Source organism: Dipodomys merriami, unplaced genomic scaffold, assembly GCF_024711535.1.
Source record: "Dipodomys merriami isolate MVZ:Mamm:240054 unplaced genomic scaffold, mDipMer1.0.p SCAF_2, whole genome shotgun sequence".
NCBI lineage: Eukaryota > Metazoa > Chordata > Mammalia > Rodentia > Heteromyidae > Dipodomys > Dipodomys merriami.
The window spans coordinates 111273747-111345835 of NW_027203381.1; the positions used below are offsets into that span (position 1 = coordinate 111273747).

The 72089-nt window shown below is 40.2% G+C and overlaps 1 protein-coding gene across 1 annotated transcript; it reads left to right on the plus strand.

Annotated features, from left to right (window-relative positions):
* The first annotated feature begins 8763 nt into the window (after positions 1–8763).
* On the plus strand, positions 8764–49927 carry Map3k7cl (MAP3K7 C-terminal like). Its single transcript, XM_070028779.1, has 5 exons — positions 8764–8976; positions 10901–11009; positions 25408–25469; positions 38608–38723; positions 49008–49927. Exons 2-5 carry the CDS (start codon positions 10940–10942, stop codon positions 49186–49188), a joined length of 429 nt encoding a protein of 142 aa, XP_069884880.1. The 5' UTR covers positions 8764–8976; positions 10901–10939; the 3' UTR covers positions 49189–49927.
* The last annotated feature ends 22162 nt before the right edge of the window (positions 49928–72089 follow it).

Sequence of the window (72089 nt, forward strand, 5' to 3'; positions counted from 1 at the left end):
TGTGTTGGATTTTCCTCCACTATTAATTAGTTTTAGAATTCATATAAATGAAATGATATGGAATACACTTTCTTGTGAAGTTTCACAAAAGATTCATCCATCTTTTGTTTTGTTTGTTCCTTCTTATTAAATATATATATATATGTATATTGCAATTTTCTTACTGAGATATTTTCATTTTGGAACTACTACAAATAAACCTACAACAAATGTTTTGAGCATCCCTCTTTCTCTCCTTGTCTTTTTAGCAATATGCTTTGTATCCTTGGTTAAAAACCTAAGAGTAGAATTGCTAGGTTACGATATTAGATGATTATATATTTAGCTTCATAAGAATTTGTCAAGGTATTTTTCCAACGTAGTTGTAGCTGTCACCCACTCTCCTCAGTAATGTGTGAGAGTTCCAGGTGTTCAACATTGGTGACACAGTACTGAGGAAGGCCAGTCTTTTTGTTGTTTATATTCTAGTGTATGTGAGCTAGTATCCTATGTGGTCTTCATTTGCATTTGATTGCTTTTTGAACAAAATTTCAATTTTACTTCCTTTACATTGACTTTTAGAGTCATTTGAAGCTGTCAATTCCTGAACTTTAGAGAGTAATCTATTTTGTAGTGTAATCTATTTTGATTGATTCCCATCTTTAACCTGCTTTGTATTTGATTCATCTATCTCTGGTCTACTAAATCATATCCTACTACTCTTCACTTAATTTTCTGCTAGCAAAATTTTGTTCATATTGTCTCTTTTCCCATTCTCTTTATCTTTGTGGAAAAAGCAAGTTAAAAAACACCAATTAAGACTACATAAATAAAACAAAACAATAAAATTGTTATTACTTTATTATAGAAAAGGTTTAAGTTTCTACTTTTACTTGAAAATTATTTTAGGGATAGGAGTATGGATCTTGGTTTGTAAAGCCTGAAACTCAGAAAATACTGTAAGAGATAAAAGCTACAATATTATGAATACCCTCTAGGACATGTTAATTTCACAAGATGATTAATGGTCCTGAATCTTTATACTGGTGAATTGGGTCAATGGGCAATGAGGGATAATCCTGAAAACTGTTTCTACAGAAAGAGCCAGCAACAACATACTCTGTATTCTGTAGAGACAGAGAGTTACATCAATATGTGGATAATAAAGGTATCTAAACTCAACTTCCCTGTGGTCAAATTGTAGAAATTCCCTTAGATATTCCATCTACCAACACAAAAGGGAAGCAAATGATGAAACATGTCACTACAGGGGTATACTGAAGGCGTTTGGAGGAACTATTAATGGGATTTGACTGGCAATTCTACATTGAAGTAAGGAGAACAAGTTCTATGTGAAAATGATCAATAAGAAACTCAGCTTCTTGAGATTTAAATGCCACAATACTTACCTGCTCAGAACCATTCTGCTTTTAAAAAGTAGTGTTTGACCACCTATAATACATTCTACTAAGGAGGCTGAGATCTGAGGATCACAGTTTGAAGCTAACCCAGGCAGAAAAGTGCCTGTGAGTCTTATCTCCTATATACTACTAAAAAAAAAAAAAAAAAGCCAGAAGTGGTGCTGTGGCTCAAGTGGTAGAGCTCTAGATTTGAGCACAAAGAGGCTCATGGATAACACCCAGAGTTCAAGCCCCAGGACCAGCAAAAAAAAAAAAAAAAATAAATAAATAAAAATAAATAAATAAAAAATAGCAAATAAAATAAAGAAAAAAAGTACAGTTTGGTGATATATTTGTACATCTAAGCACATTAAAGTTAGTGAGGGAGGTGACATTGCTGAAAGTTAGTTTCAAAATGTAGATATTTAGTGCTCATTCTATTCCTGTTTGTTTCCTAGGGTGTAACTTTTCCTGGACGGTTTCTTCAAGAAGTTAGATTAAAATTCAATTTTATTGCAAAAGTCCATATTTTTCTAACTGATATTTTAATGTACTCAATAGTAGGTCCTTGCGTGAAGAATAGCTTGTGATTTTACTCACTGAATGAAGCAGTCAAATTTGTGTCTATTGTCATTAGGCTGTTGAAATTTTGCATTTTTCCCCCTTTATAAAGAAATATCTTCGTGAGACTCTCCCCTGATGGTAGGACAGGGCAATTCCTTCAAAGGCATTTTTTTAGCCTTGAGCACAATTTCGGTGTGTTGTTGAAGAGATTTAACTTTGGCAACACGTTGAATCTAATTTATGAGCTTTGGGAATTTGGGCAAGCCATTGAAAGTTTCTCATGCTCTCTTCCTCAATTAAACAGGAATGAAAGTAGCTATATTAAAAGGGGAGATGGTTTGCATTAAGTATCATGCTCATTACTAGAGCTTAGCCAAGGAGCTAGGACATAATATTTGCATCATACAGGTTATTTCTCACTCTCCTTCAAACCAGAATTTTCACAAGACTCTGACATATTCTGTTCATGAAGATATACGCCTAAGTTTTAAGGCTCTCTTTTTTTCCCTTTCCCCTTCTCTTGCTTTACCTTTCCTTCCTTCTTCTCTTCCTCTCCTCTCCTCTCCTCTCCTCTCCTCTCCTCTCCTCTCCTCTCCTCTCCTCTCCTTCCTTCCTTCTTTCCTTCCTTCCTTCCTTCCTTCCTTCCTTCCTTCCTTCCTTCCTTCCTTCCTTCCTTCCTTCCTTCCTTTCTTTCCTCCCTTCCTCCCTTCCTTTCTCTCCTCCCTCCTTTCCATCCTCTTTCCTATCTTTTTCCTTCTCTTTTTCTTTTTCTTTGCTTCCCCCCCACCACACAATTAACTTGGCAGTTGAAGGAGTAATTATTTTCCTATCAGACTTAATGGGTGGTCCCATGGCATAAGCCTCATGTGATCAAATGCTCCACACATTATCCATAGTAAGGAAAATGGTCCTTGATCTTGACTATTGATTACCCAGAAATAGTGAAGAAAAAGTCTTCCCTTTCCATTGATTTAAAAAGCTTTGACCATGATCATCTTATCTCTGCCTCCTGAGTAATTGTGATTACAGAAGAAGGAGGAGGAGGAGGAGGAAGAGAAGGAGGAGTGGATGGAAGAGGAGGATGGAGGAGGAGGAGGATGGAAGAAGAGGAAGAAAAGAAGCAGTTTGGGGTGAGTACAGATATTTAAAAAGGTGAAAAGCACATGAACCTACTATATATTTGGACTTTAAGAATAAAAGATGAACTGAGAAAATAATTTGAAGTGTGAGAAAATTCATATTTCCTTTAAGAAAAGGAAGTAAATCTATCTGAATTAAATATGTGTGTGTGTGTGTGTGTGTGTGTGTGTGTGTGTGTGTGTGTGTGTGTGCCAATCCTGGGGCTTGCACTCAGGGCCTGGGCTCTGTCCCTGAGCTTTTGTGCTCCAGGATAGCAGCTTCCAGCTTTTTGGTAGTTAACTGGAGAGAGAATCTCACAGATTTTCCTGCCTTGGCTGGCTTCAAATGATGACCCTTGGATCTGAGCCTCCTGAGTCTATAGATAGGACTACAGGTGTGAGCCACTGGTGTCTGGAAATGTAATAACTTTAAAAAAAACTTGGTTTTATTGGTTTTTCTAAGTTATTATCTTGAGAAACATGTAAGTGCTCAAGTATTAGATAAATATGATTTTCTTATATAGTCATGAATGTTAACATTTTTATAAGAATCAGCTATATGGCTCCAATTTGATGGGATTTGAACTCTGGGCTTGGGTGCTGTCCCTGAATGTCTTTTGCTCAAGGCTAGCACTGTATCCCTTGAGCCACAGCTCTACCTCTATCTTTTTAAAAATAGTTTATTGGAGATAAGATTCTCATAGACTTTCTGGCCTCGGCTGGCTTTAAACTGTGATCCTCATCTCTCAGCCTCTTGAGTAGCTAGGATTACAGGGGGTGAGCCACCTGGCTAAGTTTTTTGTAATTTTAAATAGTTGAAAAAATATCAAAAGGAAAACAAATATTTAGTGACCTTTGGAAATTATGTGGACTCTTAGTTGGAATTCCATAAATACAGTTTTACTAGAATATCGCTGTATACTTCAATTAGTTTTTGAAAATAAAAATTTTACCGGAGTTCATTCATCAATTTTATATGTCGTCTATGACTGCTTTCAACCTAGAACAGGAGATGGTAGTTAATTACTCCTGAGATTGTGTAGCTTGCAAATTCTAATTTCTTTATCCTGTAATACTTTCCACAAAAAGTCTGATTTACTTACATGAACAAAGTAAAGCCTGGAGGTATGAAGGGTCTGGTTAACACTTGCACAGGTCTTAAGGATAGAATTATAAATCAAGGCCATTGATGGATGCCTGGCATGGAAATATATTTTTTTCTTTTGTTTTTTGTTTTCTTTTTAAGACATGAACCTAGCAATCAGGAAAATTCTGGAATACTAACCTGAAAAATACCCCATCTTAACATAATGTTTGTTGAATTGGACTGAGGAATTTCCACCTCAGAATTGTCACAGTCGTTTATTATTGTAAATCAGGAGTATTTCATATAATAAGTGAATACTCATTTTGTGAAAAGTTCTTACTATAATACTAAAATTAATTTTCCATGTAACAGTGATCTGGAATGTTCCCTCAAAGGACTATAGGTTTGAAGGCTTGATCTTAAACTTGTGGCCCTCTTGTGTGGTGAGGGAGCCTTTATTAGGTAGGGCCTACTGGACAGAAGTCAAGGCATTGTGACTATACCCTTGAAGATGTTCGGACCCTACTCCCTTCTTCTTTCTATCTTTGCTCCTACTTTGCAGCCTCCTACTGGATTGCATTATGCTACCACAAGCCAAAAGCAACAGGGCCAAGTTACCAAGGACTGAAATCTCTGAACCCTTCCTCCTTTAAACTGATTTATGTCAAGTATATTGTTGTACATATGAAAACTAACATGATCAGTAGAAATACTTATTGCTGGAAAGAATAAAATAAAAATTAAACATATGGGTACCACCCAGAAACATACTACAAATCTGTCGATGTTTTGATGCACACACTTGTCTTTTGCACACTTGGAATGAATTAGTCTAATTCTATTGAATTCTTAAAATACTAGGTAGCTATTTGGGGTTTTGGTTGTGGGAAGAGATTTCACTTGGGTATTGTTATTGTCTTAAAAGTATTTGGAGAAGAGTCAAGGAGTGTACCATTGCTCTTAAGGGAACAGAAGAGTTGGTTGTGACACTTTCAATTTATATTTTCAGGTTCAGACACTCGACCAATTCTTTTTTTTCCCCTTTTGTGCCAGTCCTACGGCTTGCACTAAGAGCCCAGGTGCTGTCCCTGAGTGTTTGCATTCCAGGCTAGTGTTCTGCCACTTAAGCCATAGCTCTTTGCTGGTTTATTAGAGATAAGAGTCTCACAAACTTTCCTGCCCTGGCTGGCACTGAACCTCAATCCTCAGATTTCAGCCTCCTGAGTTGCTAGGATTACAAGTGTGAGCCACTAGTACCAGGTGACATCATCAATTCTATAGGTCTTTTCTGTTCCTTTCTCATCAAATGATCTCTTTTAAAATCTTTTCCTTTGTTGTACCCTTCAAACCTCTCTTGATATCATGGAGATTCATCCAACAATAATATCGCCCTCCTCAGTAGGAGTTCCTAGGATCACTTTGAGGATTCTGGTCATTTCTTTGGGATAAAACTATTGTAGGAGATCTTTCCATTATGTTTAATGTGCAACCGTCTTTGTCTCTAGATGTTCATTCATGATCCAAATGGCCCCTGCAAGCTCTGATAAACAATCTTAGAAGAGGAACTTGCTAGCTTATTCTGGGTCTTTTCATTCTGAACCGTCAATTTCACTGGAATCCAGCTGTTTCTGTATACTGATTGCCTTGATAACATCAATGTCACCAGCAGATTTTCTTTTTCTTTTTCTTTTTGGTCGGTAATGGGGCTTGAACTCTGGGTCTGGGTGTTGTTCCTGAGCTCTTCAGCTCAAGGCAAGAGCTCTACCACCTGAGCCACAGCACCACTTTTCTGATGGTTTATTGGAGATAAGAGTCTCATGGACTTTCCTGCCTGGGCTGGCTTTGAACTGTGATCCTCAGATCTCAGCCTCCTGCGTAGCTAGGATTACAGGCGTGAGCCACTGGCACCCTGCACCATCAGATTTTTATGAAGGTAGCCCCAGGTGGTTTATGTGGAAGTGTGTGAAGACGTGGTATTGTGCTAGTTTTCCATCACTGTGAGAAAGTACTTAAGGAAGTCAATGAGGCAGAAAGTTTTATCTTGGCTTATGCTTTCAGAGGTCTCAGTTCAAGGTCAATTGGCCCTATTGTCTTTGGGGCTATTGTGAGGCGGGGCTTCATGAGGAAGTATGTGAACAGGGAATTGCTCCCCTCCAGTTGTTGAGGAAGCAAAGACAGAGAAGAGGAGGAACCAAGGTCCCACTATCTCCTTCAAGGATGTGATCCCAGTCTTCTAACTTCCTCCTGTTAACCCCCTTCTACTAAAGGTTCTCCCACCTCATGTCAGTGCCAGGGTTGGGACTGAGCCTTCTACACAAGGACCTTTGAGAAAAATTTCAAGTCCAAAGCATAGCAGTTAGCCACTTCCTTATCCTGTTCATATACACAACTTTGGCACCCGTGGAATTAACTTAGGTGTCATGATATAGATGGCTGATCACAGATGATCCTGGATGCTGGGTTACTGAACAAAGTTATATCCTTGGTTATATCCAGGTACCTGCTGAGACTCAGACCTACTCTTAGTTTAAAAATTCAGTTGATCTTTAATATAGATTGTACCCTGACATAGTACCCTGAAATAGCCTGAGGTAAAAGTTAAAGAAACTGAATTCTATCTAAATCCTTTATTCAATAATGACCATTTCCTTTGAGCATATTACTTAAATTTTCTCAATACATCTGTCAGAGATGACTTCTACAGATTCTCTGGAAGATGGAAATGATATCATAGACAAGAAATGCATGTGATAAATTACAGTGCATTATGTAAGGTCATGTTAATCACAAAGTAACATTAAAATAGTTACAGATATTCTCACAAGGATTACCTTTTGATATGAATATTGTAATTAAATCTTTATAACTTTCTTGCTGTGTATCTCATAATGAATTAGATTTCCATTCATTTGATCAGGAAATTGTTATATTACTTATTTAATGTTTTTGAGTATTAGTTGTACAGAGAAAAAGGAATGAAAAATTTGGGGTCCTCATGTATTTCCTCATTCTTTTCACTCCTCTTTTATTCTATTAACATTTTGCACTAGATGGACAAGTGTTGATGCATTATTATTAACTAAATGCCATAGTTTGTTAAGATTCACTCTGTGTTGTACATTCTGTGTTTTGACAAGTGGGAGATGCTATGTAGCCACAATGTCAGTATCTTCCCTTACAGATTAGCTCTGTCACTTAGTAATATGTACTGTGATTTTTCCATGTCTTGTAGTTTGATAGTTCTTTCTTTTTAAAATCCCCAAGTAAAAGTTATCTGTGGTACAAGACAGTATGTTGAAAATGAACTTTACAACTTGGGAGGGGGGGAGGAAGAAGTTGGGGAGGGAAGGAGGAAAGGGATGGCAGGGGTAAAACAAAGTAGGAGGTAACAATGCTCGATAGGAAATTACTCATTACCTTACTCATGTAACTGTAGCCCCTCTGTACAGTATTCTTACAGTTATATATATATATACATATATATATATATATATGAGTTATCTAAATGCACTATAGTTTGTGTATTCATTCAGCAATCGAAGGATGTATTGATCACTTCCAAGTTTGAGCAATTATGAATACAGTTGCTATTAACATTGTTAGATTTTTATTGGACCTAAATTTTCATTTTATTTGGGTAAATACTTAGAAGGGTAATTGCTAGATCAAATGGTATGCAGTCAGTTTTTTAAAAAATAAATCAAATTGTATTCTAGAGTAGTTGCACTATTTTTGCGTTCCTACTAGTAATAATTAAGAACTCTGTTTTCTATATACTTTCCAATTACAATTTGACATTGTACTTTGGATGTTGGTCACTTTAATATATAATTTGCTATTGTTTTAATGTGCAATTCCTTAATGCACGAGAAACTGATCATCATTTTCATAGGCTTGTATTTCTCTAATCTTTTGCCTATTTTTTATGTCGTTTTCCTATTGTTGAGTTTTAGCTTTTTTTTGTATATTTTAGATGCCAGTCCTTTATCTGATTTGTGCTTTGTAATGATTTTCTTCTAGGCTTATCTTTACATTCTGTTACTATTGTTTGTTTTTCATTATTTAACCTTAACATCATGCTCTGGCTATTTTTAAATACTCATGACATCCAAGTTTACAGTTGTTAAAGGGGATGAAAAATCCTAACAGTTCATTCCTATTTACCCTTTGACTCTTTTTGAGGTTGTCTGTATTTGTAGAAGGGATCAAACCCAACAAAGGCTCAACCTCAAACCTTTCCTTCTTAACTGGGATCATCACTGCTATCATCCGAGAGTCGGTTTGTGGCCAGTCCAAGCTGGCTGGGTCTGTCTGAGCTGATCGGAGTGGCCGACATTTTTGCTGACTAGAGTCATGCTATCTTTGCCAGTTTGCTGGAATAGACACAGACACGGATTGGATCACGCTGAAGACATTCCTGTCTTGTGAAGCAAGTCTGTTTGTATTTTAAGTTTGCCAGGACTAATGAATTAAAACATTTGGACTCTCCATAACTTGCTGTTTATCAATGCCCCTGACAGGAGGAGGGTTTTCTTTTGCTCTTGCTTTTTCTAGAAACATGACAACATCCTGGCTGTTGGAGAGGCAAGGAAAGGAGAGAGAGGGTTGTGGAGGGAAGCGGAACTCAGGTCCCGCGGGACGCGGGGGTCTGGGGACAGAGCAGGTAGCAGTGTGCAGCTGACAGCTGTCGCTGCCCCTCAGTGTCAGGAGCTGCTATGCAGCAGGTGCAGCCTGGTGTCTCACTGAGTCTTTACCCCACAAAGGCAACAACTAGCCAAGGCAGTGGCTGGCCCTGGATTACACAAGTGCAGACACTCAACTAAGTGAGGTAAGGCAGCAGGTGTGAAAACGCTCGCAGCTCCTGCAACTTAACCAAAGCTCTGTTACAGCCTCCAGCCAGGCGAGACAAGGAATCAGTGGCCCGTTTCCCGAGGCGGTCTGATGAAAAGGCAAGTTGTTTCAGGGGATCCTGTGGTCGATGCTGTGTAGAACACAAAATCGACCCGACCTCAACACCATCCTTTCTGAGGCAGACGGATGCTCTCAGTGGTGCCCAGAAGAGGGGTGGCAATTTGCTGTTAGTCCTCAGTTCTATCTCCAGTGGCTGGAAACTGGAGATACGGAGGAGGCACATTTCTACCTCTTGCGTTTTCTTTCTTGGTGCAGAGATGTGCTGGGAGATTTCACCAAAGACAAGGGAACTTCTCATGGGTAGATGTTGTGGTAAGATTGATTGTGGAGTGTATGATGCCAGAATTTTGGGGATTTTGCCTTTTTGTTCTGTTAATTTTGAGACCATTTACTCCTCCAGGAACAAGTGTCTAACAAAATTCTCAATTCCAAGCAGAAGAAACACACTGAAGTATGTCAGAGTTAGCTAAAAACCAGTCCTGTGCTAAGTATTTGCAAGTTTATGAAGTTCTTTTTCTTAAATGTTTCAGGTTACCATTTCTTTGTAATTTAGGAGTACTGGACATGGGAGAGTGCTTACTTAATACTTCCTTACTATCTGTAGTGTTAAATGAATCCTAACTGGATTGTAAATAGTTGCTGGATTTTTTTTTCTTTAGGTTGCATTAAGTGTTTAATATGAATGCATTTTCCTTTTACATACAGAGTAAGATGATTCTAAATGTATGGCTATCTAAATACACATGTATGTATGTATATATGCATTGAATTTGGCTGTATAAATAAAGATAAAATCAAAATTCAGTGTCCTACATGCTATTTATAGAGCCAGAAAAGCCATGGGAAAGAGTCAGAAACCTTGCTATGAGAAAATATCCTGCTACAGCCATCCACAGAATCTTGCTAAGGATGGCTAAAGAGATTATATTTTGCCATTTTTAGAGAAATTTTTCTTAAAATATCACTCTGGTTTTTTGGTCTGCTGTCTACATGAGACAGCATGTAGATGGTTTAGGGGAAGTAGGACCAAAAATAGAAAAGTTAAATATATGTATGAAATAACAAAAATATCATATGATATTATCTACTCCTAGTCCCAATGGATAACAAGTTATCAAATATGTTGATTAAAGTGTGTTAGGGCTAAATCCTCTCATGACACAGAAATATTCATGTATGTTCCCCTTTCCATCTGATATGTAAGATGTTTTCCCATTCATTCCAAGTTTATTAATTAAATGGTAATTTAATATATGGAGTGAAACACCCAAAGGTTGTTTTCAGTTTTGGCTTTTGCTTGCATCATATGCTAATTAGAGATGAAACTTTAGGCTAGAAATCTTTCATAGATTTATAAGTAATCTGGTTTTTGAAAGTGTACAATATTTATAATAAAACTGTTATTTTTACATGGTTTTGATATTCTTTTAAATTAATTCCATTATACTTATTCTTTACCACTTCTGATTCAAAACTCCAAATTTAATTTAGGATTTTGAGTATGAAAAAGTATCTTATCAGAAACCACTTGATAACCTATTAAGACTATCTTTTATTTTCCCCCCAATTAAAAATAAAACACTATGTGACCTTGAAAGTCACGATTAAATTGGTATGAGGAGACATTATATCAGAGATATAGGTAGATACTTGTCATATTTCATCCATTCTAGATGTCCATTGCTAAAGTATTTTTTATAATCCAGAGAGAAAATGGGCAGGTGGATAGTCTTGTAGGGGAAAGGAGATTGCTAACTTTCCCTTTTAATTTCTAAGAGTGCCGGAGTATTTGGAGTCACTATATTAGGTTAAGTGACAAGGCCTTTGTCTTCTCCTTGTAGCTGGAAGACCCAGGAGAAGACCGGGCCTCAGGTGCCCACATGATTAGCACAGCCAGGGTACCTGCAGATAAGCCAGTCCGCATCGCCTTCAGCCTCAATGACTCCTCAGGTATGGTCTGATGGGGGATTGGGCCAGCTCCTTCCTGCTCTCCTTCACTGTCTTCTCTAATTTCGTCAAGTTTTAAAGTTGGATGGACCTGGTGGTCAAGTGTATGGTATTTCATTACGTGTTGTTAGATTGTGGCTTCCAGAAATGCCTCTGGCAATGCCTTCCTCCACCTTCATTTGGTTTTTAGCCTACTTCATTTTCTTTTCTCTGTTTAGCTTCCTTTTAGGATAAGATTCATAGAGCTATAGCAATTTCTAAGGATAGCAGAGTGTGTCATTGTTAAAATGACATGAGGAAATGTTTATGACGAGCTGGCAGATGGTTAGGTGATATAAAAATATCACTGTCTCACTTCCAGCCACATTTGTTAAAGCCTCAGTTCTTGATGCTGGCTTCTCACCGGAAACAGACTTCAGCCAGAGTGATGAATGGGGCAGGTGAGGCGGGGCCTCTGAAAATAGTAAGATCTGAGGTGAGGCTGCCATACTTAGAGCCCTTGGTCATGGCTCCCCTCAATGACCTCTTAACACACATATTGGATTGCACCACCTTTGAACAAGGGACCTCATGTGGTGGGAGGTCACACTGGCTGGGAAAGGAAGCCCTGGCTCTCTTCCATGGGCCATTGCTTAGTTTAATGTCATCTGTTAAAATCACATGCTCAAACACTACTATTTAACCCCAGGTCTTTTCTTTGTCTAGTTCCATCTCCTCACTCTCTCTTTTCCCTCTCTCCACCTACAATGTCCACAGAGGAGTAATGCTTTAAAAATTAATCATTAAGCTGGGCATCTGTGGCTCATGCCTGTAGTTCTAGCTACTCAGGAGGCTGAACTCTGAGGGTGGCATTTGAAATCAGCCTGAGCAAGAAAGGCTGTGAGGCTCTTCTCTCCTACCAAAAAGCCACTGGTGGCTTGCACTTGTAATGCTAGCTACTCAGGAGGCTGAGAGCGGTAACTCAAGTTGTAGAGTGCTAGCAGTGAGCAGAAAAGCTCAGGGTGAGTTCCCAGACCCTGAGTTCAAGGCGGGAACCAGCACACACACACACACACACACACACACACACACACACACACACACGCACACACGCACACGCACACGCACACATACACACAGTTTTGCTTTAAAAGAGACAGGATCTTTTTTTCTTTTTTAAATAATCATGTGAATTGAAAAGCTGGGCTCTGTGAATTCTCATGTGGGACAGCCAATGGAAGCTTGGAGTTTATGTGAGGTAGTCAGTGACATACCTACCCTGGGCTTTCCTGGACCATGGAGAGTATATTCTAGAGTAGAAAGAGGTGAACTCTTAACTCCTTATGATCTATTTTTCCAAAAATATGATTTTTAATTTTTGTTTCAGTCCTGAGGCTTGCACTCAGGGCACTGTCCCTGAGCTTTTTTCCCCTCACAATTAGTACTCTACAACTTGAGTCACAGCTCTTATTCTCCTGAGTAACTAGCATTTCAAGTCTATTTGGTACAAAGGTGGATTTTATAGTATAAATAATTATTTAGGTATTATGTATGTAGTATCTATCTATGATCTATTTTTGATGAACTTTATGATTTATTTTTCCAGCTCTCTTGGAGCTGCAAAAATCCTCCTAATAGGCAAATTAATTCATCCCCAACATAGAAATGACAGATACCATTATTTCCACTCATATTTTGCATTAGTAATTCACCTATATTACTTCTGATTATTGAAACAACCATGCATTGAGAACCCCCTATTTATAAAAAGAAAGACTGAAGCTGAGAGAATATAGTGTTAGGAAGTAGTGGAAATTTGTTCAAAACTCCAGTCCTGGGAAATCCACACTCTCTCAGATACTCCAAAGGAGTTTTAAATGCCTTTTGTAAATCTAAGAATTCAAGGAATAGTCAGTAAACAAGTGGCAAGCTCTCAAGTCACATGTAAACCCAGGAATAAAGTGTAGACTTTCCTTTCCCCTCAAATGATCAGAACAAGTTCTGTTATGAACTTATGAATAAAAAGTCAGTACATAAAGCAATACTATGACATAATTTTGGACCAGATAAATAACTTAATTATTATACCAGAAAAGAGCTATAGAGACATGAGTCTTGATGTTGGGGCTTCATGAATAAACACTTTCTTAAAATATAAGTTTTGAACTTTCTTGGTTCCTGAGTTTAAAACTTTTGTATGTCTTATCAGTGAATTTGGACTTATTTGCTCCAATCTTTCCCTCTTTTCTTTCAAATGCCTTAAGAATGCTTACCTTTTTCCTGAATGCTTACTTTTGAAATTCATCTTTCTTAATAGATACCTTCAAAAAGAGAATAAGTCTTATGAAGCCATATGCACATTAAAAAAATCTATCAACACTAATATTTTAATGTTGTGATCAATGTGTCTCCAGTTTTCTAGAACTGACCCTTACCTAGAGAATCTAAAGCAGAAGCTAGATTTCTGTTCTCAACCTTGCTTGGTTAAAATAACCACAGAGAACACCCATCGAGAACATGTGTTCCAAGGTTTCATTCTTTATGTCTGGTTTGGAAAGTGTGTTTATGATATCAGAAATGCAATGTTTCAAGAGCTAGTTAGGGCCTCTGATTCTGAACATTATTGTTCATGTGACATTTCTACTTCACAAAAAGATGCTTTGCAGATCTTTGGGGACACTCCCTTTGAATTCTTGAATAAGGAGCATGTGGAATATCACACAGAGAAACATTTGCCATCCCACAAGCCATGCATGCCTTTTGAATTCCAGTGCATGTGGCCTGCAGGTCACATATTCAGGGGAAAAATAAAGCAAAACATCCTAGACATCCATAGAAAATGGCAAAACTAAGATGGGCTTTTGGGAAGTAATTCCATGCTGTTGGGTTTACTGTTGATAAATATATATATAGTCCAAGAGACAAGAAGACATCTCTGCTTGCGAATATTGACACACATTTATTTTGTGGGGTTTGAACTCAGGGCCTGGGCACTGTCCCTGAGCTTTTTTTTTTCTTCAAGGCTAACACAGGCATGAACATCCAATGACCGACTTTACATTTTTTTTATTGTTATTATAAAGGTAATGTACAAAGGGGTTGCAGTTACGTTGACTTACGTAAGTCAGGTAAAATTACTCCTTTCCTGGCTCTCTCCCAGTTGGCATATTTATTTCTTAGGAGCATAATAGAGTACATATTTTCTCCAGCAATTTTAGGACTATTTTGGCGGGGGCGGGGGGGCGGATATATAGTCTGGAAATAATTTAAGATACAGGGCTTTAGAGTCACAGAAACATGGTTTTTATACTCATCTCCATTATTAGGTATGATCATGAACAAGTTATTTAACCTTATTGGAAATCAGTTCATTAAAAGATGTGTATAATATTGGTTCACATAGTTCTTTATAAGAATGAAATGCCACCTTAAAGGGGAAATATTTAACAAAGTGCTTTGGTACAAACCGAGCATTCGGCTTTTCCTTGTAATGATAACTGATTATGGAGCATTAAGGTAAATGTAAGCAGCTGAGCAGTTGTGTGCTCCACCTACATTTCATACTTCTACATGGTACAAAGGTGGATTTTATAGTTTAACTAGTTATTTAGGTGTTAGGTATGCAGTTATTAGACTTTGAGTGTCTTGCTCCATTCTTTTTTGTTTGGTTGGTTTTTGTCAGTGGTGGGGCTTGAACTCAAGGCCTGGGCTCTCTCCCTTTGCTTTTTTTGCTCAAGATTAGAGCTCTACTACTTTCAACCACAATACCACTTCCAATTTTCCGGTGGCTAATTGGAGATAAGAGTTTCATGAACTTTCCTCTCTGGGAAGGCTTTCAGCCATGATCCTTAGATCTCAGCCTCCCGAGTAGCTAGGATTACACGAGTGAGCCACAGCACCCAGCTTCATTATTATTATTTAGTTCCTATGTTTCCATCACTTTCTCAAAGGCAATGGATGTGTAAAAGAAGCTCCCTCCCACAAGCTTTACAAGAGATTTGGCTTCAAGTCTAAAATCTGTGTCACCCAGAGGAGAAATTGGCAACAGCTTCTTGGAAGAGATAATAATCAAATGGGTTTAAATGTAATTAGTTATAGAAAGGTGTTATTTTGGAGTACTAGTTACACAAGAAAGAAACTACATACCTTTTCATTATTTTCTTTCTGTTCTCTCCAAACAGAACACATGAATAAAACCGGTCTAAGAAAGAGTATGGTGTAGTCACACAACACCATAGTCATTGGAGCACAAGGCTGAACTGCTATAATAATATCATGCCTTGAGCCAGGCATTGCTCTGGCACTTTGTGTAGAATGCCTGTTTTGATAGCAGCAGATCAGTCTTACTGATCTTAAAAATCAACCAAAAGAATCTACACTTGATCAGAAGAAGCAGAGTTTCAAAAATCCTTAAGTGAGGGTCTTCTTAAGTAGACCAGACTGGCCCCAACCTTTCCATTCTCCTACATTAGCCTCCTGAGTGCTGGGATTATGGGTATATGCCACTGTACTTGGTGGCAAAGACTTTTTATAATGCCACAGAAACAAAGTGATGAAGGGCCTAGATTGGAGAATGGAATGAGCCAGACATTATCATGCCTGTAATCCTAGCACTCAGAAAGTAGAAGTTAGAGCAGAATCTATTTCACCCAAAGAGTAGAATGATTGAATACAGATACGGGTAATGATACCTGTATTCACCATCCTCTAGCCTCCATTTTTTGAGTGCTGGAACTATATATAGGGATACGCTACCTACCGTACCTAACTTCCAGAATACAATTTGAAAGGAATGTGGAAAGAAATAGTTTGGCCTTGCTCAATAATGTGTTAGTCATTGTGCACTGAAAAAGGAAGAGCTCCAAGACTTCAAATAAACTAAGGATTCCATTGTACTCAAATAAAAGAAGCAAGATTTGGAGAAAATATGTATAATTACTTAAGATATAAACTTGTTTCCTATCTAATCACAAGAAGCTTTATATACGTTGTGTATTTAGCTACTTGTATTGCTCACAGACAGCTATGGTTGAGTTCAACATAATCAGTATTACTTCCAGACTTGGTCCTTCTTTGGGTTAGCTTCCCAATAACAAATACACGGAACACAAATATGCATTCTACCCTTTGAGTTATTTGGGAATCACTGGCCCTTCTTTTCTAGTGAACATTAAGATTTCATTACTCTTTTGTTTTTATACTGCTCCAGGGGGCTTGAACTCAGGGCCTGGGCACTGTCCCTGAGCCTCTTTGTGCTCAAGGCTAGCGCTCTACCACTTGAATCACAGCACCACTTCCAGTTTTTTCTGAGTGATTTATTGTAGATAAGTCTCTCACGTATTTCCTGCCTGAGCTGGCTTTGAACTGCAATCCTCAAATCTCAGCCTCCTGAGTAGCTAGGATTACAGGCATGAGCCACTGGGACCTGGCAAGATTTCACTATTAATTACTTGAATTAAAAAAAATCCCCAGCTAAGCTAAAATTCAGCATTCTCATGTAAATTTAGATTTCAGTCCTCCCTCCCTCCCTCCCTCTTCCTTCCTTCCTTCCTTCCTTCCTTCCTTCCTTCCTTCCTTCCTTCCTTCCTTCCTTCCTTCCTTCCTTCCCTTCCTCCTTTTCTCCCTCTCCCCCTTCCCTTTCCTTTTCCCATCCCTTCTTTGGCTTTTTCCTTTCTTCCAAACTTTCCCTTTTAATTTAGAGTCAAGTGTCAGCCTAGGCTGTTAGCTTTTAACATTTTATTGTTAAAAAAATGTTTCAGCTATTAGAAACTAATCATATGATATTTAGTTTTAAAAAAGCCAGGAACTATTCCATTGGTTTCTCTTTTATTTGCTCTGCAATTAATATGGTGTTTTGTGTGATAGTGAAAATTCTGTGAAATATTTGAAATAGCCACCCTTGAATCGCATTTAACAAGCTGAGTTTGATCTGCATGTCTTTGTGTTCACATATAAAACTGGCTCTTAACAAAACTGATACAGTGAAATATCTCTTGTCATTCTCCCCTTCCTTCAACTTTCCTACTTTCGGTAATATCAGTCAACCTTTCTCCTCTGAAATCTCCAGATTCCTATTATTTGGAAAGTCTGGAAAACCTCATCCACACCTGAACTATACATGAACATTGATGTTTACCTTTTTAATCTGTTTAGTTTGCTATGTTGGTTGCTTAAATATTTGATGTACTCATTCAATAGAAAGTCAAAAGATAAAGTTCGCAGCTGAATCTTGAGTATTGTACAGGTGAGTACTTTTATCGCTTCCTCAATTTAATACCTACAACAACTCCACAGGAAGACGGTATCACGTCCATTTTTATAAATAGGGAAATGTTGGCTAAGTGAGATTAAGTAACCTTCCTCATATCCAGCAGTAATAAATAGTAGGAGAATTTTAAAGCCAGGTCCAGAGCTGTTTTACTTCATTACTCACTTAGACAGAGGGCCCTTGTAATAGGAGAAAAGCATGAATGTTCCTGACAACAAATAGCTTTCCAGTGTTCATGGGAGATGATGAAAGGTTGCTTCTGGTATGCTGCTGGAGGAAAGAAGGAAAGGGAGAGGGGAAAATGTATTTGGTGGCTGACTAGGCAATACACGCACAATCATCACTAGGTTTCTGAGGAACTTGATCTCAGATACAAAAATCTCCAAATTTTCTAGCCTTTTATATACAATAAGCTATATACAGCTGTCTTACATTTTAAATTATCTCTGGTAGCTTATAATGACTAATACAATGTTAACGCATTGCAAATATTACCATACTGTATTTTTAAGGGATGAAAGAAAAATAGCCCCTACATGTTCAGTACAGACGTAACTTTTTCTTTGATATATGTTAAATCAGTGATTGGTTGAATTGATGTGGAACCTATGAAAATGGAGGGTTAACTGTTTGCTTGAAGCAGATGTTTTAGAGGATCCTATCTGTTAATAAGCCAAGTAAGTAAAAAATATTCTGACCATAAGATAAACAGGTATGATTCACAAAATGCTACCCACAGAAGTAATGAATACATGAGTGCTTCTGAGAGATATAAAAAAAAAAAATCTCCCCTTAAACCAAATTGTCTCTCTTTGTAGAAAAACATTAATCAGTGTATTAATATATGGTATTGTTTGCTTGGTAATTTTAGGCCCTGCTTAAGGCTACCTAATATTTAGTCAATTACAAAGAATTAATAGTCTGTTAAGCATCATCACGAATCCCTGTCATCATCTCTGTCTGTATTCATGTCCGTACCACCCTTGTACCTTCACTTTAAGGTTGTGGCTCTGAAAAATCCAGTGCATTGTTATATGAATCCACATCTTTAATTTTTAATGACAGGAAGCAAAGTTTTAAAAAGTTTTTAATGTGACTCAAAACTATGTGATATTCTAATAAGAATGCAAATATCTGGAAATATGTTTTTAAAAAGTTTTTTTTAATGTATTAAAAATTTGTGTCGGCAGCTATCACTGTATATCTAAAAATAAAAAATGAATCTCATGTAGCTCTAAAATGAAACTACACATATACTTTTTATGTTAAGTTTAAGTTGTTTACGTTATATTTGTTTAAGTTCCAAAAAATACTATTTCAGAAAATGCCTTGACGAGGATATAAAGGAAAAAAATTCAAATTTAAATGAAGAAAGTAAAACCATAACACCGAAGTTATGACTGTAGAAAGGATATATATATATGTATATATATACATATATATATATGTATATGTATATATATACATATATATATGTATATATATATATACATATATATATCCACCTTTGGCTGGGTTTATAGCAAATGGAAAATAAACTCATTCATATTAAACATTTATTATTGTCACTGGTTATGACCTAAGTACCAGGTTTCAGGCTCAGCAATTGGCATATGTATGCCTTTATCAATAGTAAATTTCTGAGGCAAATTAAACTCTGCCCATTTTGCAGGGGATAAAATTGAGTCTCAGAGAAATTACTGTGGTGGTTCACATTCATCAATTTTTTTAAAACAGTCAAATTAAAATTCACCCACAGGTCTGTCCTCCTGGGCATTGATTCTGTTGGGTGTATCTTAAGCGATTAGGAGCTGTCTTAGGAAAATGATTCCCAAGAAAGATTTTATAGGAGCTTTACCACTGAAATCACTGGCCAAACTTCCTTGCCTCTAGAGTCAGTTTGTCCTCTGCAGCCTGCTGGACAGTGTCTGGCATAGCAGCACCCAGAGGACGCATACTGTGGCAAGAGCTGCTGCATACATTCTGGAGCATGGCAAAAGATGAACATGCAGAGAGTTCCTTAGTCAACCATTAAGACGATTCAAGACATATGGAAGACATTAGCGCAAGCTTGGGGCTCAGCTGGGCAGGGGACTGTACAACGGTGCAGGTCACACGTGCACGCAGCCAGCTCTGACTAGACGAGGTAGAGGTATGTTCAGAGGGTCCAGGCCAGGATTGTAACTTATTTCCTGGCTGGGTGGGAATTGGCTTGGGAAGTCTGAGTGTGACTTCTCCTTCTCCCGGGGTCTGTTCCTCTGTGAGAAGAACTAAACCTATTCTAAGCAAGAATTTCCCAATGATGGTGAGCGTAATGGGAAGGGGAGATACCTTCCTAGTCCCATCAAGATAATGTTTAGTGGTTCTCAAGTGCTGGTCTGTAGACTAGCTTTGATAAAGTTTTCACTTTTCTTATATAAAAAGAAAAAAATAAGAGCCAGATGCTAATAGCTCATCCGGTGATTCTGGGTATTCAGGAGACTGAGATCTGAGGATCTTGGTTCAAACCCAGAGACTCTTATCAATGATTAGCCGGCAAAACAAAACAAACAAACAAAAAACCAGAAGCAAGAGCATTAGGTTCTGAGTTTATGCCTCAGTACCAGCACACAAAAAAAGAAAGGAGAAGAAGGAGGAGGAGGAGGAGGAGGAGGTGGAGGAACAGGAGGAAGAGGAGGAGGAGCAAGAGGAGGAGGAGGAAGAATGAAAGAAAATAAAGGTAGTACAATAAAGTTGTTTAGGGATGTGTTTGCTTTAGTCTATAAAGATAAATTTATCTAACGTAATAGACTTCCCTTTTTTCAAGATGGAGTTTCTGTATGTAGACTAGGCGGGCCTCATACTCATACTGTTATAGCCCAGATTGGACTCAAACTCTCAATTTTCCCATTTCAGCCTCCTTACCACTGGGATTACAAGTATGCTCTACCATACCTAGCCAGTGCTCCTTTATTCTAAATTTCATATGATTTTGGTGTGAAAATGGCCTCTCTGTTATAAAGAGAAATGTTTCTGAATCACCTTCACAAGCTAAATTAAAAAGTTGGCTACGCTAAGGCGTAGTTCCCAAATATTTTAGGAAAACTTGAGTAGGTTTAAAACATACATGTGGAGAGCCCAAGGACCAAAAGGTAAAGAAGGTCAGAGTGGTATGATGGAGGGGGTCCCAGGAGCGGTCAGACACTTCAGTTTCACATGACACTCTTGAAGTGTTGGGGGCTCCTTTTCTTGGGGCCTTGTTCTTCGAGGGAACTCAATGTCCACTCAGCTCCTTGTATCTTCAGCTACTAATAATTTTAAGTTTTCTAATAACTGAGATCGCAAACCTCATTGAGAGAGGCTTTTGGTTACAGACCAATGTGTCACATTTGTCTACTTCGTGGAAAACCAGAGAAGACAGTTTAAGGGAATCTGAAAACAGAATAGTCACAAAAGCAACTCAACAGCTGCTCAGTAGATGCTGAGATGAGCCCATGAGAGAATGTACTATGGTATGTCATAATGGTTGGGATACCAACAAGAGAGTTCTATCTTAAGGACCATTGGCTTACTCGCATTGTGTTTGCCAAACAGGCAGTGAACATCTGCTTACTCCAAATAAAATTCCTCTTTAACATTTCCTTTATATTTTATCCCTTGAGAAATTCCTTTGGGTTATATCTTGTTTGGCCCATTAATTCCATAGTGCCAGTTTGGAAGGGAGGAGGCCTTACAAATTAATGCCTTAATACATTCTATTGTGATAAAATGGTTTTCCAACTTAGCATACAACCCTGAGTCCCTCTTTCTTTTTTTTTTTTAAATAAGTTTTTTATTGTGAAAATACTGTATAGAAGGGTTACAATACATGAGCAAGGTAATGAGTACATTTCTTATCAAGCATTGTTGCCTCCTCCTTTGTTTTCCCCTACCATCCCTTCCCTCCAATCTCCACAACTACACTCCCTCCAACCACCACCCCCTCCCCACCTAAATTGTAAAGTTCGTTTTTCGACATAGTGTCTCATTTTTGCAATGGGTCAAACTGTATCCCTATTTAAACAATATTTTCCCTTTCCCTCCCCAAATTATACCAACATCAAATACAGTGAAAACAGGGGTTATACCCTAGGGAAGGGACATACAAAGCATCAAAAGAAAAATCACATGATACCTTATAAATACGTTAGAAACAATAGCAAGAAAGAAAAAACCACTTGTGTCCCTATCTTGGGGTTCATTTGGCTTAACATCAATCTTATCTCTGAGTCCCTCTTTTGCATATGATAAACATTCAAAAGTATGTAGTGGGAGCTGGGTAGTCATGCCTATAATCCTAGCTAATTTGGAGGCCAAAAGATCTGAGAATTGTACTGTAGTTCAAAGCCAGTTTAGGCTGGAAGTCTGTGAGATTCTTATCTCCAACTAATGAACAAAAAGCCAGAAGTGGAGCTGTGGCTCAACTGGCCACGGTGCTAGCCTTCAGTGCAAAGTCTAAGAGACAGCGCCTAAGCCCAAATTCAAACCCCAGTACCAGTACACATACATACAATAGTATGTGGTCAGTAAATTTTGCTAAAAATGTACTTGCACTGGGATCTCTCTCTCTCTCTCTTTCTCCCTCCCCCCCCTCCAAGATAAGAAAGGTAAATATGCCCAGGGGCTTTTGATAAAGGTATTAGGTACTAGGTTTTGTCTTCTTTATGTTTCTGCAATTGTCAAAACAAACCAAACTACTCTCAGAGACTCTACTCTAGGATCATCATCAAAATATTTTACAATTTGGCCAAATGTTGTTAGAGCAGCTGTGCTACTAGTCTGCCTGAATCATTTTCTTTCTTTCCTTGTAGCCCAATCCTGTGATTCATCATTCTGCTTTTAGAATATTTGCCTATTTTTAACACCAGTCAAAGAAGGCAGTACTATTTAAAAGCAAACACCCCACACGTCAGTGTGGGGCAGATTTGTGAGCAGCTTTGCAAGCCTTGAAATTTCTGGCAGGCAGGTCTGCCAGCTAAACCAGATGGCAGGCAGCAAGCAGGGAGTTGCAGGGCTGGCTCTCAGACTCAGTCTCCTTACATCTGCCTTTGGTTTTCTTGTTTTCATGACCATTTCCTGTTTTGGTTAATCCAATTTAATCCATTCTTTAACAGTCTTGCTTTCATTTTGCTTGTCTAGAAAAGATTCATTATGTGCTTATTTTTATGTCAATCAATTCAACTTTCATTTCAACTCTTACATTCAACTGTTATTTCTGATAGTCCAATGTAGTTAAGCCTTCATTTATCTGTAAAAGTATCATTATGATCCCATATATATATATATATATATATATATATATATAGAGAGAGAGAGAGAGAGAGAGAGAGAGAGACAGACAGACAGACAGATAGATAGATAGATAGATAGATAGATAGATAGATAGATAGATAGATAGATAGATGCATATATATCTATGCATGGTATATCTATCAACATTGTAACTATAAGTAATGATGGAGATTTCTATGCTGAACCCATTAATTCTGGGACATACTAGGGATTTGCTATTTACATTACTATAGGAAAGTCAATGGGCAAACAACATTATAGAGGATCTGGTGGATTAAGTGTCAGGAAGCAATGAGCTCCATTTCTGAGTATCTTGTTGAATTCTAGAACACCCTGTCTGTGAGGCATTTTACGGAAGTGGTTTGGCCTTCCAACAAGTGCTTACTCGTCTATGATTACTAGGGTTGGGATGCCAAACTATAATATGTTCCTCTTTACCTGTGCCAAATTCCTTTGGCCTTGGCCCGAAGAGCCTAAAATAATCATGGTGTCTAGGTTTTTGAAATTGTACTGAAGTAAACTAAATGCACCCGTTTTACAAAGTACAGTAATAAATCTTAACAATGAAGGCATACTGTGTAATGGGCCTGGTACTGACAGTGGATATTTCTGTCTTTTGTTCAGTTCTTTGCAAGTGATGGAGTGGTTTTGAAAAGTCACAGTCATTAGCTACATTTCTTTCTCTTTGCTTCTGAGTAAGAAAAGAGCATTCAAAGAACCTGAAATGAACCTTCTGTGAAGTTCAGTTAAGCAATGTCAGCAAGCCCATGGGTATCCATTGAGAAGCACAGGTGCAGGTCCAGAATGGATTCAGCTTTGTGACCTATTGCCGTTATTTTAAGTCACTTTTAGATGAGAGTATTATTATATGTGCTGGACTAAAATATACCAAATGCTATTAACTGACAATCCCCTTGAGGTGTTTGGCAGAGGTTAATACCATCCTTGTGTTGTTAAATCTCTCTGGTGATTATCTTCAAAGAGATATAATTCCTTAGAAGACCAGAATGCTTTGGGTACCACGTTTTATTTTGAACTGTGCTGTCAGTGAGATAGGAGCAAATACAGTTGGCCCTCCATATTTGTGAGTTCTGCATCTTCAGATTCAACCATATGAAAGACATTTTTAAAAACACAACTGTGTCTGTATTGAACTTGAGCAGGTTTTCTTTTCATTTTCCTCCTAAACTATACAGTACAACAGCTTACATCAGCAATTTCATTAGGTAGGTGTTGGAAGTAACCTAGAGGTGATTTCAAGTCATATGGGGGGGGGGGAGGGGCGGCTGCGATTACGTTAAATGCAAATACTTCATTTTACATAAGGAACTGAGTATCCTCAGATTTTAGTGGAGGAGTCCTAGAACCAAGCCTCCTTGGATGGGAAAAATGACTGTACTTGTTTCTTCACTGTGTACAGCCTGAATCATTTCCTGTAGTTAAAAAAGAACATCAGTCCATTTTATCAGTAAATTTAATTATGTTCATGATACTATAAAAGCAATGACCTTTCCTTGCTTTATTACAATTTAAAGTGGCTTTTTTTTTTTTTTGGACAGTCCTGGGGCTTGAACTCAGGGCCTGGGTGCTGTCCCTGAGCTTCTCTGTGCTCAAGACTAGCACTCTACCACTTGAGCCACAGCGCCACTTCTGGCTTTTTCTGTATATGTGGTACTGAGGAATCGAACTCAGGGCTTCATGCATGCAAGGCAAACACTCTACCACTGAGCCACCTTCCCAGCCCCTAAATGGCTTTTGTTTTTAAATTATTCTCGGAGTATGGGTTATGTTGTATTCTTATAGTCACGTATTGGGGTAGGAATTGGAAATGAATAGGCAAAGGTCCCTCAGAGCCAGTTATCCTGGAGAGACAGAGGTTCTGCCCATCAACGGGCTGCTCTTTGGCTTCAGGGCCGAGTGAACAATCTATACGTCAACAAACTATACTGAAGAGAGCTGGAGGTGGCTTGGATATTTCAAGCCAATTTTTTGTCAAGTTTCCTCAGATGCTACTGAGAATGCATTGTGTTTGTGTGTGTATGTGGCGCGCGTCCTCACGTGTGTGCATATGTGTGCATTGGTGCTCTACCACTTGAGTAGGCCTCTGTTTCCAAGGATGTATCTTTTGATTGAGAGAGAGTTAAGTACCTGTTGAGAACCACACTTGGATCTGTGGACAGGATTGCCACAGCTGTTGGTGTTCAGGGTCTCCTTCAACAGAGACATGGGTTCTGTCGCAGGTTGGAACTGCTGCCTAGCACCCCAGGAAGAAATACCCTGTTTGAGTTGTTGCCTGCTACCCAGTGGAACCCAGAATGAGTTCCTGGTCTATTGCCTGTTATTGGTTTGTTGTGGTAAGAGCAGACAGCAAGAGCATTAACGCTTCAGCACTTGCAGGCATTCGGAGCGGAATGCTTTTTTCCACTAGTGTGTTCTTCTGCTCCATTGAACTTGTTCTGGCTACCTTACTAACACCTTGTTTAAGCATTATACTGTGTGTCATAATTTTTGGTTTTGGCCAATGTGAGAATATTAAGTAGCTTTTAATTGGAGATTTAGTAGACTGGACATGTGAAGATTCCAGTATACATAAACATAAAATATACATATAAATTTTGCCCTAAGTTTGGTCAGGCTATGTAACCCACATCTTTGTGTCTATAGAAAATAAATGAAATTGTCTTCTACATTCTGTCTTTCCCCAAATGAAGTAATGAAAATGACTTCAGCACCAGATACTGATCGCTTAACCACGTCGGTACAAACCTGGTCCCTGCAAAGAGGCTCTTATAAGACAAAAACAAACAAACAAAAAAGCCAACTTTCATTATGTTCTTGTTTTAGATGATCCACCTCCTGAAGACTCCATTCCTTTGGTCTTTCCAGAATTAGACCAGCAGCTGCAGGTAAGGAGGTCGTGAAAGGTTGATTTCCTCCGTATTATCTCAGAGAGTTGCCAAAGAGGGGAGACTGAGCTGGATGCCGAGTGGGGTACATTGTGTACTTCTAGAACTTCAGAGTCAGGCTGAAGTCCTCATGGGTTCTTCTGGTTATCTGGCTGTGTCGCCAGGACTTCCAAACCTTATAGTGTAACACAGCTGCTATTTTTTGTTTTTCCCCATTTCTCTTATTGTCTTGTGAGCATTGCTGTTGCATAGGTTCCTTTGTCCTTTGTCTCATCATTTTGTTGTTCCCCTTCCCTTCCCTAGTTCAGATAAACGTATACATAATGTCCAGGGTACAAAATTGAATATAGTGACAACAGGGAATAAACCATAGGGGGAAAAATACAAAAGAAAAAAATCATGTAGTACATTGAGAACGACAACAACAAGAAAAACATCTTGTGTCCATGTCTTGGAGCTCATTTCACTCAGCCTCATCTTATATGGTCATATGTACATAGCTATTGAGCTATTCTGCTCATCTGCTAAGATTATCCTAGATGCATACCAGATATTTCAAATAAGGGAAGCCATGGGACCTATGTTCTTTGGGTCTGGCTTACTTCACTTAATATCATTTTTTCCAAGTCCTTGAAACTCTAGCGCTCCTTGGCAAAGGCTGGAATTTTCTTAATAAAGACCCAGAAACACAACAAATTAAAGAAAGGTTGGACAAATGGGATTGCATGAAACTGCAGAGCTTCTGCATGGCAAAGGATGTAGCTAGCAAGATCAGTAGAAAGCCCACGGATTGGGAGATCTTCACTAGCCATACAACAGACAAGGCTTTCATATTTAAAATATACTTAGAACTCAAAAAATTAAATCTCCCCAACAGCTCCTCTTTTTAAGGAGTTCTAGAGTCTGGGAAAAGGACTGTTCCCTGTTCTTGGCTGTGGCTGCCTCCAAGCCTTTTGGAACTTTGGCTTTGATTGGGTTAATGATTTAACGATAAATTCCACAGAGAGAATTTCTTGTGTTTTTTTCCCCAAGACTTGGGAATCATCCTCTGATCTCCACTGCCTGTCTGCCTCTTGTCATCTAACAGATTTTAATTACAGATAATTATTGTGCATTAAATGGTTGGGTTGACCTGTGAGAAAAATAGCTGTATACATAGTTCTAGATGATCTAGCAATGATAGCTCAGTTGAACACACCAATTATTGTTACTTTTTCAGAAAATGGCTAATTTTTGCCATTTTAATTTGCTGTAGGGGACATATGGTGATTCTAGGCAAAGAAAATGATTCTGCCTAAAGTACCCAGAGACTGATCTTGGGTCAGTCATTTACTTGAGTTCTTTATTTTTTTTTTCTTCTTCTTTTTTTGTCTGAGACTGGACTTGAACTTGGTACCTGATCCTTTTGCTCATTGGCTGATGCTCTCCCAACTGAGCTATTCCTCACTTGAGTTATTCACATAACTTTAGAGTCCAGTTTGACAAGTTTCTTAGTGATCTTGAGTCCTTTACTCATTTATTTTGCTTGATCACCACAACGTTCTCTCCAAATGCTGATTTTGAAGCCTTTAGGAGAGGTGAGCAATCTCTTTATCCAAAATAACCAAAACCCTTTACCAAAAATAACCCTTATCCTAAATGTGTAGATCTCAAGATGTTTTTGGATTTGGACTATTTGCATATACATAATGAGATGGCTCAGGGATGAGACCTCTTTCTAAACATAAACTATGTTTCATCTAGTTTTAAGCACACAGCCTGAAGGTTAAATTTTTTTATTGCACCTGTGTTTTGACTGGGACCCATCCTAGTGTTTTGTGGAAAAAATCTTTCAGTACTCAAAAAGTTTTGGATTTGGGGGGCATTTTGGAATTTGCCTGTTCAGGTTAGGGCTGTTCTCACTGTATCCTATACCTAGTAGCCCTTTCTGGTTTTGAGTACGCTCCTTTCTGGTTGCTTTTGCTCTTAGTGCTAGATCCTCTGGGTTAAAAGTCTAGAAGCAATCCTAGCTACCCAGAAGGTAGCGATCTGGATGATCAAAGTGTGATGCTAGACCAGAAAAAAAAGTTAATGTGACCCCCATCTCAACAAAACAAGTCAAGTGTGGTACTCCCAGTTACAGGGGACGCTTAGGTAGGAGTATCAAGGTTAAAGGGCAGCCCTCGGCAAATGTGCAAGACTCTATCTGAAAAATAACCAAAGCAAAGAAGGACTTAGGGCATGGTTCAAGTGATAGGGTGCCTGCCTAGGAAGCATGAGTCTGAGTTCAAAGCCCAGTGCTGCCAGTGAAATGAAATGAAATAACCTGGTAGCAATAAGGAGAAGTTGGAAGAGCTGGTGCTCCATTGCTGGAGTGACCCTTTAAAACCAACCCAGAGCAACCCAAGTGTGACCTGGACTCTTGGTAGCGCTCTCATTTCGGGGCAGTTGTGAGCTTTTCCAACAGGAAACTAACTCAATAGAGCACTCTTAGTTGTGTAGGTATTACGGAAGGTGCACCAAAGGTGGGAGGGTTATGTGATTACCATTCAGCTGTCAAAAGACAGCTTTGTCATCCCCGACAATTTCCTCTCCAGCAGTCAGTCACTGTATTTCCCTCTTCCCATATTCTCTAGGTAGAGTCTTCCACCCATCTCTCTTGATTCCTGATATCTGAACAGATTCCCTTTCCTTCCTGAAAAGGCCACCTCTCTTTCTGCCTCCTCTTTTGATATACTCACTGTTTGCCATATTCCTTGCTTTGGCTCTGTCCTTACAGCTGGGTGGGGGGAGGGGAGGAGACGGTGTGGATGCAGGGAGTTGTCATATTATCATGTCCTGTTGCTGATGTGACTGGGATATAAAATAATAACTAGCCACGTGCTGGTGTCTCACACCTGTAATCCTAGCTACTCAGGAGGCTGAGATCTGAGGATTGTGGTTCAAAGACAGCCCGGGCAGGAAAGTATGTGAGACTCTTATCTCCAATAAATGACTTAGAAAAAGCTGCTGGTGCTGTTGCTCAAACTGGTAGAATGCTAGCCTTGAGCAAAAGAAGCTCAGGGACAGCACCCAGGCCTTGAGTTTAAGCCCCAGGACCAGCACACACACACACACACACACACACACACACACACACACACACACACACACACACACACACACACACACACACACACACACACACACACACACACACACACACACACACACACACACACACACACACACACACACACAAAAACCTACGATAACTATTTCCCCTCCTGTAACCATTTTCCTCTTTTTTGTGTTGTTACCCCTCATAGTCAGGTGAAAACAAGGAGTGAACATGTTTGAAAACAAAACAGAAAATATATGCTGGTTCTTGTTCCCCCATCAAATTATGAATAATACATTTTACTCTTTCTTTTGTATTGGAAAAACCCCACTTTTAAAATTAGGAGCTTTACTGGTCTTCCCAGGCCTGTGGACCATTCTGCACAAAATTCATAGGACCCCTGACAGTTACTTAGATGATTTTTCTGTGAAAACATCACTAGATCCATTTAAATTTTATAGCTTTAATTCTACTTGACATGTATTAGGAATTAGATCTATTTAATTATTTTACTCCAGTGAGACCAGTTCATCTTCTTTAATCTTTAATGAGGTAGGCATTTGAAAGAGTAGTTTCTGGCTCAAGGGTTTTGATGTTTCCCTCTTCAAATATATTACTTTGCCTCTTTCCAACATGGAGAATGTTATCAGAATTGCATTTAAACATGTTTTAAAAAGTGCTTGTTTATTGTATGAAGAGGATGATTGAGTTTGCTATGAACATTTATTGCTGAGTGCTACCCCTGTTCGTAGTTGATGCCTGTAAGCTTTAGTGTAACCCAGGGTATGAAGGATTGATGAAGGACAGTAAGGATCAAGAAGGGAGAACAGCATCTAAAAGCATATCCTTGTCTCCATGCTTAGCACAGAATAGTTTTTTTTTTTAATAAAACAATTCTACAACAGTAAGTCTGTCTCAAAAGCAAAGAAAATGCTTTATGTGAACCATCCATTTACAGAATGCACCTTCCTAATAGGCAGATTCAGGGCCTTTGTTGCACATATTGGTTCTTAGAAGTTTTTAACCAACTATCTCAATCTCAATCCACTACGGGAGAATAACTCGTCTACAAAGCAAAGAAGAGTCTGTGCCTGTCACTATTTGAGGAGGACTGGTTGTTTCTTTTTTTGGGGGGGGTCTGGTTGTGGGGCCTGAACTCTGGGCCTGTGTGCTGTCCCTCAGCTCTTCAGCTCAAGGCTAGCACTCTACCACTTGAGCCACAGCGCCACTTCCGGCTTTTTTTCTGCTTATGTGGTATTGAGGAATCAAACCCATGGCATCAGGCATGCAAGGCAAGCGCTCTACCACTGAGCCACCTTCCCAGCCCACTGGTTGTTTCTTGATTACCTCTATTGGAGCTATAAAAACTGGCTTAGGGAAAAAAACCAGTACCAGGTGGTTATTGTCAGTCTTTGCAAAACTTCAGACTCTACCAAGGCTTACAGAGTACCTCTTAGTATAGAATACCTCTTAGGCATGAGATGTTTTTCTATATATAATCTTATTTGTTCTTTACAACAGCGATATGTTAACTATTAGATCTCTACTTTCCAAATGAGAAACTTGAAGTCAAAGTTTAATCTCCATGAATTTTCTTTCTTCCTATAGTTTCCTTAACTCTTTTTGTAGAATATATGAGCTATCTAAATTCCTTCAATAAGTAGTGTTTTTTTTTTGTTTCTCATGCGCAAATGTTCAAAACCACCTTGCAAAACTTGTTCAGACTTTCTGATCCTAGTTGCACATTCTTTGGTAATTTATAAAGTGAAGGTATAAAATATCTATTTGGTGGATACTCTATCACCACTTTGACCCCCAAGATTTTTCAGTTGCTTTGCCAAGAATGTGAACATGTTGGAGCATGTAATTTGTGGTGCTTCTATTTTAACAGAAGCCAGAAAAAGCCTTGGTCAAGAATAGCAGTGACAAACATTACTCTTGATGTCTCTATCAGTGCAAAATGTTTGGTGAGAGACCTCAGGGTAATGTAGGTGTTACAGTAACCATCTCTTACCAGGTTCAGAAGTGGGCTTTCACTCTGATCAAGGGCAGGTGGAAGATAGATTCTACTCTGCACAGGTTCCTTTTGTGGGACTAGGTTTCTAAATTCACCATGTCCATCAGGGACAGTATTTGGGTAAAACTTGTTTAGAAGATATGAGAAGAGAGGAGACCCACTGCAAGGGTGAATAAAAATCCATTAACTTTTCTTCAAATCTCAGTTTCCTGCTGTTTGCAATGACTGTCCTTTCTCTTTCTCTGTTCTGAAGGAGGGTGGAGTTTTTTCATATTTCCAGGATTTGGGTCAAAACTAGGACCGGCTTACAGATTCACTGTATTGCTATAATTTGTCAACTGTGGTTTGGCCTATTTATGACTTGAAGTGATGCTATAATATATTCTTCATTGTTTTGAAATGAGAAGCATGGTTTTAAAATTAGGCAGAGGACATGATAATAAGTAAGTTGTGAGTTAAACTTGAAAACTGATACAGTTCAGAGACCAGATGATAAGTGACTCATGATAAACCTCCTCACAGGAATCCTAGTTCTGGAGAATGGGCACTGGCACAGACTGGTCTGGGTGTAGATCTTAGTTCTACAGTAGTTTTGTAAATTGGGGCATGTTGTTTGTTCTCTTTAATCTTTACTTTTCTCAATTACAGAGTAGAAGTAACAATATCTGTCTTGCATTGTGAGATTAAATGAGAAGGTCAGGCATAAAATTACTTTTATAAATAATTTGTTCATGTAAATTTCACAATAATCATTCATGTAAATTTCCTTCCTTCGTGAAATTATTCATTGAATGAAATATTTAAGATCCAATCATTTTTATGTGTGACATGAAGTAAAAGAAGAATTTTTGAGTTTTGAGTTAGGGATACTGAGCTTCCGATGCCCTATTCTTTTCATCAGGCCAAGGTATTTGGACACCAGCTTGATTTTTTTTTTAAACTAAATTGAGCAATAGCTCTAAACCCTCTTAAAGTCCTTCCATCTGGTCAGAGATGACAGTGGCAGGTGTCTCTGTGGTACACACTGAACTTGCCTTTTCTCAGACAGACTGATAAGTCCAGAAACTGATGTCACCTCCATGAATAAACAATTTCAGAACTTCACTTAAATATCTGGTTATCCAAACAGCCTCTCCAGAAACTTCTCTTGGGACTGGCATCAACCCATCACTTGATATCTGGGAAATCAAATGGTAGAAGAGGAAGAAACCCCAGCATTCCATGGTTTTGCTGCAATAGTTTTTAACGCCTATTTAGAACCATGACTAGAAAAGGCTCATGGGTGGGACTGGAAAGGGTTGGCATTTTCCCTCTCATGCACATGCTGAAATGTATGTTACATTTGTCACTATTCCTGTGACTGCTCAGAAAACATATATAGCTACCTTGGAGCTTTGAAATGGTACCTTTAATTTTTTTTTTTCGAGAACTCAAGTCAGGGGTCATTAGGGCATACATTGTTGTAAAAGTGTGAGACTTTTTTTGAGTTATCTTTTAAGTTGCTTACATCAACAGAAAAGACGTAAATCTGTCTCACTTCAAGGTAATCCAATGTGTAAGTTATGCAATGTAAGTAACAGTAAATACAAGTACTACAGTGTAGACACTCTACAAATTAGTTCCTAAAATACTTAAAATTCTAAGATCGTCAGGTTTTTATTGATAAGAAGTAGCCTGGACTATGGTATTTTTTTTCTAAGTGTTAAGAGACATATGTTTGTTAATTTTGAGAGGCCTTAAAATGGAACATCACTCCCCTTCTCCCCGGCCCAACAGATCACCCTGAGAATCAAGGAATAAATACCCAGTCTGCTCAGCCACTGTAGAATGTGCAGCTTCCTAAATATATCATCTGTGTGGGAAGCTGGGAGAGGAAAATTAAATTCTTACTTTTTTTTTTTTTTTTTTAAAGTGGATCAGGCCAGGAGTGTTTGGAAGGAGCCAAGTAGAAAACGGAAATGCTTAAGCCGGCTTTGCCCCGTGCTGGGAGCTGGTTGGCAGCTTCCCTTCCCACCCGGGCCCTTTCTTCAGCCCCAGAGTCCACAGTGAACCGGTGGTGGCTCAGCTGTGTGGCATGGCTCAGGCTGCATTCTTGGAAGACGACCCTGCGGTTTCTCTCTTACTTCATCCTAGTTAAATCTGCCCTCGTGGTTTGGGCTGGATACCAGAGATAGTGGCAGCTCGCTGGCACTGCCCTGTAATTTAAAGCCTTTGGAGCTCCATCCTCAGGCAGCCATGGGAAGAAGCTGGGGTGGAGGAAACGAGGTGAAGGGAGAAATGACTCCCCTCCAACCTCCCACCCCCAAAGCTCTGACCCTCATCATCCAGGTTTCCAAGCTGGATTCAGGTGCTGTTAGGAGAATGTTTTAGCATAATTTCCTTAAATCGGGGTGTAGAATAGACCGGATGTCATTACATCAGTTGTCTCTGCAGAGCGGTTTCTACGATTCCAGGGGATCCTGTTCTCCATCCTTAGGAATATCTTTGCGTATATGTTTTTCAACCATGGATTCCTCTCTTTGGAATGCCACATTTCCTTCTTTAAACGAGTAGCTGGAGTAGCTATGTCCCGAAGTGTGGGAAATATAGCACAGTTCTGGAGAGGATAAGAAGGAAGTTTTCTCCTCCTGATGTAAAAAGAAATGATTTTAAAAAACAACAATTAATTCATTGCTCACCCATACCTTTCATGCAATTATTAACTGAGCATCTCTCTGACAAGAATTGTCAAAAAAAGCAAGCAATGGAAATTGAAATAGTGTCACTTTTATTCCAGAAAGAGTAATAGAGTGGGTGGATAAGATGGCACTATAATATATCCAGGAAGAGGGATACGATCACAGTATACTGTACCGATGTTCAGAAGTATCACGATGCAACTGCTCACTATAAACTAGTAATAGGCCCCCCCCCAAAAAAAAGAGAAATTAAAAGGTTAATAGACATTTTCCAGCTAGTTACAGCATGTAATCTTTTAAGTATTTCTTTAAGTTTTCATCAGAACATGAGTTACACAGGGTCTCAAGTGGCAGTGTTGTAAATGTCACACTACTTAATCCTATAAACTCCATAATAGAGAGTGAACTACTAGCTGGTGGCTCACACCTGTCATCCTAGCTACTCAGGAGGCTGAGATCTGAGGATAGCGGTTCAAAGCCAGCCTGGACAGGAAAGTCCATGAGACTCTTATCTCCAATTAACCATCAGAAAACCAAAAGTGGCGCTGTGGCTCAAGTGGTAAAGTGCTTGCCATGAGCTGAAGATCTGAGGGACAGTGCCCAGGCCCAGAGTTCAAGCCCCACAACTAACCAAAAGAAAAAAGAAAAAAAAAAAGAGTGAACTACTTGGAGTACTCAAACTATTTTATTCAGTGAACATGCTGGTCACAGATGGCCTCTTATTTGGTGAGGTCATAGGAATGTACAAGAGAACCACCATCAATAAGTGCTCTCTCTCTCTCTCTCTCTCTCTCTCTCTCTCTCTCTCTCTCTCTCTCTCTCTCTCTCTCTCACACACACACACACATACACACACACAATGTTATAGAGCAATGGGAGTATTTGGATGTTTATCAACACAACTCATTACTCTGTACTGTTTTTTTAAATAATAAGTATAAAACCGAAATTTCGTCATATTTTTGTTCTCAAGCATACCTATTGGGATGAGAACCCTATATTCACACACAAGTTTATTTGCCAAGTTTCCTAGGTGTGGGTCTTCTGGTGTCCTCTTTCTTTTAAGGACAGAAATCCTCCTGACCTGTGGACAGTTTTGAGTTCCCCAGCAACATCTGGGGTTAGCAGTGAAAAGATTGGGATTTGAAAAGGGTGAAAGGTTTGAAGAGTAACATTTAAGAGAGAAAAAGGTTGGGTAGAAAGGGGGTAAGCCTTGGATTGGGAGTCCTGGTAACAATGCCTCAGAGGTGGGGTTGGCTTTATAGAAAAGTCTGATGAGAAAATCATTTATACATTAACACTCTTTACTAGAGCCCAAAACATACAAGGTGAAATTTACCAACTTAAAATTGTCTAAGTATATATAGTTCAGAATAGTCATATTGCATATATTATATACATACATTAAGTTTTATATATATTCACATTAGGCACATTGTATTCACATTAATTTTATCATGTCCAGTCCCTAAAACTTCTTCATACTCTCGCTAAATTGAAACTTAGTCTCCAGGAAACAGCTTATCAGGGCTGGGAATGTTGCTCAGTGGTAGAGTGCTCGCCTAGCATGCCTGAAGCCCTGGATTTAATTCTTCAGTACCACATAAATAGAAAAAGACAGAAATGGTACTGTGGCTCAAGTGGTAGAGTGCTAATCTTGAGCAAAAGAAGTTCAGGGACAGTGCCAAGGCCCTGAGTTCAAGTCTCAGGACTGGCAACACACACACACACACACACACACACACACACACACACACACACACACACACAAAACTTATCACCCCCTACCCTTCAGTCTCTGTCAACCTATGAGATAATTTTACAATGTTAAAGTGGGTGGTACAATGGGAACTCTTTTCTTTGCTTACTCTTTCATGTTCTCATGCAGATTGAGGGGCTCTGAACTGGGACCATGTTGTATGTCAAGTTCAGGCAAAGATAAAGTTTGTAGGAGCCAGAGCCTAAAATGACACCTGGTGCCTTGTCAGTCTCTGAAACATTGAGAATGTATATCTTTTTTTGGCTTGTTCTTTTAAAACTCCGACGTCCTTATTTGTGGGAAATCTTGAAAATATTACTATGTAGGTGTAAGTTGCACAATCATCTTGGTAAGAGCTTGATAAGAGATATTGAAAAGCTTCTAAAAAAACTACCAGTCAATTCTCATTCATCCTTAGAAGAATGATCACATTATTTACATATAATAGCCTAAGTTCCCTTCAACTAAGACTATTCAGCTAAAAAATGAACAGAAGAAAAAACTCTCCCTTAATAATAAGGACAGAGTCAGGTGCTGGTTCTCACATCTCTAATTCTAGCTATTCGAAAGGCTGAGATCTGAGGATCTAAATTCAAAGGGAGTGTGGGCAGATAGATCTGATAATGTGGGGGAAGGAAGGAACAAGAAGCCCAGCTAAGTGAGTTGGAGAGGTCCTGAGTTCAAGCCTCCTGTACTGGCATTAAAAAAAAAAGGACTGAAAAGTGAGAAGGAGAGGGAGGAGAAAAATATTCTCCTTAAAATTTTTGTTAATTTTCACTTTTTAAAATTAAATTACAGCAGCAAAGGACATTTCTGCCTTTTACATGACGTTTCTCATCTATATTCCTTTTAGCATGCGAATTCTTGACACCGAGTTTCAGATTCTTTAGGCAATGGCTTCGTTCTCTAGTTGCTATCTAAACTGTGCTGAATATGTATGGCTCACACTGACTCAGGTGGCAAGTCCCATACTGAACTCTTGTTTTGAAATGAGTATGGCCTCTGTGGTGTTCTAAAGGACAGGCTAGGATGTGTAAGCTTATGGCTGCCAGTAGGCAAATCCTTTAGCACGGCACAGATGATTTAACAGCTTGCCTGGGTACATTGCTTTCATTCCCTTGACTGTGATACCTGGCAATTTGCCAGTGTAACAGGTGAAAATTGGTGAATGGGTGGTGATTTCTCGGGCACAGACAACGGGTGCCAGAAGTCTGAATTCCTTTGGCAACAGCTTCATCTCATGGGATGAGTTATATTGTGTACTGCTGTACACTACTTTTCAAGTTGTTTCTGTATGAACAGGGATAATGGTCTCAATCAGCTGAGTTTATACTGTGACTGTGCTTATGAGTAGTAGGGAAGATGTTATAATTATTAGATTTTTACACAAAGTAGGTCATAACAGATATTTCACATAAAGGCAAATTTGGTTCTAACCTACTTAGAATTTTTTACCTCCTGAAATTTTATCTTTAATATAAGTTCATTGTACATATTAGTAACATTTCAGTATGTGTGCACAGCTATTTAGAGTTTGATTTCTATTAGAAGATCTTTACATAGATGACCTGTGATAAATGCAAATGTCATGTTCTTGATCACTCAGATAGTAAAACTTACTTTTTTATTACATCCCAAGTGGTATTGTGAAATATGACACCCACAGAAATCTGTGTCCTTGAAGAATATAAGAGCTACAAATACTAAGAAATTCATTCGTTTTCAATTTGCTGAAACAAAATCAGTGACAGTAAGACCTAGTAAGATACATAGCCTATGCACACAGACTATTAATGAAGGAGTAGAATGAGTCTATTTCAGACTGAATTCATATTTCTCAGATTATACATATTTTTCCATAAGTAATTGAAAAAGGTGGTTGAAAAACTATTTAAAAGATGATTAACTTTGCTGGGTAAGATGGTGCCTGACTGTAGTCTCAACACACAGAGGGAGAGGCAGAAATATCACAAGTTTTATGCCAGCTTGGGCTATGTAGTGACACCTTATTTTTTTAAAAAAAAAAAAAAAAAGGAAAGAAAGGAAAAGGTAATTAACTAGTGTTCATATAATAGTGATTTTTAGTTGCAATTGCTAATGTAGAAATTAGAATTCTAAACTCCCTTAAATTCTAAACTGAATTAAATTTTTAAAATTTTAAACATTCTTTTTGTATTTTTTATTGTCATTATAACTTCTCTACAGAGAAGTTATAGTTATATAAGTCAGGTAAAGAGTGCATTTCTTTTTGGACAGTGACACCCCTTCCCTCGCTCTCTCCCAATTCCCACACACAAATTGTACAGTTCATTTTCAACATAGTATCTAGTATCACTGCTGCATTTGTTCACCCTTTGTCCCTCCATTTCTGTGCCCCCTCCCCCTGTTATCCTCCTAAAGACAGATAAATAAGCAAAATGAAATGATAACACAAAGATCAACAAAAAAAAAATCCTCTTGTTTCAATGTCCTGGAGTTCATTTTGATAAATATTACTTTCTATGATCAGAGGCAGAGAGGCATTGTGTTTTAGTGTTCATCCCCTAAGAGTATCTTCCTCCCATCTCACTGTGTGTGAGTGCCTACAGTCTTGTATAATTTATCATGTCCCACTATGTTTTAGATCTAGCTTTCACATAGGAGAGAACACACGTGCCGTTTGGCTGATTTTTTTTTTTAATAGGAGGTTTTAGGGAGGGGAGGAGGATAGAATGAAGAGAGACTCAAGGGGAGAATACAGTCATAATATTCAATGTGCATCCATGAAAGCAGAGCTAGGAAACGTGAGGGGAGCATGGCGGACTCAGGATATACGGGGCAGGGGAAGAATGGCAGAATGGTGACAGTGCTCAAGATGCAGTACGTCCACGCATTGCCGTGTTGAATTGAAAGTGCTTTGTGCAACTGTTAAAAGAACATAAAGGATCATAAAAAATCATTCAACAGCTCTCCATCTATAAATATCACCATTTTAAAACTGAATTTTTAAAATCTATTCTAGACATAAAACTTTTGCCATGTTGTCTTCTGAGAAAAGGAAAAATGTAGACCTGCTCTCTCTTCAGCCTCATGGTTATGGACAGAGTTCTGTCCTTTCATGTGAGTTTCTATGTTCTTGCGGCAACATCTCTTGGGGCTGGCTTCTTGTCTCAGAAGAGAGCCTTTCTCACATGGTTCTTTCTATTCTGCAAGATGAGATTTTGCTTTGGGCCAGTGGGCTAGAAAGCAAGAGGTAATTGAAGCAGGCAGCTAAAATCCTTCCCCACTACTGCCCTTCCCCAGGGCAGGGTAAAATTTATGAGGAGAATGGCAGACTCATTTTTCTTCCAACAAATGACAGGTAACTGATGTGTAATGGTTTCAGAATTCTGACTCCATTCTGAGATACCCATGGATGTCACTAGAAGATGAATGTAGGGGTGATCAGTTCACCTCTCAATCTTCAGTCAAATGGAATCAGCCAGACTCTACACATGTTGAGTGACCATGCTGTGATTGTGCAGAATACAGTATCTTCCCCTAAAGAACACAAGAAGAATGCTATGTTGGTCATGAATTCTGATACAAGGACACAAACTGATTCGTTCTTTCTGTTGTTTGTGTAGCCGCTACCGCCCTGTCATGATTCCGTGGAATCCATGCAGGTGTTCAAGCAGCACTGCCAAATCGCAGAGGAGTACCATGAAGTCAAGAAAGAAATTGCCCTCCTGGAGGAAAGGAAGTAAGTGCTTTCCCTCTGAGCCCCTTCTGGCAAAATCTGGGGGAAGCGGGGGAGAGAGAATTATGGGAAGAATCCAAATGGCTCTGCTAGTGATTGTTTTTTACTTTTGTAGAATATAAACAAGAACAGCAGGTATGCTTTCTACTCAAAATGGTTTTTTAAAAAAATAATAAGAGGGTTTTGTTAGAGTTTCCTGTGTTCTCTATGAATGTACCCAGGGGCGTCAGGGCATTTTGGGCTATGGGTGGATTTTAATTAATGCTTAAATGGTAGAGTTCCCATATTATATGGAGAGCCACTGGGATAGACTTTTTTTTGGAAACATGTAAATGTATTGGCTGACTAACTGCATTTTATAGTCTTGAGTTTTTATCTTGATACCCTTTATTGCTCTTATAGTTTTGCTGTGGGGAATTATATACAGTTCTATTAATTAGTGGTCTGATTTTATTCACTCATAACTTTCTGTTTCAGAATCCTCATTTTTAATTGTACTAGCTTCTGTTGACGTCTACCCCAGTGACTCCTTAATTTTTTATTTTTCTAAAACATCAGATAGATATCTTGCCAGTTTTTACTTACATATTTATTAGTGAAATCTGTTGATGAATGTTTATACCTCTTGGTAGGTAGCATTTGCCACTAAAAACATGTTAGGTCAAGTGTACCCTCCACCCTGCCCCACTGAATCTGAGGTCTTGTCCATTATGGAGAGAGAGAGACAGAGAGAGACAGAGAGAGACAGAGAGAGACAGAGAGACAGAGAAAGAGAGAGAAAGAGAAAGAAAGAGAGAGACAGAGAGACAGAGACAGACAGAGACAGAGACACAGAGAGACAGAGAGACAGAGAAAGAAAGAAAGAGAGAGAGAAAGAGAGAGACAGAGACACAGAAAGAGACAGACAGAGGCAGAATGTGTGTGTGTGTGTGTGTGTGTGTGTGTGTGTGTGTGTGTGTGTGTGCCAATACTGAGATTTGAATTCGGGGCCTTAGCTTTTTTTCCCCTCAAAGCTAGCACTGTACCACTTGAGTTACACCTCTGCTTTTGGTTTTCTGCTAGTTAACTGGAGATAAGAGCCTCACAGACTTTCCTGCTCTGGCTGGATTCTCAGATCTTAGCTCCCTGAGTAGCTGGGATTACAGGCATGAATGAGCCCTAGCACCTGTCTATTATGTGGTCTTTGAAACTTGTATTTTCTGCTTATGTTAAGAAAAATGATAACTTATGGGTACTACCACAATATTAAAATCAGAGTAAACAGAAAGTGGATAGCAGACTAGCTGAGGTACTTCACACAGCCTTCCAGGACCATGAAGAATTGGACCAGCCTCTACCTAGGTACTCATCTACTCATGTGTGCCTGCAGAACTCAGCTATTTCCTCTTCAATTTACGTGAACTCTTTTTCTAAACATTTGGCTAGCTATGGGACAAAGGGTAAATTCTGATTTTGGTTTTGTTTCGTTCTGAGACAAGGTCTGGCTTTGTAGCTTATGATGACCCGAAACACAATATGTAACCCATGCTTGTCTTGAGCTCTTGTTCTTTCTGACACTTTCAGCCTCATGCTGGGATTATAGAAATGTGTCACCATGTCTGGAAGGCCAAACTCTTTTATTATTGTTTATTCTTTCTTTTACATAAGGATTTTCCAATTTCCTTTTTGTCCATTCTCAGTTCTTCCATTTGGGACATACTGCTTTAACTCTGTGTTCATGCAGTTCTAGGAATAGATCCTACGTACATGACAGACAGTGTTTTACCACTACTCCACATCCCCAGCCCTCTGTCTGGCTTCTTATCCTGGCGTGGCTTTCAAGATCTACCATAGAATGACCATGCATCTCTTCACTACCTTCAGTTGTTCTGGCCTGTTCTGTTTTCTCATGGCAGGTGGTATAGATATATCCTTCATCTGACTTTGCTCACAATACATTCCACTACAAAATAGCCTTTTTCCTTTATGCCTACCCAGACTCAGTCTTACTTAAGGAAGGCTTAGTCCATAGCCATGATCCTAAGGATTCAGTACTTTTCTTCAACAAAACATTTTATTTATTTATTTTTTTGTTGGCCGTGGGGCTTGAACTCTGGGCCTGGGCACTGTCCCTGTGCTCTTCAGCTCAAGGTGAGCGCTCTATCTCTTAAACCACAGCTCCACTTCTGGTTTTCTAGTGGTTTATTGGAGATAAGAGTCTCACAGACTTTTCTGCCCAGGCTGGCTTTGAACCATGATCCCCAGATCTCAGCCTCCTGAGTAGCTAGGATTATAGACGTGAGCCACTGGCACCCGCCCGGCAACAAAACATTTTTGAGGGTACTTTTTGTAGGTTAGCATTGTCAATAGTTATGTTTATTTCCTGCCTTTATGACTGTATTGTTCCTGCAAACACAGGATTTCAGCATATCTTTAGATTCTGATCATTTATTGTGAAGCTATAGATAGGGTTAAATATGAATGAGGATGATTAGACAATTGTGGGTTATAGTATATCCTGTGTGTACATGTTATTTATAATTTATATGGTCTATATTTAAAATAGTCAATATTCATACTAAAGAGATGCTATAAAGATAAAAATTTACACCATAAGAGTTAATGTCTTAATTGTTGCCACTAACACTTTATTGAAGCAGAAATTAATTTTGCAACAAAACTTTTCTTGAACAGCTTTTGTTTTCAAGCAAGATAAATTGGGCCAGATGGATTTGACCCAAGTAATTAGCTCTCCATTTTTTGATGATTCTGGTGAAAATTTATTCCCATCGTTTTATAAAGTGTGGCTGATTATGTTGCCTCTGGTGGTTGGCTGGCATAACTATGCTACATTCTAAGAAAGATGCTAAGTAAAGTGTTTTAAAAGAGACTTCTTTATTGGAGTTGTTCAAGCATAGTCTAAAATTCAGACTCTAGACTGAACTTTTCTTACATCTCCAGAGGAGGTCTCTCTGGCTCAAGTTTGAGAGAATTTGCAGAGGTGAGATTAGAAGAGTTGGTATGATTGTTTGTCATCAAGTCGATTGGATGGATAAAGTAATAGATATTTTCTAGATTATGAGCTCACTATGAGATAAATGCTATGTAAAGATTAATTTCTAGTTTTTGACCAATGATGCAGAGAAATATTGTTCCTACTTTTATCAAAACTTTTTTTGTCTTATAGTGTAAGAGAGAGAGGGGAAGAGAGGAAGAAGGAGAGGGGGAGGGAGAAGGAAATGAAGAGAGAGAGGTAAGGGAAGAGGAAAACAAGAAGGAGAGAGAGAAGGAGAGGGAGGAGGAAGAGAAGGTGAGAGAGAGAAAGAAAGAATTTTACTGAACTATTTTAAATGTTACCAAGGATTCTGATATCCTTAAAGAACTCCTGAGAAGCATGAGACCCTGAACTCAAATGCCAGTATTGCCAAAACAAAACAAGCAAGCTTCTGCTATCATTTTTCCTAGGTCTTTTTCTATGCGAGAATGTATTTTCACAAAACTGCATATATTGCAAAATGCTTAAGTGTTTTACAATTGTTATTATAAAAGTGATGTACAGGGCTGGGAAGGTGGCTCAGTGGTAGAGCGCTTGCCTTGCATGCATGAGGCCCTGGGTTCGAATCCTCAGCACCACATAAGCAAAAAGAAAAAAGCCGGAAGTGGTGCTGTGGCTCAAGTGGTAGAGTGCTAGCCTTGAGCTGAAGAGCTGAGGGACAGCGCCCAGGCCCAGAGTTCAGGCTCCACAACTGGACCCCATCCCCCCCAAAAAAGTGATGTACAGAGGGGTTACAGTTACGTAAGTCAGGTAATGAGTACATTTCTTCATGGACAGTGTCACTCCTTTGCAGCATGCTTTTAAAACATAAATATTATAAACCTTTAGACACAGCTCATAAGCTTTTTGTGTATATAATAGAAATTCACAGAAATGCGATAGAGAGATCTTATAGAATTTAAAATCTATTAATGTGCTTGTCAGAAAATAAAAGAATGTGATCAAATTACAATCAGTTTCCTTTATTGCAATTATTTTGTCTCAGCCAGAAGGGGGCAATCTGCTCATGTGATCTATGTATAAAGTTCATCAGTGCTCTGGTGCTTATACTATTGACTTCAATTATCAGTAAAAAGAGACTTTAAAAAAGTTAGGTGCCTGGCGCCAGAGGCTCACGCCTGTAATCCTAGCTACTCAGGAGGCTGAGATCTAGGATCGCGGTCGAAGCCAGCCCGGGCAGGAAAGACTGTGAAACTGCTGTCTCCAATAAACCACTAGAAAACTGAAGTGGTGCTGTAGCTCAAGGGGTAGAATGCTCACCTTGAGCTGAAGAGCTGAAGGACAGCGTTCAGGCCCAGAGTTCAAGCCCCACAATCGACAAAAAAAAGAAAAGATATATTTGGGGGTTTAACCTCAGTGTTTTTCAATATTCCACCAAGTTGTGCAACCAACTGTCACCACAAATTTAAACCATTTTACCACCCCCAAAAGCAGTGTGTACCCCTATAGAGTCCCTCTCTATTTTTTCCCCCATGCCAGTCCTGGGGCTTGAACTCAGAGCCTGGGTACTGTCCCTGTGCTTCTTTGGCTCAAGACTAGCACCCTACCATTTGAGCCACAGTGCTACTTCCAGCCTTTTCTGTGTGTGGGGAACTGAGGAACCGAACCGCCTATTTTCTGGCTGTATGGATTTGCTCCTGATTTTATCTAGGTAGTCTTTTGTGATTGTCTTCCTCCCTTAGCGTAATGTTTTCAAGATTCATTCATATTTTACCATGCACCAGCACTTCATTCCCTTTGACTGAAATTGTCCCTTTGCATAGATACACATTTGATTTAACCTTTTAACAGCCAATAGGCATTTGGGTTGTTTGACTTTTGGCCCATTTTGAATAATGTGCTTATAAAATAGTTATGGGGACATGTTTTCAATTCCCTATGGCCTGTACCTAGAAGTAGAAATGTTAGACAATAAATGCAAGGGTGTGTGTGTGTGTGTGTGTGTGTGTGTGTGTGTGTGTGTGTGTGTGTGTGTGTGTGTGTGTGTGTGTGTGTGTGTGTGTGTGTGTGTGTGTGTGTGTGTGTGTGTGTGTGTGTGTGTGTGTTCAGGTCTAGGGACTTGAACTTAGGGCTTGGTCTACGTCCCTAAGCTTTTGTGCTCAAGGGTAAAATTCTACCACTCGAGGTACAGCTTTACTTCCAGCTTCTTCTTCTTGATTTTTTTTTTTTTTTGGTAGTTAATTGGACATAAGAGTCTTAGAGACTTTCTTGCCTGGGCTGGCTTCAAGCTGCAATCTTTAGATCTGAGCCTCCTGAGTAGCTAGGATTACCAGCGTATATTATGCAGAAAGCAATTTTGCAGATTCTCAACTTCACCATAAGATTCCTGTAATTGTAGTTCTCTTCCCCATATTATATGATATTGAAGGGAATAATAGCAATGATAACCAGGAAATCAAAGATAAGACCACATCCTATCTAATTACAAGTATTGATTTGGTCTTCATATCATATCTCTGCAAGATATTTCTGAAGCTTGATATGCCATAGTTTAATTGTAAACCACTAATGAATGAACATAAATATGTCTATATAAATAGGTCCTAGACAGGAGACAACAGACATTTTGGCAGTTTTTATTGAATATCTGTACAATTGCTTATCAAGAACATGAAACTAATTTAGAAACCTATTGGTTGCATCTTCATGAGTCTAGTAAAAAAGAAATTATTAGTTACTTTCTCTAATGCAGGATGATTAGACAATCTGGACCATTCTTTGTAGTTACAAAATTAATGTTTTTGTGACATTATGTTTATTTGTTTATTTTTTTATAGGCATGGGGCTTGAACTCAGGGCCTGGGCACTGGCTCTGAGCTCTTTCACTCAAGGCTAACACTCTATCACTTTCAACCAAGCTCCACTTCTGTTTTTCTGGTGGTTAATTGGAAATAAGGGTCTCCTGAGTTTCCTTCCCAGGCTGCTTTGATCCATGATTCTCAGATCTCATCCTCTGGAGTAACTAAGAACACCTGTGTGGACCATCAGGACCCAGCCTATTATATTTGATTATCATTTTTTGCTTTAAACTATGCTCCAGGGCCTAGAGCTCTAACCATTTAATCAGCAGGATGGGCTTTGATAGCTACCTTTTTCTTATTTGCTGCATAACATGTTTAATTTAATGGAGCATTTTGAGTTTTATTTCCTCCTTTTAAAAATGTAAGCTTTCTCTGAAGTACCAATTTCTTCCATTCTTCATTTGGAAAATGCATTTATGGGGAAAATATTTTATTCTAAACACTACAGAAGACCGAAGGACAAACAGGGCCCAAAGAGCATCATGTGTTTGTTGATCCATGACCCAGATTGTCCTTAGCTGTCCCCAATTGGCAACTTTCTTTCCAAGGCCTGTTTTTCTCCAGTGGACTCCATGGTGGGTGCACAGAGCTATCTGTTGAGTATAGGAACATTAAAAATACTATTCTGACTTAGTTTTTCATCCTCTTTCTGATATCTTTTTTCTGATGGTTTCAAACTTATAGAAAAGTTGCTGAGGTAGTATTATAATCTCATAGGTCCTTCCACAATTTATTAATTACTTAACACTTCTCTACTTGTGTTTCATTCTTCCTCAAAAAACTGCTGGGGTGCCAGTAGCTCATGCCTTTAATGCTAGTTACTCAGGAGGCTGAGATCTGAGGCTCGTGATTCAAAGCCAGCCCAGGCAGAAAAGGCTGTGAGACTCTTATCTCCAGTAAACCACTCAAAAAATCAGAAGTGGCATTGTGGCTCAAGTAGTAGAGTGCTAGCCTTGAGCTAAAGAGCTGAGGAACAGTGCCCAGGCCCAGAGTTCAAGCCCCATGATAGACAGAAAACAAACAAACAAAAAACCAAACAAACAAAAATAACTGCTGGGGTTTATTTTGTTTGGCACACACAAACACACATATGTAGATAGATGATGGAAATACATGTATAGACATGAATATGCACACACCATCATGACCTGTGCCCTAAAAGCTTTTTAAAAATATAATTTAATATCATTTCCTAAATGCTTTAGTGAATGTTTGCTAAGAACAAGGATGTTCTATCATTAAGATCAAGAAAGTTAAAAAAATTAAAATTGAGGAAGTTAGGTCCAATTCTACCATTGTCTATATCATAGTTCATATTCAGATTGTATCCATTTTCTACTAACGTCCTTCAAAGGTATATTTTTTTCAGTCCAGAATTACACATTGTACCTACGTGTCTCTTTGGTTTCTTTATGTATGGAACATTTCTTAACATTTGTTGAAGACAGCAGATGTAGAACCTCTCTCAATTCTGACAGCATGGTGTTGGTTGTGACTTAGATGTGGGTTATGCAGAAACCATACAGAAGTCCTTCACAGTGCACACAATGTCTGTCTGTTGCAACAGTAGAGACACCCTCTAGGTTAGAGAGACTTTCTAGGTTCTCTTCTTTGCTAGTACTAGGGTTTGACTTTAGAGTCTTATACTTGCTAAGCAGTGCTTTACCACTTGAGCCATGCTTCCATCCCTTTCTTTGCTTTAGTTAGGAAGGATCTGGGATTTTGGCCTAAGGCCTCCTCCAGGCTCCTGGGTACCTGAGATAACAGGGCATATACTACCATGCTCCAGCTCATTAGTTGGGACTGGTCTCTCTTTTTTTCCCAGGCTGTTCTTAAAATGTGATCCGCTTTGTCTGTTTTCCATCTAGCCGGGATTATAAACATGAACTACTGCACCCAACCTTGTCCATGCTTTTACATGTTTTGCAATTAATGAGAAATTTCTGAGAATACAGTTAACTTCTCATCAGACTTTTAACTATTAGTTTGAGAATCTGGTCTTCCCTCTTTTCTATATTTATGTATGCCTTATAGTGTATATAAGACCAAAATTATTTACAAGTGAATATGTATATGTGTGGAAATGGTTTAGGTTTAATTTTGAAGTTTTTTTTTTTAAAAAAATGAATACTCTTTTTCTATTCAGTACTAACCCATACTGGCATAGTTCAATTGGGTTTGTAGTTAGGATTCTCCCTTGCTCCTAGAAACCCTGATCATCTTCCTGAATACTACTATAGTGCTTTTCTTTCTTTTATTTTTGGTCTGTCATGGGCTTGAGCTTAGGGCCTGAGCACTGTACCTTAGCTTATTTACTGAAGGCTACTATTCTACTACTTTGAGCCACAGCACCACTTCTAGTTTTCTGGTGGTTAATTGGAGCTAAGAGACTCATGGACTTTTCTGCCCAGGCTGGCTCGGAACGCAATCCTCATATCTCAGCCTACTGAGTAGCTAAGATTACAGGCATCACCCAATGACACTTGGCTTGTTCTTTTCTTTATCTTAAATAATATCAGGTCAGTATCTGATTAGATCAAGAGATAAAAGAAGAAAAGTATTTAGACATGAGGTCAACAGTAGTGATGAATAATTATAATGAAGACAATAGTTGCATGCCTTACAAGAGAGGCTAGGTTGTTAGTGCTTTAAACAAGTCTTTATCCCTATTCCCTGAGAATACACTCACAGAACCTCAAGGGCTTTTGAGGATGGAACAGAGGAGTCAAGCTGACTGAGGCTTGGGTCTGAAATTGGCATTAGTATGCCCCGGGCTTTGAATACAACTTCCATACAACATGCTGTGTCTGCACTACTGTTTATCCAGGTCTTTTCACTAAGTTAGCTATGCATAGACATTTTCTTTAAAAATTGGTGTTTTCTGCTGGGGAGACTGGAGGATAATGATGAAAGGGATAATATCAATTGATTGAGATGCAATGTACTTATAGACTTATAGATTGAATGTTAGTTAATTCATTTGTACAACTACTTAAAGATAATAAAAATTAACATCCTCTATGGCATAAGATTTTGAAATTGTGGATTTGATGCATTGGTGTGATTTTAAATATATATATTAAATAAATCCAGAAGTCTTAAATGAATTTTTTCTTAGGAACTAGTATAATTTTCCAATGTGAACATCAGCATTACAGAGCTTTTCCTTTAGGAAACACATGTAGAAGGCTGGCCACCTTCAACAAATAAGTTGAGTGTGGTACCTTACCCTTATAATACTTGCCAAACAGGAGGCATAAGTAGGAAGATTGTGATCCATGGCCCGATCAAGCAAAAGTATGAGAGAACATATCTGAAGCATAAATAAAACTAAAAGTTAATGTGGAAGGAAGCGTGGCTCAAGTGGTAGAGCACTTGCCTAGCAACCCTGAAGCCTTGAGTTCAAGCCCTGGTTTCAAAGAATAAAGCAAAGAAACTCATGCAGAAAACTATTTATCTAAGCACTGGGCTTTGCCTCATCAAGAAGAAAGAAATGTGAAATAAAGAATTAATTTAGGTCATTCTGCACCTAGAATAACCTGGTGTCCTTTGGGTTATCAGGTTCGTGGACTATGTTTGCTCCTTGTTAGGCTTATAGAAGTCTGCATCAATGACTCATTCACAAAGCTTGCTGAGAACTGAGTTTAAGTCCCCTCAGTCTTCTTTCCTAATACTACACAGCATTTGGCACCCAGCGTAAGTGCACCACCTTGTTAACTAGAGCTGCATGACAGAGGTCCTTCCCCTCCCTGAGCCTGCATCCGTGCGTTCAACCAACCATGGGCCCAGCTTACAGTTGGGTGTGCTCTCAGTTTTGGATCATTTTCTAAACTACACAGTACAGCAGCTATTTACATAGCAAATACTTAGTATGCAGCATTGGAAGTGCTTTGGAGATGACTTAATGTAGGCAAGATGTGTGGTTATATGCAGATAAGTATTGGGGTTGGATGTGGAGATTCTACAAGGGCGATTGTGTACAGGCAAGATAAATAAATAATATCTCCAAGAGAAGATTTTTTTAAAGTGCAAATGGACTTCCCTGAGCTCAGATGTATCTGACTCAGAGGAATCAAAGGAAGGTAATTCAGTAACAGGTGAACGAATTATTTTTCCTACAAGACAATATAATGACATAACTCATTCACTATCTTAAACTGTGTATTCTTGTTTTTGAAATGATTTACAACTTTTAAGTACTTGCTGTACTCCTGTTTGGGACTTACAGGATATTCTGTGTATGTTTAGTGTTTAGGGAATGCAATAAGAAAGTAAAGGGACCTAAACACATGTGAAGTTGGAGAAATAAAAGCATGCCATGAGTAGGTAGAACATGGAATGGGTAAAAACATTTTTAAAGAAAGCAAAATGAAATATTCCATTTCTATTGTGTTATTATGGGATCATCTGATTCACTCGAGTTGAATTCTGTGCCTTTTCCTGCGTTTTCAGAAAGGAGCTCATTGCCAAGCTGGACCAGGCAGAAAGAGAGAAGGTGGATGCTGCCCAACTGGTTCAGGAGTTTGAGGCTCTGACGGAGGAGAACCGGACACTGAAGTTGGCCCAGTCACAATGTGTGGAACAACTGGAAAAACTTAGAATACAGTATCAGAAGAGGCAGGGCTCATCCTAACTTGAAATGATTAGATGTAAGTGTAAGACAGTGGTGATTGCTATATACTGGCTGAAAGAATTTATTTTAAAGGGATGGCCAGTAAAACCTATTGTTTCTCTTTATTACCCACATAGCAAATGTCTAGAATATATGTAATCTTCTTTAGGAACATGTGATCACAATATACATTAGGGTGGAGAATGATAAAAATAAAGTATTGACTGACCCCCTCTAAGAATCATGAGCCATGAAACAAACCAGTAAGATTCTCATTGTAGCTGCACATCTGTGCACGGATAAACTTCATGCCTTTGACATTTCAAGTCTGCTCAAATATAAACCGTTGCTATTTCTCTGCATGTATTTATGTTCACTAGAGTCACATGTAAGCCTTCCATGATTGATTGTCCTAAGAATAAATGGTTGCAGACTATAAAAGCTTTCTCATGAAAATATTAGCAAGAAATCATGCTTGAGCCAAAATTTCATTCTCCCGTGCTGACTTTCTGTTGCAATAAAGACACAGAAAACTCTGAAGTTTCTTTACTCCATGTTAACACATGGTGAACATCTCAAGCTTTGTCCTGTGTGTATTTGGGATATGGGGAAAATGGAAGGGTATAGTGTTTGACATTATTTGGTGAGTTCCCGTGCAAACAGAAGTGAAATTAGAAGATTACTTTGTATTGGATTTAAGGATGTTGGATCAGGAATCTAATAAGAGTAAATTCAGAACAAACATATATATATATCCTCGTTCTAGTTATCACCACCATTTTGGTCTCTCATCCAAATTGGTTTCTTTGTTATATGTCCATTTCTATTCATGTAAGTTCTTTTTCATTAAACATGGATCAAAACTGCCTATTTGTAACTTGCTCCTTTTTAACCCTTACGATGGTGGAAGTTGGGACTGCCTACCCTTGTTTAGGGTTTGTTTGCTGTATATGCTAAATAAAAAAAAAACAAAGCCCCTTTTCTTGGCAAGAGTATGAGCTGGGTGCAGTGGCTCATACCTGTAATTCTAGCCTCCTAATCAGGAAGCTGAGATCTGAGGATCGCAGCTCAGAGCCAGCAAGGGCAGGAAAGTTCATGAGACTCTCGTCTCCAGTTAACCATCAAAAAGCTGGAAGTAGAGCTGTGACTCAAGTGATAAAGTGCTGGTTTTGAGCAAAAAAGCTCAGAGATAGTGCCCAGGCCCTGAATTCTAACCCCAGAACTCTCTCACACACACAGACACAACAACAACAACAAACCCAAAACTCAAAACCCAAAATGTATGGCTTCTCATATGGAGCTGTAATACAGATTATGATATATTTGTGCCTTGAGCTATTTGTCCACAAATATAAAAAATAGTTTGTTAAAATGATAGGATGGATAAATGCTAGTGGCTCACACTTATAATCCTAGCTACCAGGAGGCTGAGATCTAAGGCCATCCCTCTTACCTGCAATAAACGGCTTAGAAAAAATCAGAAGTGGTAATGTGGCTCAGGTGGTAGAGTTCTAGCCTTGTGCAAAGGAAATTTAGGGACACTGCCCAGACCCTGAATTCAAGCCCCAGGAGGCAAAGGAGGAGGAGGAAGAAGAGGTGGAAGAGGAAGTGGAGGAGGAGGAGAGGAGGAGGGGGATCTAAAAGAGATTAATGGGTCTCAACTGGGAGTGCTCTTGTCCCCAGAGGGCAATGTCTTTGGTTGTCGCCAGGCCAGGATGAGGGTGAGAGATGCTACTGGCATCTGGAGGGTCCATACTGAGAGTGCGGCTCACATCCTACAAGGCAAAGGACAGTCTCCCCTAACGGCCCAGCAGGTCAATGGCTTGAAGTTCAATGCTCCCTGGGGTAGACCCATCACTGGGAAGTGAAGGCTTACCACGGAAACACATCGCAGTGTCATGGGCTTCTTGCTATGGCAGAGTCTGTGAGGTTCTTTAGGCATCTCGAGTCTTTGTTTCCCATTTGTAAAAATGATGTTTTCTGAAAATCCCAAAATTTCAGTGTTGGGAAAACGTATTAAAGAGGTTTCATGTTTGTCCAAAAGTAAAAAAAAATCCCTGGGAAGCTGGCTGAACCTTTTCCCCCAGTTACTCTGAAGCTTATAAATACTAATATAAAGGAGATGTTGCTCAATAATGTGTACAATTCCAGAGTTAATGGAAAAGCAGGGAAAAGAGTGACTTACTAACCGTTAAGTAAAAGAATTTAGCTTTGGTTACTGCACATTCAAACAGGGTTGCTTGTATTTCTAGGATTTAAGTACTCATGGCCCTTTATAGAACTTGGGGACAGGAAAGAGCTCTGAAATCTTTGGGCAAAATGAAAATACCTGAACAGATGAAAATGTTTGAACAGCGTGGTACTATGCCACAGAATCACTGAGTGAATAATTTTCATATCTTTACTCATCCTGAATTTTTCTGTGTTTCCAAAATATTCACATTCCTCACTCAAAAGCAAGCATTTCCCTGAATACAAGTATTTTTAAGCAGACTTTTATTCACCAGAACATACAAATAGCATGTGATTTATGGTAAGTCAGAGAAAATGATGGGTAGATTTTTTTTTACGTTATTAGTTCAAAGCATAACATTTTTCCTAATTGTATTTACCACTACACATGGTCTCTATAACACACATCATTGAGAATTTATTATCTTCAGGGCCAAGAGTATAGTTCAGTGGTATAGTACTTGCCTAGATTGCACGAAACACTGGGTTTGATCCCCAATGGGACACACACATGCATGTGCACATGCATGTGGGCACACACACATGCACACACACACACACACACATATATGAATTTTCCATCTTTAAATATATTCCAATCTTTAAATATAAAATTCCCACTATTACCAATAATGTAAGGCTATACAGAAGAAAAGCGCAGATATCCTTCTGGTATTAGTATGAAGGTGTTTGCTTTCAAGCTAGAAAACAAGCAAATGTAGCTCATGTTACAGTCTGATTGTTCTTCAGTTGTGGGGCCTGAATTCTGGGCCTGGGTGCTGTCCCTCAGCTCTTCAGCTCAAGGCTAGCACTCTACCACTTGAGCCACAGTGCCACTTCTGGTTTTTTTCTGCTTATGTGTTGCTGAGGAATCAAACCCAGGGCCTCATGCATGCAAGGCAAGCGCTCTACCACTGAGCCCCCTTCCCAGCCCCTTGTGTGATTGTTCTGTTGGAGTATCTCTTCTTGTGAGTCACTTAGTTTGTATAATGACGAGATTGTACTCATATGTGGCTGGCAGTCAACTCTCTAGCTTGCAATTGGCTGAACACATTTCTCCAAGTTTCTCCAAGTCATCCTGGATTTCAATGTATTATTTTAATTCAGTATAAACAAGGAACTGAGAAAGTCCTGGAAATCAAATCCAAGCCACAAAAGATTTATTACACATTGCCAAGAACAGACAGGGCCGCAGCAATAGAGGTTGCAGAAGTGAAAGACACATAGCTGTAAAAATGATTAATCTTGTTGCAGTGCGTGGACCAGATTGTACTAAATAGAAAACGGGGGTCCAGGGAATTGTTAAAGGAAAGTGTAAGAGACCTGGAGTGGTGGCAACTGAAATGAGCTCACAAACAGGAAGGCTAGAGAATTCCTAAGAGAAGCAGGATGCATGGGAATGGATTGCATGAGTGATTTAAACACAGAAGATGAAGAAAAATAACGCTTAATGGGTTCTGTCTGTCACATTATTCCAGGTGCTATGCATAGAGTGTGTTGTTTAATTCTTACAACAACCTGCCAGGTGGCTATAGTTACCCTCAGTCCTCCAAACCAGAAATTGAGGTTACACAATTTGTACAACATTCTCTATTTTATCTGGGATGCAAAATTTCATTCATTCATTCATTCATTCATCCATGCATTCTCCCCTCGCCCCTTTCATTCTGAGTCATTCTGAGTTAAAGATGTATTTCTAAGTCAAGGGGAAGAGAAGCGTGGAACTGGTAAGACTAGGACACGGGAAGCACTCAGTTTCCTTCTCAACTGTTCCCTCTTGGAGTGATTGCTGTGGAGGGAGCCGGCACCCATGTTGGGGAAGGACTGAAGCTGGGCAAGGGACAGGCCCTCAGGTAAGGAGTTGCGACCGTTGACAGTAGCCCAAGGGCTACAGAAGGCTGGGGGTGGCTGGCTGACATCTAGGGGGTCATCTCATGAAACTCTAAGCCAGAACCAACTCTCCTAAATTCCTCCAGGCTTTCAATTCTCAGGGACTTGAACACAAGTTTAAGCCGCTGAGTTTTGAGGTAATTGGCCAATCAACAATAGATGACAAATATGACAAATAAATGGGATAAGTGCCAACAGGGAAGAAAAGATAGCTCCTTTATGAACTCAAGGCAAAAAAGAATCTAACTGAGCTGAGGAGTCTCTCCTACTCCATAGTGACTGACGAGAGAAGATGTGATGGGTGAATAAGAGTTACTGAGGAAAAGTAGGCAGCAGATGAAAGGAATCTAGACAGAGCGAAACGATGGGCGACGTTTGTAGCACAGCCTTGACCGTCAGGCTGGTGTGGCTGAGCAGGAAGAAGCTGATGTCTGAAGCTGCAGACATCAGGCAACAATTGAGTGTTGTTACCTCAGGAATTTTAGCCTTCATCCAAAAAGCAATGAGACGCTATTAAAGGATTTCAAGCATCTTACAGGTGTGACATATTCTCTGCTAGGATGACATGTCTCTGGAGGTTCCTCTTGTAAGATGTCGCGCTTGAAGTTGCTCTTAGAGTGGTGTAAAGGGTTCTATAATACATATTTAGATGGATGGTCCGAAGATAAATAGATGGTTCAGTTGGTCTTTTTTTCCTTCAGTGATGCTTCAATTTGAATTCATGGTCTCCCACCTGGTAGGCAGGCTCCCTGCCACTTGAACTATTTTGCCACTTGTTTTGCATTGGATATGATCAAGGTAGGGTTTTATGCCTGGGCTGGCCTGGACTGGTGTGCACCGTGATCCTCCGGTTTGTGTTTCCCAGTGTTGCTGGGTTGACAGGTGTATGCCATCACACCCAACCATGTGCTAGGATAACAGGTGAGCATTACCCTGCCTGGCCATTTGCTGGGATGGAGTCTCCGAAATTTTTGTTTCATTTGGGTTTGTTTCATCATGATCCTCTGATCTCTACCTTCTTTTTTTTTTCTTTTTGTTTAAATTTTTTTATTGTAAAGATACTATACAGAGGGTTACAGTTACATGAGTGAGGTAATGAGTACACTTCCTCTTGAACATTGTTACCCCCTCCATTGTTTTCCCCCTACCATCCCCTCCCTCCCTCCCTTCCCCGAGGTTCTTTTGTTTTTTGATTGTGATTAAGTGATTACATAATTTCCGGAAATTCACAGTATTGTGGAATAATTATGCTCATTTAAAGTCACAAGTTCATTCTAACTTTCCTGGAGCAAATTGTCTATCACAGTCTGTAATATATAACGGTGCTCACATGTTATATACCATATATGTGATCAGCAGCATGGGGATATTTGGTAGTGGTTCAACCAGATGAGTGGGAGTTCTTTGTTTCTTAAGTCCTGTTAGTTTTGTCATATCACCTAACATTTTGGATTCATCATCCACTTATCAGGGAGACCATGTACTGTTTGTCTCTTCGTTCTTGGCTTACCTCGCTCAACATGATTCCTTCTAGCTCCATCCATTTCCCTGCAAATGCCATTATTTTGTCATTTCTAATGGCTGCATAATATTCCATTGTGTATAGATACCACAATTTTTGGATCCATTCATCTGTGGTGGGGCATCTAGGTTGTTTCCATATCCTAGCTATTGCGAACAGTGCTGCAATAAACATGGAGGTGCATGTGTCTTTGTATATTGGTTCCTGTTGTTCAGGGTAGATGCCTAGAAGTGGTATGACTGGGTCGTAAGGGAGGTCAATCTTTAGCTTTCTAAGGACCCTCCAGACTGCTTTCCAAAGTGGTTGTATGAGTGTACATTCCCACCAGCAGTGTAATAGCGTTCCTCGTTCTCCACATCCCCTCCAGCATTTGTCGTTGGCTGATTTGTGGATGTGGGACATTCTGACTGGGGTAAGGTGGTATCTCAGGGTTGTCTTTATTTGCATTTCCTTCACCACCAGGGATGATGAACATTTCCTCATGTGTTTCTTTGCCATTTTTATTTCTTCATTTGAGAAGTCCCTCTTTAGTTCCCTTGCCCATTTAGTAATTGGTTTGTTGGGTTTGGGAGGGATTAGTTTCTTGAGTTCCCTGTATATACAGGATGTTAACCCCTTGTCTGATATATTGCTGGTAAATATTTTTTCCCAATTAGTTGGTTGTCTTTCTAGCTTGGTTGCGATAGCTTTATCTGTGCAGAAGCTTTTTATTTTAAGGTAGTCCCATTTGTCGAGTCTCTCTCCAACTTGTTGTGACCCTGGGACTCTGTTCAGGAAGTTCCTTCCTGTGCCTATTAGTTCAAGTGTCTCTCCTACTCTGTCCTGCAGTAGTTTCAGAGATTCAGGTTTAATGTTAAGGTCTTTAATCCATTTTGAGTTGATGTTGGTGCATGGTGATAGGCTGGGGTCCACTTTTAGTTTTCTGCATGTGGCTGCCCAGTTTTCCCAGCACCAGCGGTTGAAGAGGCTGTGTTTCTTCCATTGTATGTCTTTGGCTCCTTTGTCGAATATCAGCTGGCTGTAGGCCTGTGGATTTATTTCTGGATCTTCTATTCTGTTCCATTGGTCTTCGGGTCTGTTTTTGTGCCAGTACCATGCTGTCTTTGTTATTATAGCTCTGTAGTAGAGTTTGAAGTTCGGCATGGATAGCCCTCCCATATTGTCTTTATCCCCTAGAATTGTTTTGGCTATTCTAGGTCTTTTGTTGTTCCATATGAATTTTTGGACTGTTTTCTGTATTTCAGTGATGTACGTCATTGGGATTTTAATAGGAATTGTGTTGAATTTGTATATTAGTTTTGGAAGTATTACCATCTTTACTATATTAAGTCGGCCTATCTAGGAGCATGGGAGGTCTTTCCATTTCCTAGTGTCTTCTGCAATTTCTTTCTTTAACTTTTTATAGTTCTCATTAAATAGTTCTTTTACATCTTTGGTTAGGTTAATTCCTAAATATTTTATTTTTGGGGAGGTTATTGTGAATGGGGTCGCTCCCTTTATTTCCCTCTCTTCCTGTACATTATCAGTGTATAGGAAGTCAACTGATTTTTGTGGGTTTATTTTGTATCCTGCTATTTTGCCGAAGTGATTTATGATTTCTAAGAGTTTGGGGATGGAGTTTTTGGGATCGTGGAGGTATAGTATCATGTCGTCTGCACAAAGGGATAGTTTAACTTCTTTCCCTATGCGGATCCCTTTAATGTCTTTTTCTTGCCTTATTGTCCTGGCTAAGGGTTCTAGGACTATATTGAAGAGGAGTGGAGTCAGTGGGCATCCTTGCCTTGTTCCTGATTTTAGGAGAATTGGTTGTAGCTTTTCCCCATTAAGTATAATATTGGCTATTGGTCTGTCATAAATGGCTTTTATTGTTTTTAGAAATGTTCCTTCTATTCCTATTTTCTCCAGAGCTTTTAGCATGAATGAATGTTGAATTTTGTCAAAGGCCTTTTCTGCATCTGTGGCGATAATCATGTGATTCTTGACCTTGGCTCTGTTGATATGTTGGATTACATTTATTGACTTACGTATGTTAAACCATCCCTGTGTCTCTGGGATGAAGCCTACCTGGTCATAGTGAATTATTTTTTTTATGTGTTTCTGGATTCTGTTAGCTAGAATCTTGTTAAGGATCTTTGCATCTGTGTTCATCAAGGAGATTGGCCTGTAATTCTCCTTTTTGGTTGGGTCTTTGCCTGGTTTGGGGATGAGTGTGATATTGGCTTCGTAGAATGAGTTTGGGATAGCTCCTTCCTTCTCTATTTCTCTGAAGAGCTTGAGGAGTATGGGTATTAGTTCTTGTTTAAAGGTCTTATAGAATTCTGCTGTGAATCCATCTGGTCCTGGGCTTTTTTTTGTTGGAAGACTTTTGATAGCTTCCTGTATCTCATTATAGGATATTGGCTTATTTAATTGGTTAACTTCTTCTTTGCTCAGTTTGGGCAACTTGTATTTCTCTAAAAATGCATCCATTTCTGCCCGATTTTCTTCCTTTAGAGAGTATAGCTTTTGAAAGTAGTCTGTGAGAATTGTTTGGATATCTTGGGTACATGTGATGTTTCCCGTGGCATCCTAATCCTATTAATATGGGTTTCCTCTCTTCTTTTTTAAATTAATCTAGCCAATGGGCCATCAATTTTGTTTATTTTTTCAAAGAACCAGCTTTTTGTTTGGTTTATTTTGGTTATGGTTTTCTGATTTTCTAATTGGTTAATCTCTGCTTTTAATTTGGTTATCTGTAGTAGCTTTAGGTCCCATTTTTTCTTGTTTTTCTAGCTGTTTTAATTGCAACATGAGATTATTTACTTGGTTTGTCTCCATTCTCTTGATGTGGGCACTGAGGGCAATAAATTTGCCCCTCAGGACTGCTTTTGCTGTGTCCCACAAGTTTCTTTGTGTGTTTTCATTTTCATTGAGTTGTAGAAAATGCTTTATTTCTTCTCTGATCTCTTCCTTTACCCAGGCATTGTTAAGGAGTGTGCTGTTCAATTTCCATGTATTAGAGAAATTTCTGCGGTATGCTTTGTTATTGAGAGCTATCTTGATTCCACTGTGGTCAGATAGGATACAGGGGATTATGTCGATCCCTTTGTATTTGCTTAAGTTCCTTGCATGAACTATGATATGGTCTATTTTGGAGAAAGTTCCGTGAGCTGCTGAGAAGAATGTGTACTGTGTTGTTTTAGGGTGAAATACTTGGTAGATGTCAGTTAATTCCGCTTGAAGTATGGCCTGTCTTAATTCGGTAGCTTCTTTGCCAATCCTCTGGTTGGTAGACCTGTCCTTTGGTGAGAGTGGTGTGTTAAAGTCTCCTAGTATTATCGTATTGGGATCTATTTTATTCTGTAAGTTTGAGAGCATTTGTTTGACATATCTGGGTGCACCACTATTTGGGGCATATAAGTTGATGATGGTTATATCCTCCTCTTGGATTGTTCCCTTTATTAATATGTAGTGTCCGTCCTTGTCTTTCTGTACTGATTTTAATGAAAAGTTTATTTTGTCAGATATCAGGATAGCTACACCTGCTTTCTTACTGGGGGCGTTTGATTGGTAGATCCTTTTCCACCCCTTCACTCTGAGTTTGTTTGTATGTTTGGCTGAGAGGTGGGTCTCCTGAAGGCAACAGATGGATGGGTCTTGTTTTCTGATCCAGTCCTCAGTTCATTTTCTTTTAATTGGCGAATTCAGCCCATTTATATTAAGAGAAAGTATAGAGAGATGCATTGTTGTCCCTGCCATTCCGTTTTCCTAAGTTTTTCTTCTTTCCTTTCCTCCTGTGCTTGCTCAGTTAGACTTTGAGTAACGCCTGTTTGGGGCAGGCCCCAGTTCCTGATTGCTTTCTTCAGGTTGTGTTCCCCCTCTTAGAATTCTTTGTAATGCTGGCTTAATGTTTATGTATTCATTTAGTTTTTCTTTGCTATTAAAAGTTTTCAGTTCTCCATCGAATGTGAATGCTAGCTTTGCCGGGTATATTAGTCTGGGTTGGCAGTTATTGGCTCTCAGGGCTCGTATGGTGCTTTCCCAGGCTTTTCTTGCATTCATTGTTTGTGTGGAGAGATCTGCAGTGATTCTAATTTTTTTCCCGTTGTAGTATAGCTCCTTCTTCATTTTTGCTGCATGCAGGATTGTTTCCTTATTATTCAGATCTATCATTTTTACTATAATGTGTCTAGAAGTGTTTCTCCTGGGGTCTTGCTTGTTGGGTGTTTGATAAGCTTTTGTGATGTAGTTAAGATGGTCGTTTTTGAGGTGGGGAAAATTTTCATTGATTATCTTGTTAAATAGGTGTTGCATTCCCTTGCTCTGGAATTCCTCACCTTCGTCCACTCCGATTATGCAAAGGTTAAATTTTTTAGCATTATCTGCTTGCTCTTGAATTTCCCTTTGGTTTAATTTGAGTGATTTTTCCATATCTGTCACTTTTTGGTCCAGTTGGTGTATTCTGTCTTCTGTATCTGACACTCTACCTTCCATTTCATTCACTCTATTGACAGTGGCTTCTATTGTGGTTTGCATGGAGGAAATGGATCCCTTTATGGATTCAATGTTGGTTCTCAGAGTACTGATCTCACCTCTCAATGAGGTATGCATTACCTCTAATTTGGCGTTTATCTCACTTCTTACTGTGGTTTATGCAGCTTCTATTTTTGCATGCATCTCTTGTTTGATACCCTGTATCTCTTTTGATAGATCATCCTTGTGCTCTTTCAATTTCTGATCAATTTCTCGCTTTATTTCTTGAGTCATTGCCTCCAGCAACCCTTGGATGTAGCTTTTGTGTTCCATTCCTGCTTTGCTCCCACTGGGGCTCTCCCCTGCGTGGCTGCTGGCTTTTGAGGTGAGCTTGCTGTCCTGGGTGGTGGTAAACCTTGTGATTTTTCTCTGTGATTTTCGCATGGAGGTTCAGGAGACTGCTCTTCAATTTTGTTTTGGTGTGTCTGTCTTTGCTTGGTTGCTGATTCTGTATTGGTAGAGAGAGTCTGTGCCTGATCTGGGTTCTGTTGGGAGCCTATTTCCAGCTGCTATTCTGACTTACTTAGGATTCTCAGCTCTCTGCTGTAGATTGCTGGCAGTTCCCACCTTTGGAAGGGTTGAGCAGCCTAGACTGCTTGTGTTTGCTCCTACGGGTGCTCCAGATGCTCTGGATGCACTCTCCCAAATACTGGAGTCTGCTATGGGCTCCTGATGCATTTTTGTTTGTTTGTTTTGGGCTGGTTGTGGGCTTGAACTCTAGGTTTGGGTGCTGTCCCTCAGCTCTTCAGCTCAAGGCTGGCACCCTACCATTTGAGCCACAGCACCACTTCTGACCCTTTTTGCTTTTGTGATGCTGAGGAATCAGAGCCAGGGCCTCATACATCCAAGACTATCACTCTATTGCTGAGCCGCCTTAACAGTCTGAGCTCCTGCTTACTATCAGGTGCTGGCAGCCTGTGTTGCCCAATTCCCAGTCTAGGGTATATGGGTGGAGTTTTGGTGGGGTTTGGGCTTCTCTTGTCCTGGGCCTCCAGGTCTTTTGTTGTCACAGGCGTGCTTCCCGGGGAGTGTTGTTTCCTGGTTTTCTCCCCTCTGTTGAGGCGTATGCTCAGCTTTTTACTTCAGTTGAGAGGAGTTGGTCGTGTTGTTCAGGCGCCGGATCCCCGGGCCTGGTTCCGGCCCCAGCCTGGAGCGCGCTCATTAGGCCTGTGCTGATGTGTATAACACCTAGGTTATGCAGCCTGGAGTGCACTCGTTAGGCCTGTGCTGATGTGTATACCACCTAGGTTATACAGCCTGGGGGACACAGTTCAAATTTCTTCTACTGTTGGTAGTCTTGACCCAGGGGCGCTGTTCCTGGCTTGGGCATTTAAGCTCCCTTCCAGGGGCACTCTTGCTCTAGCCTGGCCAGCTGAGTGTGCTCCACGGGCTGGTGGAGCTCTCAAACAGTTCCCAGTTTTAGTGGGTCCTGTGGTCCGGGTGTTGGGGTACGGAGTCTAGGTCAGGGTCTGGGGATTCCCTCCAGCTCTGGTCTCCCTTGAGGGATACACTTCCCCTGTGGGGTACTCACCCTGGAGCTGGTTGTTTCTGTGTGGTGTAGGTCGTCAGTTGTTGTTGCAATCCGAGTTCAGTTGGGGTGGTTGCAGGCTGGGTTGGGCGGTGGTGGCTCTGTGTGATTCTTTTCTGTCTCTGCCTCTGTCGAAGCTGTCGGGTCAAAAGTGTCCATGCTCAGGCAGCTTCTTCGCGGTGCCTCTGGGGCCCGGGCAGCTCCGCCAGGTCGCTGCGATCGCGGTCACGATTGGGCGGGTGGTCTGCTGACAGGTCCCTTTGTCGCGCTGCTGGTGCTGAGCGGCTTTGGCGGGATGGAGCCTCTCTGCTCTGGTGGAGAGTGAGGGGTGGGGGTGGGATCCTCGTGGAGACTCCCGGCTGGTAGGTTTCTCTGTTCCTGGCAATCCGCTGTTCTGCAAACCGGTACCTGGTGATCTGCAAGCGGCCCCCTGTGTCTCTGGGGCTCCGGCAGCCCCCGCCGTGCTGGATGGCCGGCGGCTTGGCGCACTGCCACGTGGCCAGTAAAGGTTGGGTGAGGGGTCTTCGCTTTTCTCTGTTCTGAAATTCTTCTTTTCCTCTCTTTCTTTTTTTGTTATTCTCCGCCTCTGGTTTTTCTCTGAGTGTTCGTCTTTTTGTTGTTGTAGGTCTCTTGGGGGAGATTAAGCGTTGGAACTCGAACTCTCTTTTTGGTTGGAGAGAGCTGTGGCGTTTCCCTACTGCCCCGTCGCCATCTTGGTCCCCCCTCTTGATCTCTACCTTCTAAGTAGCTAAAAATACACTTGACCCCCTGCTAGTAAAGTTTTTTTTTTGTCACGGGTCTTGAACTCTGGGCCTGGGTGCTGTTCCTGAGTTCTTCAGCTCAAGTCTAGCACTCTACCTCTTGAGCCACAGTGCCTCTTCTGGTTTTCTGATGGTTAATTGGAGTTAAGAGGCTCATGGACATTACTGCCCAGGCTGGCTTTGAACATTGATCCTCAGATCTTAGCCTCTTGAGTAGCTAGGATTACAGGTGTGAGCCACTGGCATCTAGCAGTAAAGTCTTTAATGGATATATTTTTCCCCTACAGAATAGGTAAAGCCTCAGTAGTATAAAGTAGTCTGGTAGAACAAAAAAGAGACTGTTTGTCTCTATTGTCACAATTAATTTAACTTGCTGAGACCAATTTTCTTCTTCTTCTTCCTCCTCCTCCTCCTCCTCCTCCTTCTTCTTCTTCTTTTTTGGGGGGGGTCCAGTCGTGGGGCCTGAACTCTGGGCCTGGGTGCTGTCCCTCAGCTATTCAGCTCAAGGCTTTCACTCTACCACTTGAGCCACAGCGCCACTTCTGGCTTTTTTATTTTTTTCTGCTTATGTGGTGCTGAGGAATCGAACCCAGGGCCTCAGGCATGCAAGGCAAGCTCTCTGCCACTGAGCTACCTTCCCAGCCCTTCCTCCTCCTCTTCTTCCTCTTCTTCCACTTCTCCTTCTTCTTCTCCTTCTCCTTCTCCTTCTCCTTCTTCTTCTTTTTAAATGCCAGTTCTCAGGCTTGGGCTCAGGGCCTGAGCACTGTCCCTGTCATTCTTTTGCTTAAGACTAGTACTCTACCACTTGAGCCACAGTTTCATTTCTGGCTTTTTGGTAGTTTTTTGGTAATAAGAGTCTCACAGACTTACCTGTCCCAGCTAGCTTTTAAACTGTAATCCTTAGATCTCAGCCTCCTATGTAGCTAGGATTACAGGCATGAGCCACTGGTACCTGGCTTTCACACACCACACACACACACACACACACACACACACACACACACACACACACACACACACACACACACACACACTTCTTGGGTAGCTGTGAAGTCAGATAAAAGAATGACTTTTATGAGGGTAGATCCTGAGTTTCACAAGCCGGAAAATAGTTTTTCCCTAAGGAATTAGGCTTTTTAAAAACCAAACAATGTTTACCTGGCTTGTTATGGAGTGGTAGAGTAGCCTTGTGAGAGTCACAAACTTGAGTTCATGTATATAAATGAGGAACCAAGTTTGTCCACGGCCAAAGGAAGAATTGACAGTTACAAAGGATTGCAGCCTATTTTATCAGTCAGAGAACAAGTCTGGGCAGTGGCTGTTCTCTGGGGTCAGAATCCTCCCCAGGGATGAGGTGAAATTGTGTGTAGCAGAATTTCTCTCCAGCTCCTTAGTTGCCTGCTAGCTTCTCCTAACTGGAGTAAATGCAGAACCAGACAAGCCGCAGTGCCATGATACTGTTGATGCATTGATTACTTAAAGATCGATGGGAGGAAGGAGGAAAGGAGAGAAACTGATCGTGGGTAATTTCAAGTGGTTTCTTTGGTTTGTGTTGTTTTGGCTACTTATTTCAGTGGGATTGTGTCTAAGTATCTGAAAACACCTAGCTTGCCAAGGAGCTCCTCAGGGCTTTTCATTTCCGGTGAAGTCTCTGCCTTTGGTGTGTTGTGGACTTGAAGCATGGGGAAAATGGAGAGGTGGCTTGTGGACGTAAGTATGTGGAGTAGGACAAGAATCCTCCTATCTCTACCTCCTGAGTAGCTGGAACTGTAGGTTGGTCCCACCACACCCAGCTCTGAAGCTGACTCTTGTACCTTGACGTCATTGGAATCTTTACAGGACACACAACATGGTGATCAGACCTCAAATCCCAGGCAAGAAGCAAGACAAACAGCAAGTCCCTATGCACTGTGGGGAAATCTCGGTTGGCTTTTATCAAGTGCTGGTCTTTCCTTTAGAGACGGTGTTGACAGGGCTTGCAAGCTGCTGGCCCTCACTCCAAACTGTGTCCCCAGAATTTCAATGTAAATGCAGAAATTTAGCATACTGATGATAACAGTAACAATGATAGTTGATATTAAAACTATTTGATGACATCCATTGATGTCTAGCTGACTCAGAAATGGGGAGCAAAGGATCTTTTTATTTTTAGTAAGGGATAAACCCCTGTGTAAAACTTCTTGGAAAGATTGAGTGTGAGTTTGAGATTTAGGGTTAAGGTTTGGAGAGTGAAGTGCTATTCACCAAAATGCATCTTTGTTAGTCTCCATATGTATGTGTGTGTGTGTGTGTGTGTGTGTGTGTGTGTGTGTGTGTGTGTGTGCGCGCGCGCACGTGCATAGCCCTCACCAGGGGCTTTGTAAAGAATGTTCTTCAAGTTTATCCATGTAATTGGAATTCCTTCCCAAGACATTCTTTACTATGATATGTTTGATGAGAAACTGAAACAATGGTCTCTTTCAACACCAGTGTTTATTGCTGGCTCAAATGATAGAATGCTTCCTTAGCAAGCACGAGGCCCTGAGTTCAATCTCCATACTTCAAGAAGAATAAATAAAATATCAAGACATATTTCTTAAAAAAGAGAAAGAAGGAAAGAGAAAGAAACAAAGATGCAAGGGAAAAAAAAAGCGATAAAGGGAGCCTTCTCTTGACAATTAATACTGCCTTGTACCACTGCACCCATACCAATATCTTTTGTTGCTTTATTTAAAAACCAGCAGCTTGAGTTGGAGTGCTTGCAAAGCATGTACAGTGCCCTGGGTTTGAGTCTTAGTAACTCTCCTTATGCTTACTTGTTTTTTTTTTTCACTCTCAACTGGACTGTTACCACTTGAGTCATGCTTCCAGTTCTGGCTTTTGTTTTTGTCGGTTCTAGGGCTCAAACTCAGGGCGTGGGCACTGTCCTTCAGCTTCTTTGTGCTGAAGGCTAGCATCTACCACTTGAGCCAAGCATCACTTCAGGTTTTTTGAGTGGTTAGTTGGAAATAAGAGTCTCATAGGGACTTTCCTGCTTGGGCTTGCTTCGAATTGTGATCCTCAGATCTCAGCCTCGTAAGTAGTTAGGATTACAGGCGTGAGCCACCAGTGCCTGTCCAGTTCTGGCTTTTTGCTGGCTAGTTGGAAATAAGAGTCTCATGGATTATAATTATTGAGATCTGCTTCTTACTTTCAGAGTTGGAGATGGCAGCATCCATATTTCCAGTTATCCTTCTCAGGCTGGTATTGAATCTCAACCCTCAGTGCCCAGCCTCCTGCATAGCCAGGATGAAAGACATGAGCCACTGGAGCCCAGTAAGCACATACGCATGCCACACACACACACACACACACACACACACACACTTTAAAAAAATAGCATCACAACCTCACAACCAACAAATAAGCCCAGTATCTCTTTGTTCTACTCTGTCTATAGATCTCCATTGAAATGCAGTTTAAATTTACCCCAGTCAACAAGCTCTAGATGAATTTGATCATTATCTCATAATCTCGCCTTCAGGCTACATTTATACTGGTAAGCATGTTTTAAAGCGCTCCATAAATATTTGCAGAGTGATAACATTCTATTTAGTAAGTATTTGATTTCCAGTTTTACTGGAATAGTTTTGCCTAGCTTATTATAAAAAATCAATTAAAAACAAATTATCATCTAACCAGGGACAATTCTAGATTATTCAAAGAGATTTTAAAAAAAAACCTAAAACCCTCTGTCTCTGTTTCTCACAGTTATTTTTGGAGAGTTATGAAGTCATGTTGTGAGGACACACAAACATGACCTTGCTACACTGTAGTATCGGTGGACTGCACAAATCTTACTTTTTCTCTCTGTATTTTTTCAAGTTTGTTTGCTGATCTCTAATTCTCTTTTTGTGACCAGGTGAGTGAAAATGGCATGGTCAGTTAAGATCATATCATAACTGGATAGAGTGACGTTGTTTTTGCATCAAAGATGGGTATGTGTAGCTCTAGGCAGATAGGAGGGCTCTGTTACAGAATGTCTTCAGAGACTGAAATTTCTCTGTCATTATTGACATCTGGCTCTGACTCTCAGAGATCAAGATGGCAGCATCCATGTTTTCCAGCAACAAGAGGAGGAAACACCAGGGGAAGGAAGAGTACATTGGCTGCCTTAGAAGCTGCCCCCAGGTATTTCCAAGTATGACTTTATTAGTAATTTGATAGTGGTTCTGGGGTCTCGCATTCAGTGTCTCAAACTTGCTAGGCTGGAGCAATACCACTGCCAGCCAACCCTGTTTGTCACTGGTTATTCCTGAGATCACCATGATTCCCCCTCAGGATTTGTGATCAGCCCTCTTCTAGGCTTCTGATCATGACTTGGATCTAAGGCATAGGCCACTGGGACCATGAAAAAAAAATCTAAGGACTTTTTTGCCCAACTTGGCCCAATGCCACGCTCTTCTCCATCTCAGACTCTCACATAGCATAGGGTGATAGGTGTGTAGGCACTGCATCAAGCTATAACTTGAGAAGGGAGTCTAGTGAACTTTTCTGCCCAGGCTCAGACTTGATCGACTCATTTTTAGCCTCCAAAGTAGCTAAGATTATGGGTATGAGCCAGGCTCTGTTGTGACTTTCTGATGGTTCATTTTATGTGTCAATTGGACAGTAACAAGGTATGCAGGTATTTAATTGAAGAGTCTTCTACACGTGTCTGTGAAAATAGACCAAGTGTTGCCTACCCTCACGTGGCTACGTCTCACCCAATCAACTTCATTAGAACAAAAGAGCTGACTTTTGAGTAAGAGGGGCTCCTGCCTGATTGCCAGGATCTGGGGCAATTTCTTACTGCTGTCGTGCTGAATGGCTCTTCCTGGGGCTTGAACCTGCTGAACTGTACTTCCCTCCTGTGTCTCTAGCTTGCTGATTCCAGCTCTTGAGACTCCTTGACCTCCATAATTTCATGAGCCAGTTCCTCATAATAAACAATCTGTCTCTCTGTTGGTCTATTGATGATCTATCCATTCTATCATCCCCTATGGGTTCTGTTTCTGGAGAACCCTGACTAATACAACCGTATTGCCTGGAACTTTGTATGGAAGGGGAGGGTGATGATGCGGGGAGGAATGTGTGTGGGTGGAATTAGGAGAGCATTGCAGGAGCAGAGCTCATGCCCCCAGGGTGTTGGTGAGTGTCTCACAGATATTCAGATGCTGGTGTGTCACTGAGGGCTGTGTGTCTGGTGTGTGTGTCTCTGATGCAGTCATTCACAGAAGGAAATGGTGAAGGAAGAATTCCACACTTTCTGCCACATAGGACCTGTCTCCCACTGGGGAGATCAGAATTCATTGAAACAAAAATCTCAATCAGAAACAAGATTCCTTCACTTTCAGTCTTTTTGGAGTATTGGAAATACAAATATGGGTATAAAGCTAGAACTTTATCGTTTTATCCATTGATCAACATATACATTTATATTGTGGTGTGTGTATGTGTGTATGTAACACAAATGGAAATAAAGGTGATTCCTTTTATTTAACAAATAGCCGGGCACCAGTGGCTCAAGCTTGTAATCCTAACTACTCAGGAGGCTGAGATCTGAGGATCGTGGTTCAAAGCCAGCCTGGGCAGGAAAGTCCGTGAGACTCTGATCTCCAATAAACCACTAGAAAACCAGAAGTGGTGCTGTGGCTCAAGCGGTAGAGTGCTTGCCTTGAGCTGAAGAGCGCAGGGACAGCGCCCAGGCCCAGAGTTCAAGACCCAGGACTGACAAAAAAAAAAAAAGGAAGAAGAAACGAATAATAAACTCCCAAACTATAGACATTTTTTATGAAGATGCCAAAAGAAGATTTTGTTTGTTTTTGTGTCTGTCCTGGGGTTGAACTCAAGGCTAGTGCTTGGCTCCATTTCCAGCCTTTTTGCTGTTTAATTGGAAGTAAGAGTCTCATAGACTTTCTGCCAGGGCTGACTTCAAGCCGCCATCCCAGAGCTCAGCCTCCTCAGCCAGTGGCGCTTGGCTAGGAAGTTTTAAAGAGAATTTTAAAAAAATCATATTTAAGTAGCTGTACAAAGGAGTTGCCATTAACAAAGCAGTTTATGAATACAATATATCTTGATCAATGTCACCGCTTTCAACATTCTCACCCACCCCTCCCCTCCCCACCTCTTCCCTCCTCACCAAAGAAAGTCTGGACAGCAGTTCCAAATCACCTTACTAGCTTCCCAGTCTGGGTATTTTGAAGATACCTCACTGGCTAGAAGCACAAGTCACCACAGGGTTAGAGATGAAGTCCTGGATTTTCATAGCAGCATCTCAGCTCTTGCAGAATTGCAAATATGAACTTTGTTTCTCTTCTCAGATTCTATGCAAGGGCCGAATGAGCAGGGCTCCTGCGGGTTGTTGCTCACACACTTCTGTCTGGCTCTTCTTTCCAGCCCTGGGGAGCGCAGGGGTAAGAACTCAGTTTGGTATGCTCAAATGAGGTCAGTCCCAAGGCCCATGAATAAATACGAAGCTGACTTACTGTTGGTTTCTAGGTTTAAAAAAAGCTTTCTTTAATGGTAAGATCAACCATCTGAATGCAAGGCTCTGTACAGCTCTTCAAAAACACATCTATAATGCTGATTTTCTTTGCTTTTTCCCTTCCTTCCCATTCCCTCTCTTCCCCTCCCTTCCCTCTCCTCTCCTCTTCCCCATCCCCTCCCCTCTCTTCCTTTCCCCTCCCTAACCCTCCTTTCCTCTCTTCTTTTCTCTGTGTGTGTGTGTGTGTGTGTAATAGAGCTTGACTATGGTCTTGTGCTTGCTAGGCAGACATTTGAGCTACACTCCCAGTCCTTTTGCATTTACTTTGCTTTTTTAGGTCCAGTCTCACTATTTTTTTTTTTTTTGGTCCAGTCGTCGGACCTGAACTCTGGGCCTGGGCGCTGTCCCTCAGCTATTCAGCTCAAGGCTAGTGCTCTACCACTTGAGCCACAGCGCCACTTCTGGCTTTTTTCTTTTTTGCTTATGTGGTGCTGAGGAATCGAACCCAGGGCCTCATGCATGCAAGGCAAGCACTCTACCACTGAGCCACCTTCCCAGCCCAAGTCTCACTATTTGTCCTGGCTACTCTAGGTCAGGATCTTCCTACCGCTACCTCCAAAGTAGCTAGAATTACAAATTTGCACCCTCACTGCTCTCTGAATAAGACTTCTTCTTGTTTTTATTTTTGCCAGTCCTGGGGCTCGAACTCAGTGTCTGAGCAGTGTCCCTGAGCTGCTTTTGATCGAGGCTAGCATGCTACCATTTGAGCCACAGCACCACTTCTGGCTTTTTCTGTTTATGTGGTGCTGAGGAATCAAACCCATGCTTCATGCATGTGAAGCAAGCACTCTACCATTGAGCCACCTGCCCAGTCCTGTTATTGAAGTCCTTACAAAACTCTCACTTCATCCTCTCTCCACCAAGTCTCCAATTTTTCTATTTCATCCAATTTTTTTTCCTTTTGCACAACACCTGGCACATGAAAGGGTCCAAGGAGAGTGCCTTAAGTAATCTTTTTTTCTTTCTGATTATCAGAGGTCACAGGCCTTTGTCTCTGTTTTGACTTTCTCTTATATAGCAGCATCTTAGCTAGCTTCATCACATTTGTTGGGCTGTTTATAGGTGACTGATTACTACCGAATTAATTACAAATATTCCTTCAAAAGTCCTTGACATTGAACATGGAAAAAAATAACCCATAAGAATTAAATCACCCACATATAGCAGGTAACCTAATTAGCAAGGGAGGTGGGAGGTACCTAGATCATGAAAGATTTATAAGGCAAATTAGGGCATGCATTCTAATCAAAGTATCTTCTACTTGCCTTTTTTCCTCCTTGTGGTACTCTTTGAAATAAAACCAATATGGTATATATATTTTTTAAAAAATTTCCTTGCTGGGATCTGGTGACTCACACCTGTATTTCTAGCTACTTAGGAGGCTGAGATCTGAGGATCTCAGTTCAAAGCCAGCCTGAAAATCTGTAAGATTTTCATCTCCAATTAGCTAGCAGAAAATCAGAAGTGTCCCTGTGGCTCAAAGAGGTAGAGCACTAGCCTTGAGTGAAAGAACTCAGGGATGGCACCCAGGCCCTGAGTTCAAATCCCATCATGATACCATCATCACCACCACCACCACCAACAACAACAAAAGGTTATCTATAGGAATTAGCTGCAGATAGAAAAGTCCTACAATGTGAATTGGCCAGATGGAGACCCAGGAGAATAGATGATCTAGTTCCTGCTCAAAGACCAGGAAGCACAAAACTCAGGAAGAATTGATGATTCCCCATGAAGGCCGCAAAGAAAGAAGAATTCTCCCTAATTAGGGCACAGCCTAGAGAGGGCAGCTTGCTTTTCTGAATCTACCTGTTTCAGTGTTAATGTCATGCCAGGACATCCCCAGCAATACTGAGATTCGTGTTTGACAAAGTATCTAGAGACTCAGACTCTACCCAATTTGACCCATGAAATTAGCCATCGCAGAGAGCCAGTCATCGCAAACTGCCTGGTTTTACATGTTGCAAGGACAATTCCTCAGGCCAATTAAATGTAGTAAACCAAAATGAAGCTGATTCACAAACTGGACAGCTCCCAGAATCAGGGGAGGTTCTGAGAACCCTGGCCACAAGGTGATCTGACAACATTCATAGAAAAATACAAGTGCGTCATAGAAAACAACTTAATTGGCTACCGCTTAATCAACCAACCTGGCAATTGCTTACAACTCAACAAGTTAATTATTTACAGCCTAATTAGGTAATTAGTGGGGCCTCCCTGAAATAAAAAAAGTTCGCTTGCTGCATTGAAACTGTGTGCGTTCACTGTGTTGTGTGCCATGCAAGTACTCCATCCAAATCCATGGCTTCTGACAAAAACTTAAACTCAGATATAGTAGAGAAAGTTAAGAACTCTTCATCACTGGTATAATTCTTGTACCTGGTCATCACTGAGGTTAAATTAGTAAAAAGATTCATACAACTGGATCTGAAGATTTAATTGCACATACATTCTTAGGTCAGCAGATTGCTGGGTACTTGTTTTGTGCTGAGCAGGTCGGGCTGCAAAAGCTAAGAAGACTTGATTAATACAAGGACAATGGTTTAGAAGAAGCCTGAGTTAATGGACTCCCATGAGAGTTCTCCCTTTACTCTTTGTCCCCCTCATCAAAGATGTTGTTTATTCTCCCTCATCATTGCACTTGTTGTGTTGGAGCCCTACAATTGTCACTTCTGTATAGAATATGGTGTGGATAGTGATATGGTTTAGATTTTACATATAATCCTCAAAACTCTTAGGCTGAAGCTTGGTTACCAGCTGACAGTGCAATTAGCCTCATGTTAGGACTTAGAGATAAGAAGGAAGCTGGAAGGAGGAGGGAACATTCCCTTGGAATTGTATATTGGAATGCTGGCCTCTTCATCTCTCACTCTCTGCTTCCTGGCTGCCATGAAGCAAGCAGCTTTCCTCTGCCATGGTCTTTTGTCTGATGTGCTGCCTTGGCACAGGCCTGAAGCGACTGGGCCGAGCAACCACGGACAGTAACCTCTCAAACCATGAGCCAGTATAAACTCTGACTTCTAATAACTTGTTTGTCTCAGGTTTGTTGTCATAGAAATGAAAAGCTGACTAACATAAGAAATGCAGAATGAGAAGTGGTAAAAAGCACTCAAAGTGAGTCATTCATGGTCATAGGTGTCAGCCTGGGTGAGGCAACAGTAGCTGGAGGGAGAAACGGGGAGGAGCCTTGATGAGCCAGAGAGGGAGAGAAAGGTAAGGGGAAAGGTGATGTGGACGGAGATGGCTGATCACATTCACCTCTACCTTCCTCTTCCTCTTCCTCTTCCTCTTCCTCTTCCTCTTCCTCTTCCTCTTCTTCTTCTTCTTCTTCTTCTTCTTCTTCTTCTTCTTCTTCTTCTTCTTCTTCTTCTTCTTCTTCTTCTTCTCCTTCTCCTTCTCCTTCTCCTTCTCCTCCTCCTCCTCCTCCTCCTCCTCCTCCTCCTCCTCCTCCTCCTCCTCCTCCTCCTCCCCCCCTCCCCCTCCCTCCTCTTCTTCTTCTTCTTCTTTTCTTCTTCTTCTTCTTCTTCTTCTTCTTCTTCTTCTTCTTCTTCTTCTTCTTCTTCTTCTTCTTCTTCTTCTTCTTCTTCTTCTTCTTCTTCTTCTCCTCCTCCTCCTCCTCCTCCTCCTCCTCCTCCTCCCCCCTCCTCCTCCTCCCCCTCCCCCTCCCTCTTCTTCTTCTTCTTCTTCTTCTTCTTCTTCTTCTTCTTCTTCTTCTTCTTCTTCTTCTTCTTCTTCTTCTTCTTCTTCTTCTTCTTCTTCTTCTTCTTCTTCTCCTCCTCCTCCTCCTCCTCCTCCTCCTCCTCCTCCTCCTCCTCCTCCTCCTCCTCCTCCTCCTCCTCCTCCTCCTCCTCCTTCTTTTCTTTCTTCTTCTTCTTCTTCTTATTTCCAAATCAGCTTTTCCCTCCTTTCCCCACCCACAAGTTGTAGAGTTCA

Excerpts from the sequence above, each read along its gene's own strand:
- Map3k7cl (XM_070028779.1), top strand. The coding sequence starts at position 10,940 with ATGATTAGCACAGCCAGGGTACCTGCAGATAAGCCAGTCCGCATCGCC. Across the intron at positions 11,010-25,407 it reads CAGCCTCAATGACTCCTCAG|ATGATCCACCTCCTGAAGAC; the intron begins GTATGGTCTGAT and ends TTCTTGTTTTAG. Across the intron at positions 38,724-49,007 it reads GCCCTCCTGGAGGAAAGGAA|AAAGGAGCTCATTGCCAAGC; the intron begins GTAAGTGCTTTC and ends CTGCGTTTTCAG.